Source organism: Chionomys nivalis, chromosome 2 (genome assembly GCF_950005125.1).
Source record: "Chionomys nivalis chromosome 2, mChiNiv1.1, whole genome shotgun sequence".
NCBI classification, from domain to species: Eukaryota; Metazoa; Chordata; class Mammalia; order Rodentia; family Cricetidae; genus Chionomys; species Chionomys nivalis.
In genome coordinates this window covers 69,612,910-69,674,328 of record NC_080087.1, presented here as the reverse complement: position 1 = coordinate 69,674,328, position 61,419 = coordinate 69,612,910, and the positions used below count along the sequence as shown (strand labels likewise).

Genomic DNA, 61,419 nt, shown 5'->3' with positions numbered 1-61,419 from the left:
ATTGACCAACAGGATGTGTGAGGTTTGAGTTCCTGGCCACGTATTTCTGTATTTGTTACTTCAAAAGCAAAAGAAACACTTTCTTTGTGAAATACTTAGTTCTCAATTACTCTTGGATAGTCTCTTATAAGAGAGTAGAATTCTTCTTTTTATATTTCTGACTTTTAGGAATGGTTTTCTCAAGGAATTTATAGTGGTGATCAAATTCCTGCATCTCTTTTCACTTTAAATTTCTTTTTATTTTTTTCTTGCAGGGTTGATTATGCAGCCCAGTGTATACCAGAATTCACTCCTGAAGAATAGACTTGCCTCAAATATGAGTTCATTTTTCTCCATCTTGCCCAGCTCTGGGTCCACATGTGTGTATCATACCACTTCTATTTAACCATTTTCCTTTGTAATTTTAAGCTATAAAAGGTTTATTTGAATTAAGTTCCATCATTATGGGTAAGTATCAGAGACAGTCGCTTAACTCAGATAACTGGTCATATTTTATCCATAGTTAATAATCAGAACTCAAAGAAAACATGCTTACTCTTAGCTTTTTTATTTCACTTTAATTTGAAGAACTTTCCTGATTAGGAAATGGTGTCACTCCCTAAATAGTGACCAGGTCCTCTCACAATATCTTAAAAAAAAAACCAGGAAAATATGGCCCAGACATGCCCATAGGCTGACTCTGTGATTTAGAGAAACTCTCAAACTTGTCTTGCAGTGAGTATAGATTGTGGTAAGTGTACATTTTAATTAAAAACCACACTAGCAGAAATACCAAGATAACACTGCCATTTACTATTGCCTAAAATTTTTAGAAAAAGGTCTCATCACTTTATCTTGCTACTAACTCCTCTTGAGAAAATACCTGAGGGATTTTAGTCATCATTACATCATGTATAGAGATGCATATTCATGGTTTTTGATCCACTAGGTAATCACAGGTGCTGTTCGTTCATTTTTGTAATAGCCTTGTCATCAGAGACCAGCCTCTCACATTATTCCTTCCCATTTCTTTAACTCTTGTGTTCTTTCCACTGGCCACCTTTTTTTGATGTCCTCTGATCCTTAAAAGGGCTGATCTAGATGTTCCAAAGTTGGTGTTTGTCTCTATATATTGTTTTAGATGACTTGAGCTGAAGAGTTTGTTCATATAAGACTTTAGGTCACAGCCTCCCCTCCCCTTGCTGGTTCCCATTCTTCTCCTAGTTGATTCTCCTTTCTGATTTACCATACATGTATTCTGTTACCCACCATTCCCACCATTCTTCATTCGCCACTCCACTTATGCTCCCTTCCTCTCTATATCACACACATTTGCAAGTTTCAGGGATCACCACAAAAAATGAGACTTTAATTTTCTCTCTTCTCTCCTTCACACACACACACACACACACACACACACACACACACACACAGAGAGAGAGAGAGAGAGAGAGAGAGAGAGAGAGAGAGAGAGAATGACAGATATGTATAAATATGCGGTAAAGATTCTATACTTTGTTAGATAACATAAAATATTAATGAACTTTAAACTAAATACAGGTAGCCTACTTTCTCAAAAGAAATAACACGTACTTTGCATTGAGTTTTGATGTCATTATAGTTCCTTTTGCCTTGGGCATGTAATACACCAGGAAGCTTGTTTTTCTCAAAGCATACTATTTTTCATTGTGTATAAAATAAACTGCTTGGGATCAGAGTCAAGAAGTCTGTAACAGTCAGGCTAACTAAGTCATGATGAACTGTGTTTCCTCTTTACCTCTCAAGGTTTATTTCTCTGCTACCCATAGCATTTGCAGGGATTGCCATAGCTGGCAACAAGTCTAAAGGTCCAAGACCTCAGGGGAGGGTAGAATGTTTTCTTTAAATAGAAAGGGTTCATGAAACCCCTCACAGGTTCATGACCATAAGTGAGCATGGAATTAACACAGATTTTAACCTGTATTATAGACCAAATCATTACACAATTATCAGCTGTTTACTAAGCTTCAAAGTAAGAGGAACAAAATAGAACAACAGCTCTGCCACTTTATTCACATAGAGCCAGTGTATGGAGAGCTTATAAAGGGAGATAAAATGCTTGTCAATTGTTCTCCAAGCCAGAACAGTAAGATTTTGCTTGCAACCTCTCAGGTAGGAAAATACAAAAAAATCAAGAAGAGAGAGAGAGAGAGACAGAGACAGAGACAGAGAGACAGATAGAGACAGAGACAGAGAGAGATAGAGACAGAGAGAGACAGAGAGACAGAGACAGAGAGACAGAGACAGAGAGGAGGGTGTAAATGTTTTCCTGGATGCATCTTGGCAGGTCTCAGCCAGGGAGTCCAAATGAACTTTACAGTTGCTCAGATTCCAGGATGGTCACACCCATTTAGAACTCACCTTCCAAACCAATCTGAGTGGAGCCATTTTATCCGGCTATACCACTCTTGATTATGTGCATGAAGGGATTGTAAGTTAACACACTGGATACAGTAGCGCATTCATTTATAGATCCACCAGGTAATGACAGCTGCTGTGAGTTCATTTGTGCAACAGATATGTCATGTACAATGGCCAGCCTCTCTCACCACACAACTCCCCATTCTCCGGCTCTAATTTCTTCACTGCTCCCCTTTTTTGTTGTTTCTGGAGATCTTCAAGGGGCTGATGTAGATTTGGTAAGTTGCCAGTTTGTGGGAGGAGTTAGGGAAATAAGTCAGTTTTGAATATGATCAAAATAAATTGTATGCATGTATAAAACATAAAATTCTCTGGTAAATGAATGGAACTTGAAAAGTTCATCCATCCTCAGTGATGTAACCCAGACCCAGGAAGAAAAACATGGTATATACTCACTTATAAACTGCTATTAGCCCTAAAGTAAAGGATAACCATCCAGTAATCTAAAACCTGAAGGATCAAAGTAACAAAGTGACTTGGGATGGCATAAATCTCTTTGTGAAGGGGGAATAGATATCAGAGGTAGATGTGAGGGAGGGGTCTTGATGGGGTAGTCATGGGAACAGTAGAGAGATCAGGTGGAAGGAGGCTGGATAGAGAGAGTAATGGGAACGACAACTGGAATCAGGAGCATCTCTGAGATGAACTTGAAACCTAGTGCAATGAAAACTCCCAGAAATCTATGGGTGTGATCTTAGCTAAGAATCCCAGTGATGGAGGATTCAGAGCCTCAACCAGCCATGTCCTGTTACTAGACAAGACCAGTGGAGCGATTAGTACCACATTGCATAACCAGTACCAATTACATAATTAGTACCAATTGCATAACCTACTTTGCCTACAAGATATGGTGGAGGAAAGGTGGCACAGAAATTGTGGGAGTAGCCAACCAATGACTGATCCAAATTGAGACCTGTAACATGAGAGGGAGTTTTTCCCTAATACTGTCTGGAAGACATGAACACAGAGGCTTGACAGCCCAGAGATCAATGATAGAACCAAACATGACTGGAAAAATTGTCAGCGAATGATTCTTTATGATACTCTTCTATGTTCATAGATTTTTTTTCCTAGCCCAACTGTCATCAGAGAGGCTTGGATAAGGAACAAATGGAAACATGCAGAGAACTACATCCAAACCTTTGGCAGACTCAGGGAATGCATTGGAAGAAAAGGGTGAAGGATTGTGAGAGCCAGGGTGGTCAAGTAAACATAAGAAAACTACAGAATTAACCATTCTGAGTTCACAAGGGGTCATAGAGACTGAACCACCAAACAGAGAGCTTGTATGAGACTGATCTAGGGTCCCCACACATGTTACAGTTGTTCAGCTTGGTCTTCTAGTGTGTCTCTGACAGTGTTATGTACTTTTTAGACACTTTTCTCTTACTGGGTTGCCTTGTGCAGCTTCAATAGGAGAGTATGTGCCAGGTCTTACTGCAACTTGATATACTCTGGCTGCCTGATACCCATGGGAGGTCTGCCCTTTTCTGAATAGAAAGGAGGAGAAGTTGAAGGGGAAGATGGGAAGTTGAATGGAAGGGCTGGGAGAGAAAACCATGTTTGGACTGCAAAAATATTAATTAAAAAATAAATTAAAAGGAAATTTTCTTCAAATAAAAAAATCTCGTGTAAAGAATAGCATTTTATTCCTTCTCCTGTCCTTCTTTCTAGGTTCCTCTCTCTCTCTCTCTCTCTCTCTCTCTCTCTCTCTCTCTCTCTCTCTCTCTCTCTCTCTCGCTTTCTCACACACACACAAAAAAACATGCAGGTATATGTCAATACACATTTGTAATAATGAAAACCAATACTTTATATGTTAACCTAAAAATTTAATAAAAATGAAAAAGTTAAAATGTAATTTTAAATTAGTTTTTACATCTAAAATTGTGCAGTATTTACCATTTAGAATCTGGCTTACTTTGCTAAACATTATTTCCATTTACATCTATTTTCTTGAATTAGATTTTTTTATATTGCATAAAATCTTCAAGTCACATGACAGTAAAGCACCTCTCTGCTGCATTCTTTGAAGACAATTTCTATTAAAGAGATTTCAAATAACATTCTTTCTTTGGGATTCTCACAGTCTCTGTAACCTTAACTCTCGGGAAGTTGAAGCAGGAAAACCCAAAGTTGTAGGGTACTTAGAAAGTTCCAGCTTCAAATCAAGAGACAGACAGACAGAAACACAAAAATGTACCTCACAGTACTGGTATTAAAATCCAAAAGGGAATATATGGGACAATGTCCTAGATGTTTCTTTGTCAACTTGACACAAGCTATAGTCACTTGGGAAATAGGACTCTGAATCAAGAAAACACATCCACATGATAAGTCTATGGTCAAGTTTGCTGGGAATTTCCTTGATTCATGGTTGATGTAAGAATGTTTAGACTACTGTGATGGTGTCACTGTTTGTCAGGCCACCCAAAATTGTACAAGAAAGTAGGCTGAACAAGGCATGAGGAATGATCCAGTATGCAATGAACCTTCATTGTATCTGCTTTAGTTGCTTCCTACTTTGGCTTCACAGAATGGATTGTAATCTGGGGTTGTGTAAGACATGTAATCCAAACAGATATTTTACCCCAATTAGCTTTAGGTCATGGGGTTTTATAATAGCTATAAAAATCATATTTAAGATTGTTCCTGTGTACATACTCTGTATGACTCTGGTGAGATGTGAGCAAACATCTGTTGATCCCAGATAGGGTACCCATGACACATCCAATAAATGATCCACCCAGGACTATTTTGGTGAACTAATGCATTTACTAGGATTGTTTACAGGATCATGATGATATGGATGTGAGTGTTTCTTCAGAGATTCAACAGTCTGGCCACTAACACATTTTAATAAAGCAGAGACTTTCATTCATATCCTGACAAACAGTATACATCCGAGACAAGGGATTCTAAAATGCAGTCCCCAGACACCCCAGTCAGGTGATTTTAAAGGCAAACTTTTACATTCTGTCTACACGAAAACAGAAGGCCATCTGGTACAAAGAAAGCTTTTATTTCTAGAAACAGAAAGAACAGCTTTCCTAAAATTCTACATGACCAGTCAATTACAAAAATGAACCACTAGCAAGCTTTAACATTTCAAGTACAATTTTGATTTATAGTTCTCTTAAGCACAGAAATTTAAAATTTTTAAAAATAAATGTAGCCATCAATATAACACTAACCATCCTAATGAATGAGGAGATAATTAAAGGTGGCTGACCTTCATAACCTTGTGCCAAAATGGGTAGTCAATTGGAGGGTCTTCTCTGCTTTGCTATCATAATTACACATACATTTTTGGGGAAGACACTGGTAAACCTGTGTGTGAGCCTTGTATGCTTCAGGATCTTCCTGATACTTGTGAGGTTTTGTTTACTACCTGAGTCTTAATTCCTCTTCCAAAAGGCTTTGATTGACATGAGTTAACTTTTCAGAAGCACAGTAATAGAAATATGGGAGAAGCAGATGGTGTCTTACCTGAGTCACATTTTAGAAAATATTTTTCAATAGAGAAGTCTATATTGAAAGATTAAGGAAAGACATGGATGCTTCTGATAAAAGAATATTTTGACAAAGAGCATTTTGGATACACAGAACAGTATATGCTAAAACCCAGTGTTAAGTGTGGGCTTCTGGAAGGATATCAGCAGTAGTCAAAAGTCAAAATAGGAAAATGGGTGTGATTATGATCAAAATATAGATACATATAAGAAAATGTCATGAGAATCAGTGTGTTGTATAACATTATTACATATTAATAATATATACTAATAAAAAGAATGAGCCTCTTGCTGATATGAAATTCAAGTAGGTCCAGGAAATACAGCTAGTTAGGCATTACAGGTTGGCATAAATGAAAAAGATTATACAGAAGGTATATTGACTTATGTCCAAAGGAAAAGTGATAACCACAATACTTTTAAATAAAGAAAATCCACATTCAATTCTATGCTGGAATAATGATGGATGGTCCTGAAGTTAGAGACCTCTGCCCTTTGATTCCAGCAAATGTTAGTTTTTGCTGCCAAAAGGGCTGTGTTCTCCACAGAAGAATTCTTCATAACTTCCTTTAGAACTCACGTCCTATAGACGTCTTTGTTCTCAACTTATCATTTCACAACTCCCATGTAAACACTGGTATCTGTAGATAATTCCTGAGGCTTCTTGCAATTGGGCATGATCACTTGTTGTTTGAATGTCCCATGAACAAATTCTGTGTATGTCACCTCCAGCATTTCTTTTCTTTCATGTTCCTAGAAAGAGGTAAATGTTAAGTGATGTTGTATGCACATGTTATTACAGAGCATGAGGGAATGCAGGCCTCATCATATACGGAAGAGGGTGGGTACATGAGGGCCTACCTGTTGCATGTCCTTCTTGGTCATAGATGGCTGCATTTTTAGGGGCAGAAGTAATTAGTAACATCTAAGAAAGCATTACTGCAAATTCATTTCAAATACCAATGTATTAATGAGAGATATGGTAAAACCCAAGTTGGCTCTTCTTCCCCAGAGCAGAGTCAGCTGTTCTGCATCTCTGTGTTCTAAGCTCCATCTCATCATATTGCTACACTACCAGTTCCCTCTTCAGTGCTCCTCTCTCGTTCATAAAATGTCTCCTGATGGAAAGAACAAGGGCTTATCTTTTCTATTGGTAAATCCCTACCTCTGTGACCCTGTCCTGGGCTAAGTAAATGAAGACCACACACCTGCATTCTTCCAGGCTCAGTTTCTCATGCTACTCAGATGACACTCACTGACTTCGTCCCGATATTTACTCCTTTTGGCAGAGTACCAAGAATGAATAATGAACATGAGGAAGATAGCCACCATCAAAAATGACACTCTAATCAGAATATGCAGGAGTCCGTGATTATCTGCTGAAAGATATAAATCCAATAAGTTGTCAGTCTTAGGACTAGTGAATTATATTGCCTAATATTTAATGATAGAAGGATAAGTAATAAACTATTAATTTTTAGGACAAGATTCTTGAAGAAGAACTGCTCTTATTCAGCTAAATGCACATAGTATTAAACTGATTCCTAATGGCTTCTCTTTAGACTACTATATTAATGCATCACTCAGCCCTCAGCACGGAAGTTTCTGTTTGCAATAGGTGATCAGTACAGATACCCACAACTTGCTAAAGTGCAGAAAATAAAACACTGTGGAATGCTTGGCTCTAAATGGGACATTTACATCACTTCCACTTCTACAAATCTTCAGTGTTCATTGTGGAAAACAGCTGGGCCAAAATTAGCTAAATGAACTTGATTATAATTACCAAGAAGACTGTGTTGTGAACACATGCGGACTGTAGTGGTATTTTGAAGAGGGATTCCTCACTGTATGCTATGAATACCATTAGTTAATAAGAAGCTGTTTTGGGCCTGTAATAGGGTAGACCAGAGTTGGGTGGAGGACTAAATGAAGGCTGGGAGAAATAAGGTGGATGTGCCAAACACAGGTGCCGGAAACTTTACCCAGTAAGCAACAGCCTCGTGGCAATACACAGATTACTAGAACTGGGTTCAATTAATATATAAGAGTTAGTCAATAAGAATCTAGAGCTACTGGGAACCTGAAATGATCCTATCCTATACTGATGAATATCTTACATATCACCTTAGAACCTTCATCTGGCGATGGATCAAGATAGAGACAGAGACTCAATTTGGAGCAACGGTCTGAGCTCTTAAGGTTCAAATGAGGAGCAGAAGGAGGGAGAACATGAGCAAGGAAGTCAGGACCACGAGGCGTGCACCCACCCAGTGTGACAGTGGAACTGATTTATTGGGAGCCCACCAAGGCCAGCTGGACTGGGACTGAATAAACATGGGTTGAAACTGGACTCTCTGAACATGGCGGACAATGAAGGCTGATGAGAAGCCAAGGACAATGGCACTAGGTTTCGATCCTAATACATGAACTGGCTTTGTGGGAGCTTAGCCTGTTTGGACGATCACCTTCCTGGACCTAGATAGAAGTGGGAGGACCTTGGTCTTCCGGCAGGGCAGGGAATTTGTACTGCTCTTCAGTATCGAGAGGGAGGGGGAATGGAGTAGGGGGAGGAGAAGAAGAATGGGGATAGGGAAAGGGGAGTGGGGGGAGGGGCAATATTTGGGAGGAGGGGGAGGGAAATGGGAAACGGGGACAGGTGTAAATTTTAATTAAAAAAGAATAAAAATAAAAAAAACAAACAAACACATAGCTTGCATAACTTGAAAAAAAAAAGAATCTAGAGCTAATGGGCCAAGTAGTGATTTAATTAATACAGTTTCTGTATGATTGTTTCGGATGGCTGGGAAACAAACAAGTGGTCTTCCTACAATAACATTTCATTTGTAATTAATAAGTAAAGTTTGCCTGAAGATCAGAAAGTAAAACAGCCCCCTGGTCAGCCTTACAGACCAGGCAGTGTTAACACACACCTTTAATTCCAGTAATTATATTAGTTTGTCATAGAAACATGGTGGTGCATACCTTTAATCCTAGTGGTGCAAGCCTTTATTCCCAGCCCTGGAGAGGATTATAAAACGGGAGAAGACAGCTCTCAGACATAGTCTCATTCTGAGATTCATGGAGGCAGGATCACCATTTTGGACTAGGTTGAGGTAAGAGTCAGTAGCTGGCTGCTTTGCTTTTTAGACCCTCAGGTTGAACCCCAATTTCTGTCTCTGAGTTGTTATTAATCATGCCTCATAGGAAAGTTGCATGTTTGTACTCAAAAGCAGTTGTGACAGAACGCACAAGATCAGTAGATGCTCAAGCCAGACCAAATCCCATCATGCAGTGGGGATGTGGACATCAAGTCCCACTTTTAGTCAAGGAGATATAGGCAAACAATAACTACTGGGAAAATTAGTTTCAAGAGCGTTGCTACAAGTAAGGTGGCCATGAGCCACTGGTAGGTCACATATCCACGAATATATGGGCGTCAAAAATTGAACTTCATGGATAAAAAATATATCAGAGTTTGGTAGGTAGGTCCAGGAGGAGGTGAGAAAGTGGGTGAATATGATCAAAACACATTGTTTAAAATTACCGAAGAAATAATACGTATAAAATTATGAAAAATAAGAAATTAATGGCATATATCATATTACTATGTGTTCTGTGTTTTAGCATATAAAATTCTCATAGTAAATATAATATGTATATTATATATGATATATGATATCAATGGCAGTAAGGAGGAACCTTTCAAAACACCCAGGGCTCTGTTACTATCTGCACTACAAAATGTTTTATGATTATTCTTTAGCTATATGTTCCTATGGCTTCAGAGTATAAAATCCTGAGCAGACAGTCCTTCACCTTGCATGAAGAATTGTGCAGGAGGACGGTGCTGATGCAATTCCATTGCCAATCAGCATCATTCCTTTAATTTGTCAGACTGGAATATCATGAAACTTCAAATTTATCTCTTGCAGCTTACTTATATGTAACTTCTACTTCATGTGACTTGTGCATGAGTGTTCCTTCTCATCAACTTTATACCACTAACAGGAAAAGGACAGAACAAAATGTATAGATCATGTGTTCAAAGTCTTAACCTGAGATTCACACCAGTGCTCAGCCAATCTGCGTTGGAACTTATAAATCTACAACATCCCTGAACCAAAAATAATTCTCCAAAAGGAAAAATGTGAAGTCAAGGCTATTCCATCACAGATTGTGTTTGTGTAATATGTTCCCTTCTGTTTGCTTTTTTACTCTTTTATGACTGATCACCCATTTCTAGGATAAACAGAGTTAGTATTAGCACTTCACTGTTGTTTGGAAGGAAGTGAAATTATCCTTTCTGATCACTTACAGGGGTCTCAGAAGCAGAATTAGAGGTGATGAGTCGCTAAAGAACTCATTCTGCCCCTAATTAACTAATGATTTTTGCAGAGTTTGAGAATCAGAGAAAGATATTGAGGTGAAGATTACAGAGCTGTGAGGCCGCTGACACAGCACATGACACCAAGAGATTTTTTTTGACTATGGTTCAAATGAAGAAGAGGAATAACTTACTCACTCGTGTAGTGTGGTTATGTGCATTAAGGACAATTTTGGGTTAAATTACAAGAGACTTGGAACAGGAGAGGGAGAGAGAGGTGGTCAATGATGGTGTCTGTCTTCCTCTTATGGAAAGTCCTTTTAGGTTGGTGACCAGCAACCACTTCACTCCTCAGTTCTGAATATCAGTGTGTTACAGGATGTCTTTATGTGATTCACTTAAAGAATGCCACTCTGTCCTTGGATTTCAAGTTTTTATGAGAGAATAGGAATACTGTGGAGAGATCTTTGTGACTGAGATATGAGGAGGACTGCTCCATATCTGCTCTGCTCAACTGATCCCAACCTCATCCAGTAAGAGTCTGTCCTGCCTTCCTTCTATATTTCTCTTGTACAGAGAGGTCCCAGGGTGTTTGACCAAGCAAGGTAAGCATTTATTGAGAAGCTCCCTATCTATCATTTTGTAATCTGATACCCTTTCTCAAATTTCACTGCTTTTTGAAAAGTTTTAATTGAAATATAAATTAGATCCCTTCCTACATCTTTTCATCTCTCCAAACCCTTCCAGATATTCTTTCTCCAAGATGTCCCATACTCCCCACCACTCTTAAGTTGACGGCCACTTTTTCTTTGATTATTTCTGTTCTATGTGTTAATGTGTATATATATTCTTATATTGTGTGATGTCTTATTTATATAGCTTGCTGAGTACATCATTGTTTTAGTACACACACCACACACACAGACATATATGCACATATATATGTATATATACATATATATGTATACACACACACATACACACACACACATAACAGGACTCATGGCAATGCTTCTTTCAAACTTTCTATGAGATTTTCTCTCCATCATCAGTAGAATGTTTTTCACACATGGCTTTAGGATTTTATTAGTCTCAAAACATGAGATACTGATGAGGTTTTCTTACCTATGACAGGAAGGTAAAATGGGTCACTTGGGGATGACCACACATTGCAGGAGTTCCTGAAAGAGCCATAGCATCTATAGTTCTCTTCCTGTATCACAGGATCAAGAAGGAAGTTGGCCTGGAATGTTCCATTGTGACTCTGAACTGCAGGCAGTCCAAGTACCTGAGGTACCCCTTTTCTGGACAGATGGAACATGTCAAAATGATGATCAGAAGTGCAGGACAAGGTCATGTTCTCTCTTGGCATCACCACAGGGCCCATCATGGCTGACAGAGTAGGTTTCTTGTATAAACCTGGAAGGAAAGGGGCAGAGACAGTTAGAGTGGCAGTTCCTTATCAGTGTGCTCCTTAGTGTTCCATTTTCCTGCTTCCATTTCTGTGATCTCTCTCTCTCTTTCTCTACATTTCTCCCTGCCTCTCTATTCCTCTTCCTTTGCCTTCTTCAATCTTATCTGTGTCTCTGACTTCACTGTGTTACACAAGCATTCTTTCTACCATTTTGCTTTTTGAGAGTTTCTTTGTCTAGTTGCATTCATTGGATCATGACTTGTGTCTTTTAGAAGTTTTTTATTAATATATTTTAATAGTATTTATTAATTGACTTGATTATGAAATACTTTTACATACAATGTATTTTGTTCATTTTTCCAAACTGTTTTGCTTTCTTAAAATAGAGTTTCTTATTTCATGCCCTCTTTGTCTTTTATTGTTTCTATACATATCTATATACTTATGACAGTGTATTATTTATCATATTAACACTATTATTTTATATTGTTCTTCAACTTCTTCTGATTCACTTCTCTTTCCCACGTGTTCTTCCTTATACCTTCAGGTTTTTCAAATGTTTTTTCAATCAAAGGGTATAATTAGAGGTACTTATTATTTTGTTTTAATTGGGACATAAAGCAATGGACTTCATTAAGACATCATCATACAGTCCATTCTGTTCATTTTCTTCCCACCCTATTCCTGTATGCCACTTTTGCTGGTTCTTCCTGGCATTGACCCTTCCATGGCATATGCATTCCTCCTATTTTCCCATCCCTCTTTGTTAATCTCCTTCCCTTTCTCATGGTTTGTTACCAATTTTATGACCTATAACTTCCTTATTCTATGTATATTAAAAATGTAATTTTTAATTACATTTAATTACATTCTGTGTAATTCATTTTCTATCTTGTCTCTTTTTCTGTATCTGTGTTAATGAATCTCTCTTTTCAAAGGACAGAATATTCCATAAATGTGTTTGCTTCCCTTATACAGGGGCCATGATGATCTTCCCTCCTTTGTAATATATTTACTGTTCAAGTGTAACCTATCATCTGCCTCCCTATCTCTGCTTTGAACTATCCAATATTTGCCATTATTACTTTATCTTTCAAATATTTCATTCAACCTTAAGACTTTTTGCAGGTTTTCTCTTTGCACACATGCAATGCTTACTATTTCCTCAACCCTTTCTATCTCTGAGTCTTTCTCTCAGTCTCCCTGCCTGATGTATTATTTGTATTTATTTCCATTTCTCTGTATTATTTGTGTCTGTGTATTCCAGGCAGAACCACTATAGGATTTCTTTTACCCATCCTAGATAACTTTGTTTGGAACATGGGCTGACAACAGTTTGGAAATGTAGAGAACAGACAGCAACTGGTGGTCTCCTCAATTACCCAGGATTATGCTATCCTTGGATGAATAACCAGTCAACCACAAGAATGGAAGTACTGTCAAACTAGATAAAAATTTTATGGGTGTCATCTGTACCAAGACCTCAGATCTCATGAAGAACCAACCACACTCAACACATAAACTTGGCTAAGACACAGAATATGTCTATGTCTCCAGAAGATGTCTTGTAGACGTAGAAAGTAAACACAATTCTGAATTGTTGAGGACATTGAATATTAGTAGAAGGATGATATTGTTATATCAAGCTCATCAAATTACTCTTTTCTCTTTACCTCTAGTTATGGATTTTTTGACATTCCTGTATCTGTGCTTTACATTATAACTAATGACCTTTTCTTGTATTTCTGTTTTCATTGTCTATGTCAGTAATATACTTCCACAGGCTGCCTTTCTCTAAGTTTCCAATACTCCTATTTCCCACAACCTCCCAGGACTTCTAGTCAATAGAATAACTGTTCTGCATCACAGAGAGGATTAGGACCAGGTAGCACCCTCTTACCTGTAATCTTTATGTCAACAGAATCACTGGATTCAGACCACTCATATGGTGTTTGGTGGTAAGAACCATAGCATGTGTAAGTCCCAGCATGGTCAGGTGTCACAGGACCTATTGGGAATTTGGCATAGGACATCCCAAGATGAGATTCTGCAGAGAGCTGATAAGAGTCCTTGATTACTCCCATTCTATGTGAAGTCAAAGTGAAAGTGTCAAACGTAATCTCTGAATGGCACTTCAGTGTCACCTTCTTTCCTAATTTTACCAGGGAAGTTGGTAGGGCCAAAAGAAAAGGCTTCCTGTAGATTCCTAGGAATAAAAAGATTGTGAGTATGAACCTGCTATCAATCTATGTATCCCAGAATTCCTATGCTATTTTCCCCCTTAATATGTTCTTCCTGTTAGTGTTTCAGTATCCTTTCCTTTTCTGTTTATATGTCTGCTTTGTACACAGATTCTCCTATCTTTCTTTGACTATTTCCCACTTATTTGGTCCTGGTAGCAGCACGATATTTTCCAATTGATTTATTGTGAATGCATCATTTGAACCTGTCTACCATAGCCACTGCTGTCCCTTCTTAAGTTCAGGAAATGCAGAAAACATGGCAAGGATTTTAACATGCTCCTCCATGAGTCATTTTGAGATACCTTGACCAAGTGTGATTCTTGACAAGATAAGAGAATCAGTAGTGAAGGTAGGTATCAGCCAAATACTTCTGACCTCTATGGTTCAAACTTCTCCAAGGCCTTCCTGATCTAGAATCATTTGCATTGTTTCCTTCTAACATGTTGATGCATTACCTTCCTTTACTATTTTCTGCACATCCTTTCCCCAGCCTTTAAGTTGTCCTTAATATGGGTCTCTGTATTCTTACCAGTCACTACAATACAATTATTACCAATGTGATTCTTAAAGAGAGCACAAGTGCTCTTGTGGCCAGAAATCAGAAACAAACTCAGGTAACATAAATCAGTTTTCTGCAGGGATATGTTACTGTTCAAATCACTAGAAAGGAATCCATTTCTTTTTGCCTTGCATTGTTTTAGAGGCCCGATGAATTTCTTGGGACTTGGAAACTTCCTCAACTATCAGAGTTAGAAGTAGGGTGTCCCCCTTATAATGCTTTGTACTGCACACAAGTGGAGCAACTGATTTTACTTATTCTGTTTTTTCAACACTTGTGGTTCTGCAGAGTCAGGATAATTGAGGATATTTTCCCATCCTGATGCCATCTTGTTGATAATGAGTTCCATCTTCAGGCCCAAGTTTTTCTTGTTTTATTCAAGACTCATTAAGCTTCAGGGAAAAGAATATACATGGCCTTGGGTATATTGTTATGCTCATCATAGTCTCCAATTCCTTGTGTTGAATATTCCTTTATAATTCTGAGACTCTGACTAAAGCCTGTTTTACAAATTCTAAGGTGGGAATAGTTGGTGGAATGGAAATACACAACAAATGATGTGGAAAACAAATATGATCTCTGACCTGAAATTATGATCTTCAGAGGCTCACTGTATGATGAGAGTTCATCATGGTATTGATTATAACTATAGCATCTGTAGGTTCCTGCATATGCTGGAGTCACAGGTCCCAAGAGAAGTGTCTTCTGGAATATTCTGTTATGGAACTGAGGAATAGGAGTTCCATGTTCTTTGTACAGCTTGAATCTATTAGACTCACTGTGAGTGTCACAAGTAAGGGTCACATACTGTCCCTGAGAAACAACATGGCTTGGCCAGGCAGACAGTGAAGATTTGTTACTAATTCCTGTAGAAAAATACCCAGAGTAAAATATTTAGTGATCTACCTTCATTCCTGAGAGGTGAACCTCCAAATTTTACTTCTTCGGGGTTCATTGTTTGATACTTTTCTCTGAACTGAAACATTGGTTTCAATATTAGAGCTTCAAAGGGTCAAGGGACTCAAGAGGTAAACAAACATCAATGTATTGAAGAACTGAAACTTGCAAGGTTCACCAGTGGCCCTTCCCACTCTATAGAAACTGTAAGTTAGTTTTCCTGCTGAATTCTAAAAGGGGTTGCCAGCAAGTTGTGCAGGGAGCTCCATGGTTTTGGCTTTCATGATAATCACCCATATTGAGGTGAGCTTTCAGTAATGCTTTTGAGTCTTCCTTTTTTCTGCAAATAAACCCTTATCCATACTGCTACTAGTAATCTCAGCAGACACACAGTTCAAAGGTTTGGACATTGATGCAATCATTGTTTGGTCTGTCCTGGGCTTCTTTTATGGGGTGACCATAACTGCATGTGTTGTGTCTTCCCAAGGGAAGTCTCAAACAAAATAGGTTCATTTTCATGGAATGTATGTCCCCAAATTACTATAAACATATGGAGTGTCTTTCTATGCTAATATTTGTTAATTGAAAATTTCGAGTAAGTATTAAATAATGAAGTAGATTTGATCATGAAAAAAGTGAAATCTAAAAAGAAATTATATCAGATGACTAGAGGGAAAACTCATTTATGAGATCACAGATAGGAATTATGGCCACTAAGTTAAAGAAAAAGGAATGCTGTTGACTCACCTTCAGTGACTCTAAAAATCTAACAATACTGGGTTATAAATACATTGTGAATGTTCCAGACCTCAGGAGTGAGGGGAGTCAGCCCTTAGGACCACAGAACTGAGAAAATTGACAACAAAACAGTAGGCATGAGTCCTTTGTACTACTCTGCCCCTTATGTACTCTTGTACAGAGCTTCATCCACAGAGGTCACACCAGATCATGTTCCTACACTGAGTGACAAGTTAGAGGCAGACATATAGTTTCTCAACCATTTTAAGGCTCTTTCCTTTTGCATGTGAAATATTGAGAGAATAGCATTGTTCTGTTTCTTTGGATACTTGGTGATAAAAAGTATTTGGACTCCTGATTGTCAGCAAATGAATCTTGGTCATTCTTCCCTATCCACTTGGTAGATGTATTTGAGAATAGAGACAGTTGCAAAACACTGCAATGAAGACAATGTATACTCCTAATAGTGTGGGCATCTTGTAACACTGCTCAAATAGATGCTTTTAAGTACCCCAGTGAAAAATTGTCCCTCATCGTGAAATATGGCCATTAATTTACTGTACCAGGAAGCCCAGCTCCCAAGAGCATCTGATCTCAAAACAGAGGAGGCAAGGTAATGAAACATAGAAAACTGACACCAATGTCATCCTGTCCAGGGTTGCAACCAATTTACCCAAATCCATTCTCAGGTTAGAATTAATAGTAAAGGTCTATTAACATCTACAGAACATCTGCATGTGACAGAGGTGATGGTTCTCTTCAATATGAAGGTGTCTGTGGATAAACTTGCACATGAAAATCAGAGAAGTCAAACATGCCCGAGAACAATGCTGAGGCTCTGGTAGTAAATACAGAGGAAAGGAAGATCTATGAAGCCCATAACAGTTAATTCACTGCAGCATTTTTAAAACAGTGACAGAATTATAAGACACCATGAATAAAGATTGGTAACTAGAACAAGACATTAGAGAAATGTTGCATTTTTTTTTTTTTTGGTTTTTTGAGACAGGGTTTCTCTGTGGTTTTGGAGCCTGTCCTGGAACTAGCTCTTGTAGACCAGGCTGGAAATGTTGCATTTTTTATGGTCTGTGTAACATCACTTGGTATAATATTTTCTAAGTCCATGTATTTTTTTGAACATATCATGATTTCATTCTTACTTACCACTGAAAAGTATTATAGAGTGTACATATGAGACATTTTTCTTATCTCTTCATCAGCTGAAAGACATTCATGTTGTTTGCTTTTCTTAAATATTGAGCACAGAGCATCAAGAAACTTGATTGGGGAAGTATCCATGGCATAGAATATCAAGTTCCTCAGATATAGATACAGATATAGATAGATATAGATACAGACATAGAAATGATGCAAATATAGTACTCATATATGAAAGTCTCAAGAAATTAAATTTAAAAGGAGTAGTCTTTTATCAAAGAATAAGAGTGTCTAACTATATAAAATCAAACTCTATAATATTTTATAAAGTTTGGAAATAAATCATTAAACAACAGAAAAAAATCTGGCAACATTCATCTTAAGTAAAGCATGCAACTACTGAATTTGACACGTTTGTGGACCTGCTTGTTGTCTAAGGAGGTAAAGTCTGCTGCTGCTATGTCTGAATTGCTAAGTTCCATTGCTGGGCCCACATGATGAAAAGCAAAAACTGATTTCAGAAGGTTGTCCTCTGACGTACACACTTGTGCTATAGCAAAAGTACACCCAACACCCAATACACACACACACACACACACACACAGATTCAAATGTATAAGCACACATAAAACAGGAGTGTATATGTCTGTGGGTGCATGCCAAATGCAAATTTTTAAAAAGTTAATTGAATGTTTTAAAATTACATGTGATAAAATAGGAGAATGAGTGTTCTTAGATCAGGCATTATATAATCTGATGGGTAGAATGAATATACGATGAAGAAGAATGACAGGATTTTTTTTATACCATCCCAATACCAAATAATTAGTCACAAAAATTACAAAAGGATAAAGTAACACAGTGATTTCCTTGTGTGTATAGAGGTGTGGAATTAGGATGAGTTTAGGCAGGAGAGTTAATGTAATTAAAATAAATTGCATAAAATTATCAAAGAATTAGCAAAACAATAAGAAAAAGACAAGAATAACAGCTAATAAAAATAAGCAGAATAACTGTAGAGAAGAGAGTATAGAAAACTCTTAAACCTGGAGTAAAATGACCATGATCAAGTCCAAGAAGGTCATGGAGCACAAAAGAAATTTATCTCAAATAATCATGATCTCAGAATGTATTGCTATTGTAAGAGATCCTGAAATCAGAATGATAAGAGAAGCAAAGAACACATGAGGGAATTCAAATATATGCAATGGCTGAGTTCTGAGCAAAGACCTACAAGTCACAAGAGACCAGCATGGTGTAATCAATGAAATGAGTGTAACAAAGAAAAAGTCTGCTCTAAATGTCAGCAACACTGTTATTTAGAAATACAGATTATGCATTTTTTAAAAAAAATAGTAGCAAACAGAGTCAACAACCATAAGCCCTTGAGATACTGTGGAGTCCTTCAAGCTGAAAGGGAAGTCTGCTAATAAGAAGCATGAGAACATCTTCATGTAGAGAATGTATAAGTAGCTCACTAAAAGCAAGCAAAAATAAGAGGCTGCAATATTTTGCAGGTGGCACACAAATTCTTTCTGTAGCATCATGTTTGAGGACAAAAATAATAACTTCAGTCATTTGTCAAGTGAAAAATGTATTTGAAAGTCATAAATTATAACAAAATCTCAAAGTATGTGGGAGTGATCAGATGAGAAATAGCAAAGGAGAAGCTTATTTTTAATTAAAATTGTTTATTCTTCAAGTATTTGGCACGCTCTTCCAATCTTAGTATTTGGATGGCAAAAACAGGCAAATATCTGAGTTAAGGGGCAGCCTTGCTCTACAAAGTGTGCTCTAGAAGAGTCAGGGCCACACAGAAAAAAACCTGTGTTGAAAAACCAAAGAAAAAAAAAGTTTATCTGATTAAAGTTGATGTCTAACTCAATCAAGAGCAGTGTCTGAGAGTATCTCAGAGAGAACTGGGAGGCAGGTTTCTAGCATCCAAATTTCAAAGTTCAGAAAACTTACCAGAGTCCCTAATGGAAACCACTCTCCAAAACCTCATAATGAAGGCTCTATTGCTAGAATGAAACTTATCTATTCGATGGTTTTAAGGATGGACTCACCTAGTTTTGCCAACGGAGTCAGGAGTAGGAAGAAGCCTAGAAAGAAAAACTCATGATGGATGATCTATCTCCTTCCAATAACCTGGTGATCTTAACTCCCCATCTCTGTTGGGCCTTTGTACAGCAGAACCAGAGTTCACATTTTTGTCGTTGTTGTTGCTTTTGAGACAGGGTTTCTCTGTGTAACATTCTCTAGCTATCTTGGAGCTAGCTCTTGTACACTAGCCTGGCCTCAAACTCACAGAGATCTGCCTGCCTCTGCCTCCCCAGTGCTGGGATTAAAGGTGTGTACTACCATTGTCTAGCCCAGAGGTCACTTTGAAAAATGAACTTATGCGCCATTATCTACCAGGAAAGCCAGAGTTTCTGTCGTGGATGGGCCCAGCCTCCCAGGAGGAGATTTCCACCCTGTTTTTCCACACCCTTCATTCCCAGCAGGACTCACCAATAGACACAAGGTTTAGGAGCACGGACAGCATGGTGCTGATTCAGTTGACCAGGGGCAGAGCCAGAATAAAGTTTACAGGATGTTGTGAGTGGCTTGAAAAATCTATCTAACCACAACACGGAAAGCTGACTAACAGAGCACATCCGCTCTCACCCTGTGTTTATTAATTTTTTCCAGACATGGTTTCTCTGTAGCCTTGGCCAGCCAGGAATGCATTTTGTGAGTAGGTTGATTTTGAATTCAAAGATTACCTGAGAGTGTCGCACAAGTGCTTGGATTAAAGATGTGTTTCCCCATAGGTGGGTTCACAAACACTCCCCCTTTTACCATAGTTATGATGGATCACAGCTTCTTGGAAATTGTTCAGATTACAGATCCTCAGTCACAACATGTACCATGACTACAACAGAGCTGCATCCTGGGCCCAACACCTTTTATTCAAATAATCAATTTGATTATTATACTAAAAGTTTGCATGTTGTTACTTTTTAAATCTGAGACCCAATGCTTCCTCTGGTGTCCTGTGAAAAATGTCAGCAGTCCTAATGTCTCTATCAAGATGGTTCTGCTGGTAATAATGCTGTGTTGGGTTATAATCATTCAATAATTTGCTTGATTGTCTAGTTTTTAGAATAATAAAATTCCACTTCTTTTCAAAATCAAAGAAATAAAGCAAGTATATTTTTGCTTTAAATGAAATTTATTTTAAAATGTAGCATTCATATTCTTTAAAACTTGTTTTATTTTATTTTATATGTTAATATGTGCATGTGGATTGTGGTACTTTGTTAGGCCAGAAGAGGGCACTGATGATATACCCTGGAGCTGGTGTCACAGGCAATTGTGAGCCTCCTCGTGTTGGCATAGGGAACTAATTTGTGTCCTTTGCAAGAGCAAAACAGAGCAAGCAGGTTTCTCTGCCCTGTGGGAGGTCTAAGGACCACCCACCTCCATCCAGGTCTATTAAGGTGAGCATCCAAACTACCTGGGCTCCCACAAAGCCATTACATGCAATAGGATCAAGAACCCATTGCCATTGTTCTTCAGTTCTCAGTAGTCCTCATTGTCCATTATGTTCAGCGAGACCGGTTTTGTCCCATGCTTTTTCAGTCCCCGGCCAGCTGGCCTTGGTGAGTTCCCGATAGATCATCCCCATTGCCTCAGTGTGTGGGTGCACCCCTCGCCGTCCTGAGTTCCTTGCTCGTGCTCACTCTCCTTCTGCTCCTCCTTTGGATCGTGAGACTTCAGTCCAGTGCTCCGATGTTGGTCTCTGTCTCTGTCTTCTTTCATCGCCTGATGAAGGTTAATATTCAGGGGGATGCTTATATGTTTTTCTTTGGGTTCACCTTCTTATTTAGCTTCTCTAGAGTCACGCATTATAGTCTCAATGTCCTTTATTTATGGCTAGAAACCAAATATGAGTGAGTACATCCCATGTTCCTCTTTTTGGGTCTGGCTTACCTCACTCAGGATAGTGTTTTCAATTTCCTGCTTGCTCTTTGGGCTGAGGAGGAAGGAAGACTTGATTGGGGGAGGGGGAGGGAATGGGAGGTGGTGGCGGGGAAGAGGCAGAAATCTTTAATAATTAAATTAATTAATTAATAAAAACAATCAGCAAGAAAAAAAAAGAATAATAGAAAAGAGGATTGGAATGTTTTTTTTGACGGTTGATACATACACATATGAAAGATTTGTATATAATATACATAATATAATAACATGCCTGGATTAAAGACTCGAGTATAATATTTTTATATATCTCGTAAAATGCAATGAATAATAATGTTTCTCTATTTTCCAATATACTTATTCCATTTAACAAAGGTAAAAAAAAAAAAAAAAAAAAAAAAGAGCAAAACAGACTCTTTACCTCTGAGCCCTACACCCTTACAATTCTTTACTCCAAACTCTAGATATACATTTATTATATTGTGCTATTTCATTTCATTGCTGAATGTTTAAAATTTCTGAGTATATTTAATGTTGAATATGTTCAATTTGACAAGTTGTTTTAATTTTTTTCTGATTTTTTTTAACAAGGCTTATTCCTGAAGCTATAGCCCTTTTTCTTTATTTCTGTAGGATGTATTAAATAAATGACAATGAACCTAGATAAGAAACTTCAATACTCTTATTACATATATCTAGAAAAATCTGAGGCCAAGAAGCTGCAAGACATTGCAAAGAAATGGAGTGCAGTAGGCATTTAGAGTGCATATCATCTGCTATAATTCATCATATTGTTAGACATTTTTTATGCATTACTCTGTATTTCTAAAGTTAAAATTTTATTAATATATTTTTATATTAATTATAGTTATACCATTCCTCCTTCTCTTACCCTTCTTAATGTTTCCTATATGCCTCTTCTGTTCTCTCAAATTCATTTTATCTTTAACTAACTTTCCATATCTACAAACACACACACACACACAAGGACACATATACAGATATATTTATATTAATGAATATATAAATACAACCTGTTTAGTCTGTATATTATTTACATGTAAATATTTTAAGACTGACTCCATTTCAAAGAGTTGCAATCTCATAATAAACCCTTTGTTCCTTATAGTCTTTCTTCCTTGTCTTGCATGATGTTTCCTGAGCTTTATATGGAGAAGTACTATTATTGACAGATCAGCTAAGACTGAACACCAAACAATTACCTGTTATCTGTATTTTTGTTGATTTCTGTATTTTAATGGTTTTTGTCTGGGGCTATAAGATGTTTGATGAGGTGTAAAACTATATTTATCTGCAAGTTCAAGGATAAGTATTTAGATTGCAATTAGAAATTATGCTTATTTAGTAAAGTTGCTGTAGATTTCAAGATTAATAAAGGCACTAGCCCTGGATAGTTGGTTAGATTTCCAGAACCAGGCAATATTTCCTCATATTTTAGAAGACCTTAAGTCCAATTACCCCACTATTATGAACCATTAAGGTATATGTTCCCATATTGGACCCTTAGGGTTACCCTTAGGGTACCATGTTTGTCATGAAGAGATTAAACAAGGCCTCAATCCTTCATCTTCAGAAATGTTGAACCATCAACAATAACTTCCTAGTAATGCTTCTTAAAGATAAGTGGTCCAATGTGCCCACATGACTAGCTTTAAAAGTAATTACATGTGTCTTGGAGGGATGGATCAGTGATTGAAAGACCTGTCATGTAAGTTTGATGACTTTGGATCCATCCCAGGAAACCATTTAATGTTGCAAGTACTGATGCCACAATGTGGTCCACTTACCTCCACGTGCATTAAAGAAATCACCACACCTTTACTCTACTTTTTCATCACAATACCTCCATTAATAGTAAGTATCTTACCTAGAATACAAACAATAGTACTCAGTATCTCTATTGTTGCTTCAAGATGCTAAGGGGAGGTGAGTGAACAACCTTGTGACAATAACATTTGTTCTTTTAGTTTTCTTTTTATTGAAGATATATTTTCCCACATATAAAATATACTGATTTTTTTTCTTTGCTGTACTCCCCCAAGTTCCTCCATACCTCCTGTCCAATCTGAATCCATTCTCTTTCTGTCTTTTCTTAGTAAACAAACAGGATTTTAAGAGATAATAATAAAATATGAGAAAACAAAATATGGTAAGGGAAAATAAAACTATCACATCAGATTTGGATAAGACATAAAAACAAGAGGAAAATAGCCAAAGAGAAGGTACAAGAATCAGAGACCCACATATATACACATTTAGGAATCACACTGAGAACCCTAAGTTTGAAGCCATAACACATATGCATAGGACACCTGCACATCTTGTGTATGCTGCTCTCTGGTCTCTGAGTTCATATGAGCTTTGATCATGTTGCAGAAGAAACGTGGTTCTCGATGTGTGGGTGAGGACCCCTTTGTGATCAAATGACTCTTTCAGTTGAGTTGCATGTCAGAAATCTGAATATCAGATATTTACACTGAAATTCATAACAGTATCAAATTTTAGTTATGAAGTAGCAACATAAATAATTTTATGATTTGTGGTCATCACACCATGAAGAACATGTTGCAACTTTAGAAAGGTTGAAAATCACTGATTCAAAGTGTCTGCTAACTTTGTGCCTGCCATCCTCTCTGGCTCTTACATTCTTTCTGTTTCTCTTTCTCTGTGTTCAGCGAGCCCTTAGGGAAGTGCTTTGATGGAGTGAGTCATCTGTTTAGGACTTGGAGTGCAGGTGCTCATCTGAGTATAGGAGAATGTCATTAGGAGTCATTTTATTGCTACTTTTACTTTTAAAGATCAGTAGTATTTCTTATAACCTAGGTCCCTGGGATATCTGGTCTCTGGTTCATGGTCACCTGAGCAATGTTGGGTATGGGTTTTTGCCTTGTGTAACAAGCTTAAGTCAAGCCACACATTGGTTTATTACTCTCATATGTCATCAAAGCCCTAGCATATCTTTTATACATGACATCAGTGTCAATCAAAGATTTGTGGCTGGGTTGGTATTTATGCTTGATAGTGTGTAGAGTATATTTGTGTACCTAAGATGCTAGAACATAGGAGTGAAGCTTTATGTAAGTATCAAATCGACTTCCCCATGTTTACTGAGTTGTGTCTTTAGCATTAGGGCCTTGTTTTCGATTTGTGAAGAGCAACTTATAGTCTTGGTAACATCTGGTGTTGTTTGGATTCCTATGGGATCCCTTTGGCCAACATCTCAATTTGTTGTAACCTCTTCCTGGTGCTGGAGCATCTTTAAGTTGATAAGAATTATCTTGTTAGAACTCTGTCTCCTCCATTTTAGACAACTTCATTTAGCTCTCCTTCGTATATGTACATATTTTACAAAGCTTCTACTCTATTAGGCTTTATTACCTCTCAAATGGCCCAAATTTTAGCTGTCTCTTCTCAAATTTTCTTTCTTATTCTCCCGTACCTCCTCCTCCACACTTGATTTCCTATTCTCCTACCCCCATTTTTCCATAACCATCTATTTTATCTCCCTTTTCCAGATGATGCATATGTAACTCTGGTCCATTTATCTGAATTAACCTCTGGATTCAAGGATGTAGCTTGGTTATCATTAATTAAACAGTTAACATCAACATATAAGCAAATGCATAACATATTGTCTTTCTGAGTTTGGCTTATTTCACTCAGTATGATTTTTTTTTATAGTTCTATCCATTTACTAGTAAATTTTATGTTGTTACCTGTTTTTAACTTCTGGGTAATAATTCATTGTGTAAGCATACCTTATTTTCTTCATTCATTCTTCTGTTGAGGAGCATCTATGTTGTTTCCAAACACTAGCTGGTGTGTATTGAGCAATAATGAATGTATCTGAGTCAGAATCTCTTTGGTAGGGTGAAATTCTTTGGTATATGTCTAAGTGTAATAGAGCTGTGTCTTGATATATATTGATTCACATTTTCCTTAAGAACCAACACTCTGATTTCAACAGTGGCTGTACAATTTTGCACTTCCATTTGTAATAAATGAGTGTGTCTTTGATTCACTTCCTCACCAGCATGAGCTGTCACCTGTTTTATTTATCTTATCCATTCTGACAGTCATATTATGGAATGTTTAAGTAATTTTGTTTTTAATATCCCTAATGTTTAAGCATTTGGAACAGTTCTTCAAGTGATTTTCAGCTATTTGCAATTTCCCTTTTGAGAATTCTCTGTTTATTTCTGTGCGTCATCTTTAAATAGGCTTACTTGTTTTCTTTTGATGGGGGATAAATGCTGAGTGATCAGAGAGAGAAAGGAGGAAAGGAGCAAGCAATAGCCAACTCTGACCTTAACTCTTCAGCCAAAATGGCTGACTTCATGTCTCCTCCTACCTTATAGTCCTCTCTCTTCCTATCTCTGACTACTCACATCACTTCCTGTCTGTTGTACAGATATCTAGGCCTCTATGGCCAACTAATAACTAGCTCCACCCTCTGATCTTCAGACAAGCTTTAATTTTTAGAGTACCGACAAGATATCACCACATTGTTGTTACTGGTTTGTTTTGTTGACTGACTAACTCTGCTTGTGTGATGGTTGTTTGCTGAGGACAGATTTCCTAATGGCTTCAGGTGCCTATTACCCTTATGACTTATACAGAGTAGCACCCTCTGTGATGGGAAGGCTGGTCACATGAGGACACATGATGCCCATGTGTGAAAATCAATTATAAGTCAATCATAATTGGCTGCTCTCATGATACCCTCTCTTAGATTACCACCCCTTCTCCCTTGACCTTCAAGTCTAGTCTTGACCAGAGAGACTGCATATCCAGTTGTCTTTCCAGGTACAGTGGGTCAAAGGGTTCATTCTTCACAAAACATTTTGTGAAGTCATTGACTGCTAGACACTTCCCAACAGGTACCATGAAACCCAGACAATATTTTATGTATTAAATAGAAGCAAACAAGCCCCATACCTTGAGATCCAGTTACTTCAGCAGAATGCTGAGGAAATTAGACTATCTTTGGCTGCCATTAAAACTATACAAGATTAATTTCAATTATAGTTCCATCATTGTAGATGAAACACAGAAACAGTCACTAGAGAAAGACAATTGGTCACATTGTATCCATAGTTCAAAGCCAGAGCTCAAGGAGTGTATGATACGATTATTCTCAACTTGTTTTCTTCACTTTGAAACATTTAAGGACATCTTGATTAGAGAATGGTAACTCAATAGTGGCCAGGTCTTTTCACACCACATAAACTAAACAGGTAAATTTCCCTCCAGACATGCCCATTGGTCAACTCTCTATGATTTAGACAAACTCTCAGACTCTATCTTGAAGTGAGTATAGATAATGTCAAGTTGGCATTTGAATTAAAAATCACACAATAACAAGAAAACCCTACCATTTAAATTGCCTAAAAATTTTAGAAACAATGTCACCACTTTGTCTAGTTTTACAAACCAATCTTGAGAATGTACATTGATATTCCTTTAGTCATCAGCACACCATGGATACAGTTGCATATTCAGGTTTATTGTTCCACTAGATATCACAGATGCTGTGAGTTGATTTGTGTAATAGCCTTGTCATTTTCAGAGACCAGCCTCAAACAGCATTCCTTTGCTTCCTCTAGTTCTTATATTCTTTCATTGACCCTCTTTGTGATGGTCCCTGAGGTTTGAAAGGAGTTAATGTAGATGTCTCAAGATGACTGTTTGTCTCTATGTATCATTTTAGATCTCTTGTTCTGAGGTGTCTGAGAAATGACTCAATTTGTACTTAGAAGACATTATTTTATTTTTATTTTTTTATTTTTTTGGTTTTTCGAGACAGGGTTTCTCTGTGGTTTTGGAGCCTGTCCTGGAACTAGCTCTGTAGACCAGGTTGGTCTCGAACTCACAGAGATCCGCCTGCCTCTGCCTCCCAAGTGCTGGGATTAAAGGCGTGCGCCACCACTGCCCGGCAATATTTATTTATCTATCTATCTATCTATCTATCTATCTATCTATCTATCTATCTATCTATCTATCTATCTATCTATCTATTTATTTATTATGTATACAATATTCTGTCTGTGTGTGTGCCTGAAGGACAGAAGAGGGCGCCAGACCTCTTTACAGATGGTTGTGAGCCACCATGTGGTTGCTGGGAATTGAACTCAGGACCTTTGGAAGAGCAGGCAATGCTCTTAACCTCTGAGCCATCTCCCCAGCTCCTGCAGTTTTCCTTTCATCTTCTACTTGGTTCTTTCTTCTTCCTTCCTGTTACATGGATTTACTAATCACCATTCTTCATTCTCTACCCTCTTTAGGCTACCTTCTTCTCTATATCACATCTGTCTCTACAGGTTTCAGCAATCATCAAAAAAAAAACAACATTAGTTTTCTCTCTCTCCCATTCATACACACAAACACATGTAGAATGAGGCATAAGTGTAAATATGCCATAAAGAACCCAATATTTTGTTCACTGCCTAGAAATTTAACAAAAAGTAAAAATATAGAACCATAATTGTAATCTAGCCTTCATATATTAAATCATTCAGTATTTGCTTTCTTTTTAAGAATGGGTTGCATTTTTTTATTATTTTTTTATTTATTATTTTTTTATTATTTATTTATTTATTAAAGATTTCTGCCTTCTCCCCGCCACCACCTCCCATTTCCCTCCCCCTCCCCCATCAAGTCTCTCTCCCTCATCATCCCTAAGAGTAATCCGGGTTCCCTGCCCTGTGGGAAGTCCAAGGACCACCCACCTCCATCCAGGTCTGGTAAGGTGAGCATCCAAACTGCCTAGGCTCCCACAAAGCCAGTATGTGCAGTAGGATCAAAAACCCATTGCCATTGTTCTTGAGTTCTCAGTAGTCCTCATTGTCCGTAATGTTCAGCAAGTCCGGTTTTATCCCATTCTTTTTCAGACCCAGGCCAGCTGGCCTTGGTGAGTTCCTGATAGAACATCCCCATTGTCTCAGTGTGTGGGTGCACCCCTCACGGTCCTGAGTTCCTTGCTCGTGCTCTGTCTCCTGCTCTTGATTTGGACCTTGAGATTTCAGTCCGGTGCTCCAATGTGGGTCTTTGTCTCTGTCTCCTTTCATCGCCTAAATGTTTTTCTTTGGGTTCACCTTCTTAATTAGCTTCTCTAGGATCACGCATAATAGGCTCAACGTCCCCTATTCATAGCAGGAAACCAAATATGAGTGAGTACATCCCATGTTCCTCTCTTTGGGTCTGGCTAACCTCACTCAGGATAGTGTTTTCTATTTCCGTCCATTTGCCTGCAAAATTCAGGAAGTCATTGTTTTTTACTGCTGAGTAGTACTCTAATATGTATATATTCCATACTTTCTTCATCCATTCTTCCATGGAAGGGCATCTAGGTTGTTTCCAGGTTCTGGCTATTACAAACAATGCTGCTATGAACATAGTTGAACATATACTTTTGTTGTATGATAGGGCATTTCTTGGGTATATTCCCAAGAGTGGTATTGTTGGGTCCAGGGGTAGGTGGATCCCGAAATTCCTGAGAAACTGCCACACTGTTTTCCAAAGTGGTTGCACAAGTTTGCATTCCCACCAGCAATGGATGAGTGTTCCCCTTTCTCTTAGTTTCTGCAGTACCTCTATTCTGGCTTTCATGGTTTCCATAGAGAAGTCAGGTGTAAGTCTGATCGGTTTACCTTTATAAGTAACTTGCCCTTTTTCCTTTGCAGCTCTTAATATTCTTTCTTTAATCTGTATATTTTGTGTTTTGATTATAATATGGCGAGAGGATATTTTTCTTTGATCCAGTCTGTTTGGTGTTCTGTATGCTTCTTGAATATTCAAAGTAATATCTTTCTTCATGTTGGGAAAGTTTTCTTCTATAATTTTGTTAAAAATATTTTCTGGACCTTTGAGTTGTGACTCTTCTCCTTCTTGTATCCTTAGATTTGGTCTTTTTATTGTGTCCCATATTTCCTGAATGTTTTGTGACGAAACTTTGTTGGTTTTGCTGTTTTCTTTGATCAGTGCGTTTATTTTCTCTATGTTGTCTTCAGAATCTGAGATTCTTTCTTCTATCTCTTGTAGTCTGTTGATTATGCTGGTTTCTGTAGCCTCTGCTTGTTGACCTAGATTTTCCATATCCAGCTGGTCCTCAGTTTGTGTTTTCTTCCTTGCCTCCATTTCATTTTCCAATTCTTGAACTGTTTCTATTACCTGTTTGATCGTTTTTTTCTTGGTGTCCCAGGGTATCATTTACGTATTTACTCATTTCTTCAAACTTTTTGTTATACTTCTCATCCATTTCTATAAGGACGTTTTTTACATGTTGTTTAAGGGACTCTATTGCTTTCATAAAGTCAATTTTTTCCACTTCTTCTGTGTTAGGGTGTTCAAGTCCTTGTGTTGTAAGATCATTGGGTTCTGGTGTTTTCATGTTGTTTTTCATATTGTTGGGTGAATTCTTGCCTTGGCGCCTGCCCATCTCCTCCTATCAATGCTATCTAATGGGTCTTTTAAGTCAAGAACAGGTTTCCCTGCTGGCCAAGGGCCCCGCTTACAAAGTGCCCTTGCTCCGTTTCCTGGCTCCCGCCGTGGGCCAAGATCGCTCTCACCACTCAGAAGGATCTTCAGGACCAGGACCAGGCTCCCCGTTTGCCCAGGACCTCGTCCACAAAAGGCCTACCCCTCTGTAGGCCAGCCACCAAAACAGAGAAACTCCCGCTGTCCTCTGCCCCGAGCTCCTGACTCAGTGCCCAAACAGGCTATACTGGGTGATCCTGCAGCCCCGCAGAAGGGAGGGGAGTGGAAGAGGGCCCTGGGCACAAGCTGGGATGTGCCAGAAATAGAGAGGTTGCAGCAGAGGAGGAGCAGCCCCCGCAGAGGGTATCAGCCTTCGCAGGCTTTCCAGGGGGGTGAAGGGGGTCTGAGAATGCTCAGGCTCCGTTTCCTGTGTCCCAGCGTGGGCCCAGAACACTCTCCCCACTCAGGAGGGTCTTCAGGGACAGGACCCGGCTCCCCGTTCGCCCGTGGACCTCGCCAATAAAAGGCCTCCCTCTCTACAGGCCAGGCCCCAAATAACCTACTTGATTTAATTGTAGTGGGGCGAACTGCTCTCAGTGTGGGCTTCACTATTTCATGTCTGGACTATCCCCCATCCACCACTTCCATCCGCCCGGGCCGGAGTTCCGCCGCTTTCCAGTATTTGCCTTTCTAAATCTGTCCTATTACTATAAACATAATGAATTCCAGTTCCACCCATTTTTTGTAAATGTTTTATTTAGTTTTTCTTTATGATTGCATATTGGGAACACAAAGGTTCTTGTGCTTACCATCCACTAGGGAAATCAGAGAAGTTAATATCCATGGTTGTTTTTTTCAAAGAAGCAGATGTATAACTTGCATTTCCTCTCCGAAGTCTTGGAATTAGTGGTGACTAACAGACTGATGAGATTTGATGTCTGAGGATTCAGATCATATAACTCTCTCACAAGCAGGACCAGAGGTAACTAATAATCTATGTAAATTCTATGCTATCTGAATGTCTAGGCCATATCAAGTACCCACAACCAGGACCAGAGATACCTGTTCATCTAGATGACCCCTACTCTTTCAATATATGTAGGAGATTCCTTAAGCACCCACAACCAGGAATAGAGGTGACTAATAGACCAAATGACATATAAGCTAGTTTTGTGACTGAGACCACATCAGATCCTTCCTTAGAACCATAAACTAATACAGGCAGCCTATCTCTAGAGCGTACATTCTTAAAAGAAGTAACGTATACTTTGAATTGAATTTCAATGTTATTATATTTCCTTTGCACTGTGTATTTTATTATACAAGGGAGATGCCCTGCCAATTGTACTGAATAACAAGCTTAACTTTAACTGCTTGAGGTCAAACTCCAGAAGCTTGAACCCGTGTGGCTAACCAAGTCATGCTAAACTGTATTTCCTGCTTGGTTCTCACAGTTTGTTTCTTTGCAATCCATAACATTTGCAGGGATCCTTACAGCCAGGAAGCATTGTGAGGGGTTCAGTCCTCAGAGAAGGTAAGAAAAATTTTCTTTAAACAGAAATTAGGATATCATAAAACTCTAGCCTCAAATGCAAGGGTTCAGACCCATATGTGAGAGTGAAATTAACATGGGGTCTGATCAGTCTTACAAGACAAAGCATTTTACAGAATTACCAGATGTCTGCTAAGATACAAAGTAAAAACAACAGAATATTCAGCTAAGGTGACAATTATAAAATTTCTGAGTTGCACTGAGCCCTCTGTTTATTATTGCATTTCCTTTTGAGACTAATGTGGCAACAGCAGGTCTCTAAGATATTTTGGATTAGGATAAATTTTTATATGATGATAAATTCCTATTCTTATACAATTATTTTCATGTTGACAGAAACTGACTTATAGATGAACTAGATGAACGTCTAACCACTTAAGTCTTTCTAACTGTGTTTAGCACCAGGATTCTAGAAATTTTATATAGGAATAAAATGTTTAAATACTAAGTTCTGCAATTTGCCAAGATCTATTCAGGTTAGCAGGAAATGTTTTGAAGATATATCTTTAACCTCTTTATACTTGCAATTGTATTTATGGTTTAAAGTTTTATTTTGATGCTAAGTGGCATTCAATTCATATTTTAGGGCTCAATAGTAACCATAATAAACTTTTATAAAACTACTAAATTGTTGTAAACTTTTAAGAGAATTAAGTCACTCAATTTGATTGCATGATTTACAAATTATTAAATTCTTCAGTCCCAGTCCAGCTGGCCTTGGTGAGCTCCCAATAGATCAGCCCCACTGTCTCAGTGGGTGGGTGCACCCCTCGTGGTCCTGAATTCCTTGCTCATGTTCTCCCTCCTTCTCCTCATTTGGACCTTGGGAGCTCAGTCCGGTGCTCCAATGTGGGTCTCTGTCTCTATCTCCATCCATCGTCAGATGAAGGTTCTATGGTGATATGCAAGACATTCATCAGTATGGCTATAGGATAGGGCCATTTCAGGTTCCCTCTCCTCAGCTGCCCAAGGAACTAACTGGGGACATCTCCTTGGACACCTGGGAACACCTCTAGAGTCAAGTCTCTTGTCAACCCTAAAATGGCTCCCTTAATTAAGATATATACTTCCCTGCTCCCATATCCACCCTTCCTTTATCCCAATCATTCCATTCCCCCAAGCTCCCGCCATCCTCCCCTTCTCACTTTTCTCTCCCCATTTCCCCTTACCCCTATCCCACCCCACCCCCAAGTTCCCAATTTTTACCCGGCAATCTTGTCTACTGAAAAAGCATGGGATAAAACCAGACTCTCTGAACATGGCTGACAATGAGGGCTGATGAGAAGCCAAGGACAATGGCACTGGGTTTTGATCTTACTTCATGTTCTGGCTTTGTGGGAGCCTAGCCTGTTTGGATGCTCACCTTCCTAGACCTGGATGGAGGAGGGGGGGACCTTGGACTTCCCACAGGGCAGGGAACCCTGACTGCTCTTCGGACTGGAGACGAGGAGGATAGGAGTAGGGGGAGGGGGAGGGAAATGGGAGGCAGGGAGGAGGCGGAAATTTTTTCAATAATAAAAAAATTCTTTCATGTGCTCAGAACAATGCTTGTAATACTAAGTACAAGTGTAATTCATTTATGAGCATTGGCTTTGGCCTTCTGCAAAAATTGTCAAGGTTAAGCCTAAAGGAAGCACCTAAAATGAAGTCTGTTTAAAAACAGGTATACTTAATAGAAGGTCTTCCAACTTCTCAGAGGTCTGCTAAATATGAGAGTTAGTGTTGAATGGAAAGGCATCCTGTGAATCAGAGTAATTTGGATTGTACTTCCTGTTCTAATTTATCCTTCTCAGATCTCTGATGATGTTGATGGCTAGCTGTATGGGTTATCTGGTCCTGAGACTGAGGTTCTTCTCTACTGATGCCTTGTGCATTAATCCAATGATGTGATCAATTCGTTAGCAAAATAAGAAATTTTTTCTTGTCATTTACATTGAAAAATGGAGATCTTTTTATTTCCTTTGGAGGTCAAAAGGGTTAAACCAAAAGTTCAATTAGCAAGAGTTAAATTATTTTGAAGCTTTCATCTAACATTTATTTTGGTTCAGTCTGAAAATCAGTTGTATCAGACTGTCTTCAAGTTGTAGCAAAAAAACTAGAGCCTCCCAACAACTTCTTCCTCCACAAAAGTGTTGTGCTTTGATTTTGTTCACTTTTTTGTTTTATTTAGAATATCATCGGGATATGAATGTTCATACTTGCACAGGAAAACCCAATTGTTTTCTCTTTCAGTGTTTTCTGTGGTTATTTCTCAGACATATCTAAATATCCTATTACCTACAAATAGAATATTCTTAAAGTCAAAAATTTTGTGCTGAATTTTAAAAATCACAAATATTAAGTTAAAAGCCCTCAGTAAATCTTTAAAACTTAATGCCCATTTACATTTAAATGGATTTTAAAAATTTTATGCTTGTTCTTGGTCTGATAAACGAGCAGACTCTGGAAATGGAGAAAATTAAAAGAGGTTCACTTAACCCATTCCCTACTAATAGAATTACCTTATGCACTATTCCAAGTTTCTAATGCAGTGAGTGGACATCAGTTTTACATCTGAAACTACAGCTGTCTGGGACTGTTCTGAGCTGTAATGATTGTGGATACCTATGCTTAGAGTGCACTACAAATGTTTACAGTGCCTCTCCCTAACTACTCAGCTACAGAGCAGAGCAGCAACATAGCATGGGACCCTGATGACTCCAGGGAGATACCATTCTCCATACCTGGAATTTAACTTTTTCAAATAGCTCTTGATACATTACTTTTTGAAGACTCTTTGTAACAACCAATTTGCAGTGATGGTTCTGCTTATGCTTGCAAATGTTTTGGGGAATTTTAATATTAATAACTTTACAGAAATTCCTTACTATCTATAGGGTCAAGCTATTTTGGAATCACACCATTAAGTACTTAATTGCTAATAACATAGGTTGTATTCTTCCACCTAAATTAAATCCTCACATACTAGTTATTCTCACTTTAATTTGTATTTTTTTTCACATTTAAGGATAAGGTTTTGTTCTGCTGCTCCAAAGTATTTTACTTCAAAAGAGACAAAACCATATATCTAATATGCATATTAGATATATATATATATAGATTAATATATGTATATTAGATGAAAAGATAAAGAAATTAATCAATAAAAAAGGCTTAATGTTGACATCAGGAAGAAATTTTGCTTATGTCTTTCCAGAATATAAATGAGGTCCCAGACGGCTCCTGATTTGATGCATTTGACAAGGAAATCATCCTGGAGACCACTGGACCAATGAGACATCTGAAGACAGATGGCAAATTCAACAAAAGGAAACATCCAAAGAGCAAGAGTAAGCTGAAGACTTGGAGAGGCATTAAGGCTTTAACTTATCATGCTTAAATTATGGGGAAACAGCAAGGATATAACACTATTGACACAAAAATGATGCTGTCATGATATGGACTCTAACATGTTTTAATTCTCAGACTGTCAATAAGAATACAAATGTATTTTCTCAGGGGAGACAAAATTCACACCTGTAAGAGGGACTGTATGATATTGTTTTGCCATGCTAAGAACTGTTTTCATCCTTTATGACAATTTGGCTGGGTAAAAGTTGGCATGAATATATGTAGTTACTTAAATGGTAGATATTTTTGTTGAACTAATCTAACTGATCAGTCCAAATGGTATAATGCAGATTTTTAGCATAAATGCATCTTTTTAAGAGATCTCTGATAGGGAAAATTATAGTTATATGAAGATAAAAATGGGACATTTGATGCATTCATAACTAAAGTTAATATTATTGTACCCAGAATGAAGTTATGATTTGCCAATGGTTTAGAGAATAACCCCTGCCTCCATTTGGTGCATGCCAGTCAACAAGAATATTATTTTTTGTATCAGAGGAGACCTGTCTATTCCTGGGCTCTTAAAAAGGAAATTAATATGGTATAGAAATCACAAAAATGCACTATATATATGCATTATATATGCACCATATATATATACTATATATGCACATATATGCACTATACATCTATCTATCTATCTATCTATCTATCTATCTATCTATCTATCTATCTATCTATCATCTATCTATCTATCGATAGCAAGGGAAAAATCCAATCCACCTACATTTGTAGCCATAGGGCTTCCCCTGATATTCCTGTCAATAATATTTTTGCATTATATTTTTGTGATTTATGTGTATTTATAGATCTCCTAATTGAATTCTACCTCTAATCATACCCTTTTGTTTCAAAAACTAGTGTCTTTGAGTGTACATTTTTTGATGGAACTACTACTTATTCTGCCTTAGTTATGGTTATAAAGATTAACGTAAAAACAAGCCATATAACACCTACTGTGATTGTTAAATCATCACAATCAATAGAATTAAGAGATATCACCCAGAAAATTGTGATTATTGTTTGCATTTATTGGATTATTTAATGGTTGCAGCCACAACAGCATTTTTACAGCCACTCTGAGGAATTGTTATTTGAATACAAAGAGTGGTCTCAAATATTACTTGTATGATTAGTAAAACTACTAATATTACAGAAAAAATCTTGCCAGAAATTAAGAAAGAGATTGATCAATTGAAGATGTCAATTAAAAAATAGAGCTACAGAATCAACAGGCAAGTTTCCTGCAGGTAGACTGCTCCAACACTCCCATTCCATTGAACAGACCCTAAGCTACAAGACCCACTCTTCCTCTAAACTCTCCTATCTACCACAACCTCAGAGGAACTCTGCAACACAGGCTTCAACTACACAGAGAAGACCATTAGATAAGATTGACATTATGTAGATTTGACTATTAGAACAAAGAGTGAATGTTATCACACTAAAGCCTCATTGAAGGTCACTCCATTGCCCATACAGGAGAAAGTTATAATGCTGAGATATTTGGGGAATGAATCCCATTTTGAAGGGGAGAAGAGTCATGGCTTCACAAACTTTCTACATAATTGACAGTGACTTCCCAAGAGACAGGTGTTCTCCATGCTCTGTAAGTTTTATACTGTGGTCTGTCTCAGAATTTGTCAGTTGTACATTTACTGTATAATACTCGTGGCTCCAACAATATAACTATTATTTATTAATTGATCATCATTTTTCTATCATCTTAATTTTATAGATCAACCTGTCAATCAATCATCTATGTGTTTATCTTTTACTATTTTAATTATTTGTTGACATCTCACATACCTTTCTTATATCCATTTTCTATTTTTATCTCTTTGTTTATCATTTCTTTTATTATAATGAAGTTGATAGATTAAGAGAATATTCACAATGTAATTTTCATCCATGTATTTTTAGATTTCTAGAGTTTGTGAGTGTTAGTCAAGAGTATTACCTTTTCACTTTCTTGGTAGCACCAAATCCCATCTATCATTTCATTCACATAAATATTATCTTAAACTCATCTAACACAATTTCTTTTCAGATTGCAATTTTAATGATCAAATCTAATTCATTATTAACTACTTATTCAAACATTTCCCCTAACTTCTCTTAGCATAGATGTGGTCGCTGGGAAACATTTGCAGTCTTTCACTCCCATCATCTGAAAGTGACCCTCTTGTGAGACTTTTCTTGGTGAAGCACAACACATACAAATTTGCTCACCAAAGGAAGGAAATCTACAACGGACCAATGGATGCTTGCATTAAAATCCAACTTTGTGAACCAATGAGTTAATTGTGGCTACTACCTGCACTGTGGATAAGGAGTTACTTATACAAGCAAATGATGACTCAAAAGCATCCCTGAAGAAACAGCTCAACAAGGGTGCATATCATAAAAGCAGAAACCCTGGAGCTCTCTAAACAATTTTCAGGCAGTTTAACATGTCTGAGAAATCTCCCCTTAGAATTTAGTAGACCCAGTTCCTTAATTTTCCTACAGAGTTGGGAAGAGGTGATAGTAAATCTTACAGATTTTATCTTCCTAGATCATGGGAAGTTTGTTTACCCCTTGAGTCTCCTGAGCCTCTCTTACCACCCACTTTGGGCCAAGCATGCTTCATTTAAAAGAAACTGTTATAAAAAAACAAAAAGCCAGAAGTGAAAACGGGAGGATCAGTTAACAGGGATGAAGGAGGATCATTAGAGTTTTTACTCTGTTTTTCTTTCTTCAGGACATTAGGGTCAGCCTTCACTCTCTGCCTGGCCAAGAGATTAGACTAGCCTTGGCTGCCACTAAAATCACCTAGTCTTCATGTTAAGGGCAGGTTTAGTTTTGTGGGAGCCTTGTCTATCTTGCTAACTCACTTTCATTCCAGGACTCACTGAGACACAGGAAGGGGGTGTCCTGTGTGGCCACAATGCTGTTATAGCTTCAGCCCAGTTGGCTTCTTGGTCATGTCCTTTCTCAACACAGATACTTGTGAGAGACTAACACCCACAGGGTGTGTGAGGTATGAGTTCCTGACCACAAGATTTCTTCATCTGTTACTACATAAGAAAAAGGAACAGTTTCTTGTTGAAATTCTTAGCTTTTAGTTGCTCTTGGGAAGAGTTTTAGAAAATACCAAGAATTCATCTGTTTATATTTCAGATGAGAAAGCAGGCTTTTTCACAAACCAGCGTCTAGCAGTTCTCAAATTTCAGTGTCTTGTTTTTATCTTAAATTTCGTTTTTTCTTTTAAGGGTTTGTTTTGCAGTCCAGTTAGTTTGAAACTCATTTATGAAGCACAGTCTGGCCTCAAACTTGAGTTCCTCCTCCTTCAACCTGCCTGCCAAATACTGAGAATATAGGTATACACTACCACACTTGTCTTTAGCCATTTTTTATTTTTATTGTTTAATGGAGGAAAGGTTTACTTGACTCACATTTCCACCATTGTGGGTGAGTCACAAAGAGAGTCACTCAAAACAGAAAATTGGTCACATTGCATCCATACTTAGAAAGCAGAGATCAAGGATGAATCCCCATGCTCAGCTTGTTTTATTCACTCTTTTTAAATTTTTTAAATACTTTATAAATAATAGGAATCAAAATTTCCACTTCCTCCTTTCCTCCCACTTCCCTCCTGCTCCCCCACTCACCCTCTTCCTTCCCCCTCCAGTCCTAAGAGCAGTCAGGGCTCCCTGCCCTGTGGGAAGTACAAGGCCCTCCCCCCTCCATCCAGGCTTAGGAAGGTATGCATCCAAATAGAGTCTGCCTTCCAGAATGGAGGGTAGAAGGGCCTCATGGGCCCCCATTCTTCGATGTGCGAGGAGTTAGGGAGAGGAGTAAGTTTTGAATATGGTCAAAATATTGTGTATGAATATACAAAATTGTCCTTAAATTAAAAAAAAAAACAAGTATAAAAATCCCTTCTTTATTTTCATAAACTTTTATGTAATCTCTCTCTCTCTCTCTCTCTCTCTCTCTCTCTCTCTCTCTCACACACACACACACACATGATATGACACATGTATATAGACACCGTAATGAAACCTAATACTTTGTGTGGTAAGCTAAAATGTTAATAAAACATGAAAAAAAATAGAAACAACTTTAAATCTAGCTCTTATGTATAAAAGCATGCAATATTTGACTTTCTGAGTCTATCTTACTTTGATGACCATAATGATTTCCAATTGCTTCTATTTTATAGCTAATACTCTATTTAATTTTTCTCTGTGGCTACATGTTGCGAGCACAAAGGAACTTGAGCATACAGATTACTAAGGAAACCAGAAATGTTAAGTATGCATTGCTGTCTTTTTAAAGAAAAGGTATATAACCTGTTTTCACCTAGAGGTCTTGGAATTGGAGATAATGGTCTTTGTTATCTAAAGGACCAGGTTATATCAAATTCTCACAGTCAAGATTAGGGATACTTAAGAGTCTAGTTGACCCTTAAATTATTTTTATAACCAAAGGCTCCCCCAACTAGATCCAGAGGTGGCTCATAGCCTAAATAACTTCTAAGCTATCTGTATTCCCAAGACCATGCCAGATACTGCTCTAGGCCCTTAATCTAATACATACTAACTAGTACCCATCTTCTTGGAAGAAATAACATTTTTGACTTTGAGCTGAGTTCTGATGTATTTATTTCTCCTTGTGAACCAGGTATTTTATTATATGAAGCAACATTTTTTTCAAATTATACTGTGTTTATATATAGTCATAATAAACGACTTGCTGTCAGGCTATAGAAGTTTGAACTAATCTTGTTAAATAAGCAACGTTGTTCCAGGTTTCATTCTTGCTTTTCACGATTTTTCTGATCACCATAGAGTTTGCAGGGAAACTCACAGCTGGTATCCAATATGAGGGACTCCATCCTTGGAGAAGGTAAGAGCACTTTCTTTAAATTGAAATTAGGGATTCAAGAAACTTGGACCTCTGACCCAAGGTTTCATAACCATAAGTGAGAGAGTGGAATTAACATGGGTCCTAATCAGTCCTCTGAGACAAAGCATTTTTTTCACAATTCTCAAAATCCTCTTGGCCTTCTGCCTTTTCAGAGGTCTAGGTCTTGCAAAGCATGAAGCTAGGAAAAACATCTGAGGCCACACCTGAATTTCAAGGAATGGTGGTCAAGTCTCTGCCACAGTTGTATGAGCTGCATCTTGGCTGTCCCTGAGTTTAGCCTTTCATTTGTCTAATTTTTGTCTGTTTGTTTTCTCCCATAGTACGAATACTCAGTACAGGTCAATTGATGGTCCCTCCATGGGAAAAAATTGAAATAGGCATAACTTGTAGTTCTGGAACAATTACAACTAGAACATAAACACCTTAGCTGTCCATGTTTAAATTTACTAAAGTATTTGGCTATTTAGTATATGGAGCTATTCTCTTTTCCTGGTTATCCATGTGTCTGACCTGAATTTAAGTGCTGAGTGGAGCTGGTCCCTCATGACTCCTGAAGCCTGGTTACAGATGGCATCCATAGGTTTTCTGACTAATTTTACAGCTCTTCATTTCTTATGGTTAACCAATTATTCTTGAGTAAATGAGTAGAGCACCAATCATTGTAGGTTCTCTAATTCTCCGAGTTGTTTTCAGTCCGTGTTTAAGGTTATTCGGACATCCTGGAATGACTGAAGAAAATATCCCATAGAGGTGCAGCCAGGGATAATCAGATAGAAATAGAACAGAAGTGTGGAAATATACACACCCACAGTGAGTGAGAGAAGTGGAACTGAGTTACACAATAAGAAATAGAAAGGGCTGAGAAAATGGAAAGCATGACATGTGTGGGAAGAGAAAAAATGCAAAAGTTCAGAAACCTAAACAGATGATGTGAAAGAAAATATGGAGAAATAATGACAGGTGTTGTATATTTCAGAGCTATGGAGGGAGAAGATCAAACTTGAGTAGTCATATACTAACAGAAAGAAGAAGTGGGAGATCATTCTGACTTAAGGGAAGCAAACATGTTTATGGACCATTTTGTACTTAGAAAAGAGAGATTGATTAACATTGATATGCTGAAAGAGGAAAAACAAAGTGAATAACTTAGAATGAAATCATATTCTATACATAAGATGGGGGAGTTATAAATTATAAAATAAGTGATCATTAGAAAGGAAAGGAGCAGGGAGGGAGTGGGAGGAAGGAAGGGAGTGGGAATTTGGATTGGTATTTTTTTTAAAGTAATAAAATAATAAAAGAAGAAAGGAAAAGAGCTTAACAGAAAGAGACTGGGAAAGAGGTGGGAATGCAAATGACATGGAAGAATAATTGATGGGGTTGGGAAGGACAAGCAGAAGATAGTACATGGCAAGGAAGTGGAAAGAAAATGAACAAAATGAACTGTATGAGGATGTTAAAATAACATGTATGATAACAAAAACAAAATAATAAGTTATTCTAATTAAATCCAATGATTTACCAAAAAAAGGAAAAAATAAAGAAAAGTAGAAAGAAGATAAATTAGAAAAATGAATGGGAGAGTGGAAGTTGAGAAACAAGAGAGGATAATAGTATAATTATGTGAAAGGTTACCTGTGTGTATATAACAATTAAATTAAAAAAGCCATGAAATAATGTAATTAGATTTTAGTTTCAAAAATTTAAAGATTTCAAAACAATATAAAATATATTATGTATACATATAAATATTAAATGATGAACTCAATGGCTACATAAAATTTATATATATCAATAAAAGTTATTTTAAAGGATATTGTAGAAATAAAGAGAGAGGGGTAAGAGGGACAAAGGAAGAGAAAAGGGAAGAGAAATGGTAGGGAGATGGAGAGGGAATGGGACAGAGAGAGATCACAGAAAAAGAAATAGAAAGTAATCACTGAGGAGTGCATAAACACTGGTAAAGAATTGTCTCTACCTCTTTTTTCCAGTTTTACACAAGAAACCTTCTCTGTCTGCAATGATAATGATCATCCAGTGGCGATGTCAGGAGAGACTATGGCCTCGTCTTGCATATCTAACCACCAGTTGGAAATATTCTATCCCTCCAAGGATGGACTGCCTAAGAGGCACTGACAGCCTACAGTGAAAAGTCACAGTGGGACATTCCAGGCCATCTTCCTGCTTGGCCCTGTGATCCAGAAAGGGAAACATAGAACTATGTCTCTTTCAGGAACTCTTCCAGTGTATGGTCATCCTTGAGTGATCCATTGTACCTTACTGCCAAATGTAAGAATGCCTCATATATATTTCATGGGTTGTGACTAAAGAAATATTCAAGCCATGACTGAGAAACATCCTACATAATGATGGATCATGATGAACTATAATGAAAAATTAGACTTATTGGTTTTGTAATGCAAAGTCCTGAAAACACACACACAGACACACACACACACACACAAGTGAATACTCTGAAAAAAGTGTTTATAAATATTATATATAAACACTTAGTTTTATGGATATGTGTATATATATATAGTATATATATATGCATATACAGATATACACAATGCAACAATAAAAATCAAAGAAAGATGCTAAATTAAGAGGGTAGGGGATATGCAATAGCTTGTAACAAAAGGGACTGGGAGGAGGAAAGGAAGAGAAAAGTGAGAAAATTATGTTTCCATCACAAATATTTTTAAAGAGAGATGGAACATGAGAATGGGTGTCAGATTACAGAACAATGGATAGGGAGCTGCCCAAATACTCCTTGGCTGACTGCAATGAGGCATCTATGTATAAAGAGAGGTATAGACAGGAATCAGGACAGACTCATTAGGGATGAGGTTGGGATCAGTTTCAGCAGATGAGAGATGGAGCACTCTCCTGGTCTCTCACTCACATAGATCTCTCTACAGTATTCCTATTATCTCATTACATATTGAAATACAAGAAGAAAGTAACCTCCTTTATGAAAACTACATAAAGACATTCTATAACCCTAAACATTCAACATTAAGTGTTGAAGTAGATTCTGGTGACTGACAAACCTCAAAGGACATTCTTTAAGAGGAATGAAGACAAACACATTGGCCACATTTCTCTCATTCTGCTTTCCTCATATCAAATAAACTCTTCAAAAAATTGCCCCTCATGTGCAGAACCAGACTGAAAAACTCTGAGTAAATTATTCCTCTTCTCTAGTGTGGGAGCTAAGAGAACAAAATCTCTTGGGTTCATCTGCTGGTTTGGGGCCTTGTCATCTTCCTTCACTGATTCTAAAATTCAACAACATCAGAAGTTTTTGGGGCAACATGTGATGTAAATGGACTATTCATTTCTATTTTCTGCATCTCAGATTCCAGCAAGTGAACAAAGAGGAAATTGGACTCGATTTCCAGGAACAATAAACTGCTCATTCTTACTCTGTTTCTCCTGAAAAGGAGGGAATAGAGACTGAAAAAGGAATGAAGCAAGAAGAAGGAAGATTTTATGGAAATACTACCTGTGTAGAAAATGACCTTGATACCACTTTTTCCCTGTGGGAGAATTTAAAGTTTAGTTCAATGGTGTTGTAGATGTAGAAGTTGCAAAAGAGATTAGCTGAAGCCGGACGGTGGTGGTGCACGCCTTTAATCCCAGCACTCGGGAGGCAGAGGCAGGCGGATCTCTGTGAGTTCGAGACCAGCCTGGTCTACAAGAGCTAGTTCCAGGATAGACTCCAAAACCACAAAGAAACCCTGTCTCGAAAAACCGAAAAAAAAAAAAAAAAAAAAAAAAAAAAAGAGAGAGAAAGAGAGAGATTAGCTGAGCACTGGAATGAATCTCAGGTTAAGACACTGAACCTTGAGTCCTGCCTTTATCTGCCCCTGAAATAAGGCTGATAAGATAGATCACGTATGCACAAGACACATGAAGTAACAATTATTAACATGAAAGCTGTAAGAGATAAAAATTGAGGAATAATGGTGTTCCCATATGCCAAGGTTCAGGAAAGTAACAGGATGACAATGGATTTGCATCACTACATGTCCCTATCAGTGCTGAAGGAAACATAAAGGATTGATTGTGCTAGATGTTATCTTCTGAAGCCATTAGAACATCTAGATAAAGCATAAATCACATTATAATTCAGATAGTAAGAGAGTCAAGAGTATTCAGGAAGCTTCCTCTTTACCTTCACTCATTCCATGTATGGCACATATAATATTTATTCTCAGAATTACATATAAGAAAATACAGAAAACATAGCCACCTACAACCTAGATTATTTGTATTTTATTTATATTACTTCTCTGGGAATTTCATACAATGCTATTTGATCATATTTACCCCTGCCCCAACTCTTCTTGGATCCTTCTTACACGTATATTGACACAACTGATACCTATTTTGACACAACTTTGTGTTCTCTTTTTTTTAAATCCATATCCACGGATTTCAATTTGTGAAGACCATATATTGTTGGATATGTGGCCTTCCATGGAGAATGGTAAACTTATCTGTAGTAACACTCTTAAAATTGATGGTTCCTCTCCCAGCAGCTATCAATTGTCTATAACTTCTTGACTAGGGCTGGACCTTCATGTCAACCTACATATGCCTGATGGAATTTTGTCTGGTCTTGAACATGGTGTCATAACTGTTCGCGAGTTTGTAGATGGAACTTCCCTACTGTTTCTCAAAAATACTGTTTCATTGTTGTTACCCACAGCCTCTTTTCGACTCCTTTTCTCCATGACAGCTGGAAGCAATTCTAGAGGATGACATTCCCTTTCCCAACAAAGTTTGTCCTCACAGTTAGGGTCACCATTTTGGGGTTGGACATTTAGCTCTTTATTAAACCAATCAAAATAAAACAACGACGTATTTTCACACACTATGATCAAATAGGCAACAACAATGCACCATATGAAGCCAGAGTTTATATTCTAAACCATTGGTAATGGCTAGCATCATTCTGGGTACAAAATATCAACTTTAGTTATCAATATACCAGATACCACCCTTTTCATCTATATATGACTATAATTTCCATTGTCAGTGCTCTCTAAAGGGGACTTACTAATGCTAAAATCTGTATTATAGCATTTAGACTGATCATCTAAATGATGATTAGTCCAAACAAAATGTCCCCCATTCATGTGACTAAACATTTACATATCATCTTTTACTGAAAAAAAAATCTGGCCCTAAATGATGAAAACAGTCCTCAAGCATTGCAAAACAATATCATCCTGTTTCCTATTACAGGTGTGACTTTTATCATATCTGAAAAAAACACATTTGGGTTCTTGCTGACAGGCTGATGATTAACATATAATAAAGTCTGTAACATAAGAGAAGCATGTTGGGACCAGTGATACTGTATCCTTGCTATTTACCCCAAGTCTTGTCTTGATGAGTCAGAATCTAGATGTCTCCCCAAGTCCTTGGTTTACTCTTCCATTCGCAATGACTCCTTTTGATAAATTTGTCATCTGTCCTTGGCCCTGTGGTCTCCAGGATGCTCTCCCGGTCAGATGCATTAGGTTAGGAGCCATCTGGTACTTAATTTATGTTCTGGAGAGATCTAACACCGAGAATCTAATTTTGATTGTTTTATGTGAACCTAAGACTCATGGAGTGTTGCAGAAGTGGTGGGGGTGTAAATATTGTAAGAGCAAGAAAACAAGTGAGTTTTCTATGAGATTTTGCTTCCTAGTAATGTCAGAAACTACACCAATAAAGTCATACTAGCATGATTTCCTAAACGTTACCCTAAATTTACAAGACCAGTATATATGCCAAAGTGGTTGGGGAAGAGCTCATGAGGCCTCATGCCCACATACACACATTTAAAAAGAACTATTGGCAACTGAGAAATGCTGAAAATGTGAGAAATGGTCTTCTCTGGGGAAAAGCACACCAATTAGTTATCTGATACCTAATGGTCAGGTCTGAAATCATGCATACAAGTATAGGATTATATGGACTGATCAGGTTATATTTTGCAATATATATGTATACAATATACATTTATGTATACAATAAAAATTATTCAATAAATAGTCATGGATTGAAAGATGGAGGAATATAAGGGAGGGTTTTAGGGAAGAAAGGGAATGACAAAATGATGTTATATCAAAACTTCAAAATATTAACAGTATTTTGATAAAGCTATATGGAAACTTATTTTATAATATGTACACATGCATATGTGTCTTTTTCTGTGTGTGTGTCTCACATATCTATGAAGTTTAAACAGGGTTAGCCTATTGATACAACCATGTCCACTGGAAATGACGAGAGTCATGAAGGTAGCATATCTCTTTGACACAATTCCAGCACAGTTGAGCCAAATATTATTATGTCATGTTGTTTTTCACCTTTGGTTTTGGTCTCTGCATGTTACATGTTTGGAGGTTTTCTACATTATAATTTATTTAATGTCTTTCCCTGAGAAAATTCTGTCTGAGTTTCTTTAGGGAAGTCCTAAATTCATACCCATCCTGCTTTTAGGGAGACAATTTTATCTGACCTTATTCAGAAAATATCCTTATGTCTTGGAGACTGTAATAAAAAAGAAGATGCTAGAAACTTTCTTAATAAGGCCATATCTCCAGGATCTTCTTGGAACATCTGCCGTTTAGCAAACTTGAACAGGATAATTAGTACAACGTACACTTAAAGAGGCTGATAAGCTCCAATTAATCAGGAAATTTGGCAACAGATCAGAGGCCCCTTCTTATGCTCAGAGTTTGCTGAATAAGTAACACATTAAATAGGGAGTTATACTGGGTATATACTAGAGAAGTAGATATGCAAAGCAATATGATTCACCTGAACTGACTCAGGTATTTCTATGTGCTTAGGTCTTTGAAACTGTAAGTGCTACCAGTCTGAAAACAGGCTGTTATATATTAAATATTCTTGTCTTAACAAAATCAGTCTACAAATTTTTTGAAATAGTGCTATGGGACTTTGATGAAAGTAAAATTTGTTCTATATACTAATTGTAATTTAACCTTAAACCCTGGACTGTTATAGAAAATAAAACACGTCTGGAGACAAAATGATGTAATGTGTATCTTTTGAAAAATATCATGAGTCTGTGAATCTGTGTAAATAAATAAGCAACCTGATTGCTAATCAGTCAGAGCTACAAGTTTCTCCCAGCCACCATGATGACTCACTCTTTTTTTCACTAACATCTTACTTATTTTCAGGACCTGTGAATGGTTGAGGGTGGCCCCAGGAATAATGTGCAAAAGTGGAATTCTCCTCTCAGAAGCCATAGGCTACTCAACAGTAAAGCCCAGTGCCAGATGTGTGATACTCTCTATCTAGTTATTGCTCAAGGAGAACAAGAGAGTCCCCCCAAACAGTACAGGCTATTTTCATTTTTCTTGATCGCACTTCAGAATTAATGGTAAGATCTTATTGCTGAAGACAGCACACACTTTGAACATGAGGCATAAAGACATCCAGCAGGTACCAACCTGGAAGCATCCTCTCTCCTAGTTAGGTTTCATAAAGCCAGGAGATGTGGTGTAGGCTGTTTGAGGTAGTCATGAGAAATATATACAAATTCTGAGAACTACAGTAATGACTGCACTGGTGAAATATGACTGTTGGCAAAATAGTGGCATTGATGTTATAGGGGTTAACCAACAGATGTCTAACTGGATTTGAGACCTGCTCCACAGGAGAAAACCCAAACATGTTATTATAATTGGTCCAAGAACTTGTGCCTGGAATGCCATTGGCCTTAACACTATTTGCTAAAAGGACATAATACTAATATACCTTCTAAATACTTATCCTTATACCTTTAGAGGAGTGCAACTCTTATTTCTCATGACAGAATTTTCTTTATGCCACACACAGTGATGAATCAAGAGATTTACAACTGGCCGAAGTGCAGAAAATAAGTGAATAAATGAATGTGGGATCCTTATCCCTAAATAAAATGTTTCTATCACCTGTTCCTCTTCAGAAGGCTCATATGACATTGTGGAGGACAAGGGATGATTGTGAGAGCTACAGGACTGCCAGTGTTTTGTGATGTGAAATAGTGTCTGTTTCTATTGGTTGTAACAGGAACATTTCACCCCTTAAGTCACAGTATCTGCGAGTTGCTGGCAGAAGACCCACACAAGGTGAAGTCAGTCAGTATTCCAGCATGGAGACAAGCCTTACCTCTAGACAATGAGCTGCTTGGATTTGGTACCTACTTGGGGTAGAAATGTCACACCCCCTCAACCCACACTTCATGGATCATTGCAGAAGAAGAGAGAGATATAAGAGACAAAGACTACAAGAAAATAGTATTTTCCAGACATAGCAGGACAGCTATAGTTTTAAATGCACAGTGGTTATGACAATATGAAAAAGACCTGTACAATCTCAAGCCAGATAAAATCCCAACATGGAGAGGGAGGTGAACATGGAGTCCACGCCTGAGAAGCTTTTAGCAACTGATAACTTCTGATAGAGGAAAAGTCAGTTTTCTTTAAGGACGTGAGTCTTGGTAAGTTGATTAGACTCCAGTCGAACACCACACATCTAAGAGTATATAAGCAGCACCACAAACTCTTTCCCTATCTCCTATCTCTCTGCTGCTTTCTCTCATTTTGTCTCTGTTTCTGTCTCTGTCTATTCAAGGAATAAACCCAAGGACTTCAAAAGTGATAGATAAGGCCTTCTATTTGTGGTGCCTCCTGATTATATAGGATGACTGGCCATCATGCAAGCCAATGCTTCTCTTACATCACCATTTCCTCACATATGCCTTCATTTGGTATAGCTTATTTATTTAACATTCTGTATTGTCATTATAATAGATGAGGCCATTGATTTTGAAGATGCATTTATTCATGATTCTGAAAGTTCCAATTTCAAAAATCAATGTGTTACGGTTAAATTATCATTCAAGTAACATTTTCTCACTTTATTTGTCATTACTTTGTTTATTGAGAAGGCTTTGGCTTTATGTACAAAATGTAAGGACAATAATTGTCTCTGACTGAAGAATCAAGGAGTCCCCAAAGTTCTGAGAACCTGCTGATAATACATGAGGTATGTATAATGACTGGCATTCATTAGATGAACTCCATTGGGGACAAATAGTATCTCATATGTCCCCTAGTTTCTGTCCATGGAATATGGGATCAGAGACTTCTTCCATTGCTGGCTGCTTACTGGTCTCAGCTGTTGTTCTATTCTGGTGTCCTGCTGCATAACTGGGCATACATCACATCCTGGGGTTCCTTAGATGTAGTAGCCTAGAGTGGAAGAGAACTGAATGACGATATGTACTTGGCATTAGCAATATAGGAAATGGAAATGAGCAGGACCCACCTGCGGGTGAACCTCTCTATTCTCTCCTGATTGATTGTTCTTCATGTCCAACTCTTTTCTTGACAGTGGAGAAGGAGAGGTAAGCCCTGCTTTCTGATGTCTGGAGGGTTTCACTTGGGCATAACAAATCGCTGGGGATCTTGACCATGTGGGTTCTGCAGCAAGGAGATAAAGGGATAGATAAAATGACCCCTGGTCCCATTCAGGAGTTCCTTCAGATAGAGATCTTTAGAAATTTAAGTCATGTATCATAACTAATGGGGTCTTCAGGAGCTTTCTTGGTCCTTGGGGAGTCTACAAATATCCTTTCCCTAGTTCTGTGCTTTTATCCTCACACAGACTCCTATTTTCTAACATATTATTAGAAAATATATTATTACATGCTCATCTTCCTGTCTGAGTCTGAGGACCTTTGAACCTGCTATAATTTTGCTGGCATGTGCTCATTTATTAGATGACCTGCAGACATCTTCAAGCTTCTTCTTAGAAGATACCTAGTCAATGTCATTCCTTGTGATTACACAGACCCTGTGTGCCTTACACACCATAACCATTTTCTCTGCTTCTTTTTCCCTAATAGCACATCATACTGTTAACATTCATCAGATATACACATCTCATTTCCTAGCCTTGAGGTGAACTTGGAGTGGGTGAAGGATTCTGTCCCTTGCTGTGTTTGCAGTTCTTATGAAAGGCAAGAACAAAATTATGCTCTGATTTCCAAAGTGGTTGCACAAGTTTGCATTCCCACCAGCAATGAATGAGTGTGCCTCTTTCTCCACAACCTCTCCAGCAAAGGCTATCATTGGTGTTTTTGATTTTAGCCATTCTGACAGGTGTAAGATGGTATCTCAAAGTTGTTTTAATTTGCATTTCCCTTATCGCTAAGGAGGTTGAGAATGACCTTAAGTGTCTTTTGGCCATTTGAATTTCTTCTGTTGAGAATTCTCTGTTCAGATCAGTGTCCCATTTTTATTGGGTTCATTAGCATTTTAAAGTCTAGTTTCTTGAGTTCTTTATATATTTTGGAGATCAGACCTTTGTCTGTTGCAGGGTTGGTGAAGATCTTCTCCCAGTCAGTGGGTTGCCTTTTTGTCTTAGTGATAGTGTCCTTTGCTTTACAGAAGCTACTCAGTTTCAGGAGGTCCCATTTATTCAATGTCGTCCTTAATGTCTGTGCTGCTGGGGATAAACGTAGGAAGTGATCGCCTGTACCCATATGTTGTAGAGTACTTCCCACTTTTTCTTCTATTAGGTTCAGTGTGTTCAGACTAATATTGAGGTCTTTAATCCATTTGGACTTGAGTTTTGTGCATGGTGATAGATATGGACCTATTTTCATTCTTCTACACGTTGACAACCAGTTCTGCCAGCACCATTTAAAAAAAAAATTATGCTCTGTGTAGTAGTATGCTCTGTGTAGCAGTGTTGCAATCATGCATTTTGCAAATGTGCCTATTTTCTGAGTTATTGCATAACATTTCTATTATTTCTTTGTATATCTTTTCTAAACATACTTTCCGCAACACTTTGGGATTCTTTAGTCTTTCTATAAAGCTTCCCTGCTTGCCTTGTGGTTGCCATCAATCACATAGTTCATCTTTATTCTGGCTCTACTCCAACATGGCTTTTCTCCAACTTCTCCAATTTCCTCTCCCTTCTCCAGGCAGCAGCTGAGATTTATAGGCTATCTGTGCTGTTGTTTTCTTTTAAACTCTAGTAAAGCTGTCCATGAGTTAAAAAATTAGAAGCTCTTTGTGAATGATTATACAAAGATCTAAGGGAATGGGGAGTCTGTGACTCATGTGTCATTTTGAGTCTTTAGGCATATGCTAAGCAACAGACATGACACACATCCAGAAAGGAAACATACCAAAAGGGTCATATAGTCATAATGAAACCAAGAAGGAGAAAGCATAGTTCATAGAGGCAAATTCTTCGATAATGGAGACATTAGCTATAGCTGTTACTGGCAGAAATGAGTGCTGGACCAAACTGAGCGATAAGTTCTTATCACCGTGAATGGGACAGAGTCTCACCCAACTGTCCAGCTCTACTCTCTCCTCAGGTTGTGTGTCCTTCACAGAAGCATCTGTTATGTCAGAACAAAGGAGTCATCTCTTAATCCTAGACTCTGGGATTCCCTCAGTTACCCAGACCCAAGGCCTTGTCTCAAAAAGAGACAGAGAAGCAGGGAGTTGTGGTCAAGTCTGTAGGTCCATTGTGAAGGTTTTTGGTCCTTCAGAATGTTGACCCCAGACCTTCCCCATAAGTCTTGTGAAGCTGAGATCTAGAGCATCTCCCTCCTCAAAAATCTGTTATTCTCACACAGGTTTTCTTCCTTGTTGTCAGTATCTGGATTGGATTTGTGGAGACAGGGATTATTAGGTAGCAGTGAGATATAAGGCAGGTAGGAGGCTGGGTCTCCGGGCAGGAGTTACCTCTTCTGAAGGAGTCTATCTCTGAGTGTTGACTGCCGATCCCCTGCAATGAAATGAAAAAGCATCAGCTAGGAGAAAGAGAAGGTTCCACGAATAGAAACTTTTAGAAGAAGAAATGTTAAAAACATATGCTGTAAGCATACAAATAATATAGGATGTGGAAAATATTTGAAATTTGCACAGATATGGAGACTACGTGTTGTCTCTACCCAGAATATCCATACACCTATGTCTCTTACACTCTTTTTACCTGCGTTCTTCTTTTTGCCTTTACAATGGTATCTTAATAAGATGAGAAGAAGCAGGAGGAAGAAAAGCAGGAATAGGGTCACCAAAATTCCGATAAGAACTTTCTGGTCTTGGTGTACTTCTTCTCCTTCTGGGACTGAAAAAGCATGGGATAAAATCAGACTCTCTGAACATGGTGGACAATGAGGGCTGATGAGAAGCCAAGGACAATGGCACTGGGTTTTGATCCTACTGCATGTACTGGCTTTGTGGGAGCCTAGTCTGTTTGGATGCTCACCTTCCTAGACCTGGATGGAGGGGGGAGGACCTTGGACTTTCCACAGGGCAGGGAACCCTGACTGCTCTTTGGACTGGAGAGGGGGGCGGAAGGAGTGGGGGGAGGGGGAGAGGAGTGGGGGGAGGGGAGAGGAGTGGGGGAAGGAAATGGGAGGTGGGGAGGAGGCGGAAATTTTTTCAATTAAAAAAAAAAAGAACTTTCTGGTACCTTTCCAGTTCTTAGGCAAAATTGACATCACACATGAGGGAAAGATTATTTACCCAAGCACCTATTGAATGCCCACTACACTCACAGCCTCCTTCCTCACAATTAAAAAAGATGGAACTGTTTTCACTATTCAGGTAGTTTATAAATGAGGAAATTAAGGCTCAGAGAGACCCATTAGGCTCAGTTAATTTAGGTCAATGCTCATGGTTTTTCCGCTATGAGAGTTAAAAGACTTTGGACTGAAGAGTATCCTTTTTTATGGTTTCCTTGGTCTTATTGTAGAATAGAGCCCTTCTAAGAGAAGATATCCTAGTGACCATATACATGAAGAAAGCATGGGTCCTTACCCGAAACAAGAATGTTAATGGGATTACTTGATGTTGACCACACATGGGGAACATTTTTAAAATAGCCATAACATCTGAATTGTGGTTGGCAGTCACAGAGCCCAGAACAAAATGAGCCTGGAATGGCATCTTGGCATGTTGTTGTGAGTCCAGTGTCCATGAGAGGTTATATTTTCCTTCCTGGATCAGAATGAATCTGTCAAATCCCAGTGATGAGCTACACTGCATGGCTATTGACTCTCCTGAAGTCACAGCAGAGCTGGACCAAACAGAGAGGCTTGGTTGAACATAGACTCCTAGGATACAAAGGGAACTGTGTGAAATGAACTCAAACTACCCACATTGCCCTGCAGGCTTGGGCTCTGAGGGCAGTTCCCCTTGAGAGCAGAACCTTTTCTAAGGGGAGAGCCTGTGCTGGTACCCCTTAGTCTCTACTCAACAGTTAGTACCAGCACCAGTGTGTCACTGCGCTCTGAAAAGCCAGCAGGGCTCCTATAATAACACTTGTATATTCCTGCAAAGTCATTTGACATGCTTTCAATGTGGAACTTAGCCTTGTTCTTCTGTTCCAGAGGGAGCTGTCTGTCCCAAGGATCTATGTTTCCCTCTTTATACAAATGGTACTCCACAGCCTCCCAGGAACCCTGGCACCAAATAGTCACAGGTATGTATATGGCAATCACAGAGTGTGGCTCTGCCCAGATTATGGGCTTTGGGAGGGTTCCTGCAAGGAAATCAAAGGTTAAGTCTCTGTACAGTTCTCCCTCAGACTCTAGGTCTTAGCATAGAGCTCTCACAGACATTATAGCATTATCCATAAGCACTTTTCTCCACCTGCATTGCGAAGAGTTGACTCAGAGGAGAGCAAAAGTAATGTCTGGTCTCCAGAGTGAAGAATAAAATCCTGGGATGGAGTTACTCACCTGCCAGTACTGTAATCTTGTGTTCCACACTCAGACCTGGAAGAAAATTCTCATTGAGAGCTTTTTCCCATCTGGCTGGACCCCCTGTTACTGTATGGAATCAGACCTGGCTGTGGAGTAGTGTTCCCTAAAGACTTGAGTGTCCTCTCTCCCTCTTCACATCTTACCAATACACAGCAGCATTCTGAGCATCAGGGTCATGATGAGTCTTGCTATTGTTCTTTCTTGTGCTCCTTGGGCAGTCTGACCATGTTTTGCAGAACTATCAGAAAGGTTTTCATTCTGAAAGCAAGTCCTTCCTGTCATTGGTTTGCCACATCAGTACTATAGCCAAAAGGGGAACTTCTATTTTTTTTCATATTGTAAGAGTTTGTTCAAGTGTTCAGGTCTCTGAAAAGATGTTAGAAAAAATGTTTTTTTCCTCTCTCTATTCCTCACAGATTTCTCCCCTCTTGTGTGTCATGGATGATGGAAGGGTTTCACAATACTTTACCCTATTCTGCTATTATTCTTTGCTCAAGAAGAGAGATAAGAAAAAAGAGGTGTAGGCTTTGTTTGGTGTTATAAACTATATAACAATTCCCCAAGTTCATGTAAGCAGCCTTTTACCCATACTTTGGTTTAGTAATCACAATTATATTTATTGGTTTACCACACCACACTTAATAGCATTGTTCCTTTTTTTTCTCTCAGTGGTGCCCTATGGGATTCATTATGTGGTTTGTTCATGTAACTCAAGGTAAAGTTCCCAGAAACTGCACATTTAATTATTGTTGGACTATAGGAGGATCTCCAAGATGGACTCAGAAAAGCCTAGCGTGTAGCTACCACCAATCACTATTCTCCATTAGCCTCCATATTACCTGGAATACATAAGGGGCACACTAGTCATGGAGTGTCCAGAAATGATATTTTGTAGTTCATAATATCATATAATTAACACCCAAAATAAAAAGCACAGAAGATATTTTTCATTTTAAACCAGAATGAACAAGATAGCCAGAACTTTCAATAACATGAGGAATCTTAACTTTCAAAAAGTCTTATGTTGACATAACACTTTGCATATGCCTACCCTCCACAAATCATGTCTCCAGCATTGAAGGGAGGCAGTCAGTGCATTTCAGAAGGTATGAATAGGCTTCAGCATACAAATGGGAGAAATTATGCAAGGAATATACAAGGAATTCCTTGCGAATGTTCCGCACTGCCGGCTCCAAACCAGCAACTCCTCTTACATTTAGCTCTATCATGGAAGAGAGAGTAACAAGACATAGTATACAAAAATTGAAAGATTTGAGTGAGTACATCACTCATATTTGGTTTCTAGCCATAAATAAAGGACATTGAGCCTATTATACGTGATCCTAGAGAAGCTAAATAAGAAGGTGAACCCAAAGAAAAACATATAGGCATCCTCCTGAATATTAACCTTTATCAGGCGATGAAAGGAGACAGAGACAGAGACCCACATTGCAGCACTGGACAGAAATCTCAAGGTCCAAATCAAGAGCAGAAGGAGAGAGAGCACGAGCAAGGAACTCAGGACCGCGAGGGGTGCATCCACACACTGAGACAATGGGGATGTTCTATCAGGAACTCACCAAGCCCAGCTGGCCTGGGTCTGAAAAAGCATGGGATAATACTGGACTTGTTGAACATAATGGACAATGAGAACTACTGAGAACTCAAGAACAATGGCAATGGGTTTTTGATCCTACTGCACGTACTGGCTTTGTGGGAGCCTAGGCAGTTTGGATGCTCACCTTCCTAGACCTGGATGGAGGTGGGTGGTCCTTGGACTTCCCACAGGGCAGGGAACCCGGATTACTCTTAGGGATGATGAGGGAGGGGGACTTGATGGGGGAGGGGGAGGGAAATGGGAGGCGGTGGCGGGGAGATGGCAGAAATCTTTAATAAATAAATAAATTAATTAATTAAGCAAATTTTAAAAAAATTGAAAGATTTGGAAAACCCATTCTGAGAGAAATAACTTTGACCCAAATGTAGAATCACCATATATTTTATCTCTTTTCAGGAGTTAACCTTGAAAGTTCAGGTGTGTGAGTGTGGGAGCGCGTGTGTGTGAGTGTCTGTGTGTGTGTGTTTGTTTCATTTGGTGTCAGGAAATTAGTCAATGGTTAATGGAATGGGAATTAAAAGGATGGCAAATGTAATAACCTTCTAGGAACATTGGTAAATTATTTTTATGAGGCTATAATTACCCTGATACCCAAACCACAAAAAAGCATTACTAAGAAAGAGAATTACAGGTTCTGGCTATTACAAACAACGCTGCTATGAACATAGTTGAGCATATACTTTTGTTGTATGTTTGGGCATCTCTTGGGTATATTCCCAATAGTGGTATTGCTGGGTCGAGAGGTAGGTTGAACCCGACTTTCCTGAGAAACCGCCACACTGCTTTCCAAAGTGGTTGCACAAGTTTGCATTCCCACCAGCAATGGATGAGAGTGCCCCTTTCTCCACAACCTCTCCAGCAGAGGCTATCATTGGTGTTTTTGATTTTAGCCATTCTGACCGGTGTAAGATGGTATCTTAATGTTGTCTTGATTTGCATTTCCCTGATTGCTAAGGAAGTTGAGCACGATCTTAAGTGTCTTTTGGCCATTTGAACTTCTTTTGTTGAAAAGTCTCTGTTCAGCTCAGTGCCCCATTTTATAATTGGATTGATTAACCTTTTACGGTCTAATTTCTTGAGTTCTTTGTATATTTTGGATATCAGACCTTTGTCAGTTACAACCTAGATGTCCTTCAATGGAAGAATGGATGAAGAAAGTATGGAATATATACATATTAGAGTACTATTCAGCAGTAAAAAAACAATGACTTCTTGAATTTTGCATACAAATGGACGGAAATAGAAAACACTATCCTGAGTGAGGTAAGCCAGACCCAAAAAGAGGAACATGGGATGTACTCACTCATATTTGGTTTCTAGCCATAAATAAAGGACATTGAGACTATAATTCATGATTCTAGAGAAGCTAAATAAGAAGGTGAACCCAAAGAAAAGCATATAAGCATCCCCCTGAATATTAACCTTCATCAGGCGATGAAAGAAGACAGAGACAGAGACCAACATTGGAGCACTGGACTGAAGTCTCACGATCCAAAGGAGGAGCAGAAGGAGAGTGAGCACGAGCAAGGAACTCAGGACTGCGAGGGGTGCACCCACACACTGAGGCAATGGGGATGTTCTATCGGGAACTCACCAAGGCCAGCTGGCCGGGGACTGAAAAAGCATGGGACAAAACCGGTCTCGCTGAACATAATGGACAATGAGGACTACTGAGAACTGAAGAACAATGGCAATGGGTTCTTGATCCTATTGCACGTAATGGCTTTGTGGGAGCCCAGGTAGTTTGGATGCTCACCTTAATAGACCTGGATGGAGGTGGGTGGTCCTTGGACCTCCCACAGGGCAGAGAAACCTGCTTGCTCTTTGGGCTGAGGAGGAAGGAAGACTTGATTGGGGGAGGGGGAGGGAATGGGAGGTGGTGGCGGGGAAGAGACAGAAATCTTTAATAATTAAATAAATTAATTAATAAAAAAATGGAAAAAAAAAAGAAAGAAAGGGAATTACAGACCAGTCTCACTCATGAACATTGATGCAAAAATACTCAATAAAATACTGACAAACTGAATCTAAGAACATGTAAGAAACATCCTCCATTGTGATGAAGCCAGATTCATCCCAGAGATTCAGGGATGGTTCAACATATGAAAATCTGTCAATGTAATCCACCATATAAACAAAATGAAAAATAAAACCACATGATTATCTCATTAGATGCCAAAAAAGCTTTTGACAAAATACAACATCCCTTCATGATAAAGGTCTTGAAGAGAGCAGGGATACAAGGAGCATACCTAAACATAATAAAGGCAATATACAGCAAGGCAACAGCCAGTATCAAACTAAATGGAGAGAAACTCCCAGCAATCCCACTGGATCATGAAATTCACTCTCTCCATATCAAATATAGTTCTTGAGGTCCTAGCTAAAGCAATAAGACATGAAAATGAGATCAAGGGGATAAAAATCAGAAAAGAAGTAAAACTCTCACTATTTGCTGATGATACGCTAGTTTACATAAACGACCCCAAAAATTCTACCAAAGAAATTCTACAACTCATAACACTTTCAGTAATATATCAGGATACAAGATTAACTCAAAATAATCAGTAGCCCTTATGTACAAAGATGATGAAAAGGCTAGGAAAGAATCAGAGAAACACCTTTTGTCTGCAGTGTCCTTGGACTACCAGGTATCCCTGTTTCAGTGCTGAGGAGTTCCATCCAGAGGGGTGAGTGTGTGCTATCCCGGGGCAAACTGTCCTGGAAGAGAGCACAGGCCCACCCCCAGCTCCTGCTGCAGGGTCTTCTGTGTTCCACTTGACCCTGCCCTGCCCCCACATTTGCCCTTTTGTCTGTGGTGTCCTTGGACTACCAAAAGACCCTGTGTCTGTGCTGAAAAGTTCCATCCAGACAGGAACATTTCCTGCTCCTGCACTGAGGAGATCCACCCAGAGAGTCAGTCACAGCAAAGACTGGACCAAGACACCAAGACTCTCCTGGATCCATTTGAAGGAAGAGATGGGCAGGCGCCAATGCAAGAATTCCTCCAACAACCTGAAAGGCAACATGACATCCCCAGAATCTGGGGATCACAAAACTAGAAGAATTGAACACCCTACTCCAGAAGAAATAGAAAAAAATTGACATTAAACAGAACATTATGAAAATAAGAGGAATTTAAACAGGAGGTGAAAACTGCCATTAAAAATAGAGATGACAAACAAAAACATAAATGAAATGAATAAATCTCTCAAGGATTCCCAAGAAAAACAAGAAAAAGCAATCAAACAGGGAAGGGAAACAGTTCAGGACTTAAAAAGGAAATGGAAGCAATGAAAAACACAAACTGAGAGAAGGCTGGAGATGGAAAATCTGTGTAAATGAACAGAGACTACTGAGACAAGTATTACCAACAGAATACAAGAGATAGAAGAAAGAATCTCAAACACTGAATATAATATAGAGGAAATAAACTCACTGATTAAAGAACAAAACAAATCCAACAAATTCTTACACAAAACATCCAGGAAATCTGGGACACCATGAAAAGACCAAACCTAAGAATAATAGGGGTAGAAGAAGGAGAAAAATTACAGCTCAAAGACCCAGAAAATATATTCAAAAAATTATAGAAGAAAACTTTCCCAACCTAAAGAAGGATATGCCTATGAAGGTACAAGAAGCATACAGAACACCAAATATACTGGATCAAAAAAAAAAGCCTCCCCTCATCATATAATAATCAAAACACAAAACATACAGAATAAAGAACAAATTATTAAGAGCTGCTAAGGATAAAGAGGGAAACCTATCAGAATTACACCTGACTTCTCAAATGAAACCATGGAAGCCAGAAGGTCTTGGATAGATGTGCTGCCGACACTAAGAGACCATGGATGCAAGCCCAGACTACTATACCCAGCAAAGCTTGCATACACCATTGATGGAGAAAACAAGATATCCCAGGACAAAAACAAATTTAAACAATACGTTGCCACAAACACAGCCTTTCAGAAAATACTAGAAGGAAAATAACAAAACAAGGAAGCCAACAACATCCATGTTAACACAATCATCTGACAACCCTCCACCAGCACAGCTCAAAGAAGGGAAACACACAAACTCTACTACCGAAAAATAACTGGAGTTAACAACTACTGGTCATTAATATCACTTAATATCAATTGATTCAATTCACCTATAAAAAGGCACAGGTTAAGAGAATGGATACGAAATCAGGATCCAACATTCTGCTGTTTACAAGAAACACACCTTAAACTCAAAGACAGACACTACCTCAGAGTAAAGGGTTGGGAAAGGGTTTTCCAATCAAATGGTCCAAAGAAACAAGTGGGTGTCGCTATACTAATTTCTAACAAAACTGATTTCAAACGAAAATCAGAAAAGATGAAGATGGACACTTTATACTCATAACAGGAACAATTCATCTGGAGGAAGTCTCAATCCTAAATATCTATGCCCCTAATATAAAAGCACCCACATATGTAAAAGAAACATTAATAGAACTCAAAGCATACATCAAACCCCACACTCTAATAGTAGGAGATTTCAACATTTCTCTCCTGCCAATGGAGAGGTCAACCAGACAGAAACTTAACAGATAAATAAGAGAACTATCAGATGTAATGAACCAAATGGACTCAACAGACATCTATAGGACATTCCACTCAAACAGAAAAGAATATACCTTCTTCTCAACATCGCATGAAACCTTCTCAAAAATTGATCACATAATTGGTAACAAAGCAAACATCTATAGATACAAAGAAATTGTAGTAACCACCTGTGTACTATCGGATCACCATGGAATAAAGTTAGAATTCAACAACAATTCTAACCCCAGAAAGCCTACAAACTCATGGAAACTGAACAGTGAACTACTGAACCACCCCTGGGTCAAGGAAAAAATAAAGAAAGAAATTAATATCTTCCTTGAATTCAATGAAAATAAAGACACAACATACCCAAACCTATGGGACACTATGAAAGCATTGCTACAGTTGCCCTGATCCTGAAACCACACAAAGACTTAACCAAGAAAGAGAATTACAGACCAGTTTCACTAATGAACATCGATGCAAAAATTCTCATTAAAATACTGGCAAACAGAATCCAAGAACACATCCAAAATGTTATACATTATGATGAAGTAGGTTTCATCCCAGAGAGGCAGGCCTTGTTCAACATACAAAAATCTGTCAATGTAATCCATCCTATAAATAAACTGAAGGAAAAAAACATATGATCATTTCATTAGATGCTGAAAAACATTTGACAAAATTCCACACCCCTTTATGAAAAAGGTCTTGGAGAGATTAGGGATACAAATTTCGTCCCTCAATATAATAAAAGCAGTATACAGCAAGCTGACAGCTAACATTAAATTAAATTAAATCGAGAGAAACTCAAAGCCATCCCACTAAAATAAGGAACAAGGCAAGGCTGTCCACTCTCTCCATGCCTCTTCAATATAGTGTTTGAAGTTCTAGCAATAGCAATAAGACAACATAAGGAGATAAAGGGGATTCACATTGGAAAGGAAGAAGTCAAATTTTCATTATTTGCAAATGATATGATAGTGTACATAAGTGACCCCAAAAACTCCACCAAAGAACTTCTACAGCTGACAAACACTTTTAGTAATGTGGCAGAATACAAGATCAACTCCAAAAAAAATCAGTTGCCCTCCTATACACAAAGTACAAAGAAGCAGAGAAGAAAATCAGAGAAATGCCACCTTCCATGATAGCCAAAAATAGCATAAAGTATCTTGGGGTAACTCTAACCAAGGAAGTGAAAGTTCTATTTGACAAGAACTTTAAGTCTTTGAAGAAAGAAATTGAAGAGTATACCAGAAAATGAAGGATCCCCCATGCTCTTGGATTGGGAGGATCAACATAGTAAAAATGGCAATTCTACTAAAACAATCTATAGATTCAATGCAATCCCCATCAAAATCCCAACAAAATTCTTCACAGACCTTGAGAGAACAATAATCAACTTTAAAAAATGGGGCACTGAACTGAACAGAGAATTCTCAACAGAAGAAGTTCAAATGGCCAAAAGACACTTAAGGTCATGCACAACCTCCTTAGCGATCAGGGAAATGCAAATCAAAACAACTTTGAGATATCATCTTACACCTGTCAGAATGGCTAAAATCAAAAACACCAATGATAGCCTTTGCTGGAGAGGTTGTGGAGGAAAGGGTACCCTCATTCATTGCTGGTGGGAATGCAAACTTGTCCAACCAATTTGGAAATCAGTGTGGCGATTTCTCAGGAAATTCGGCATCAACCTACCCCAGGACCCAGCAATACCACTCTTGGGAATATACCCAAGAGATGCCCTATCATATGACAAAAGCATTTGTTCAACTATATTCATAGCAGCATTAT

General features: G+C 38.2%; 1 protein-coding gene across 1 annotated transcript; it reads right to left on the bottom strand.

Moving 5' to 3' along the window:
• Positions 1-6,560: 6,560 nt before the first annotated feature.
• On the bottom strand, positions 6,561-53,314 carry LOC130868123 (killer cell immunoglobulin-like receptor 3DL1). Its single transcript, XM_057760372.1, is given in 12 exon segments — positions 6,561-6,704; positions 7,212-7,361; positions 11,411-11,697; positions 13,593-13,898; positions 15,079-15,360; positions 43,037-43,046; positions 50,993-51,045; positions 51,645-51,773; positions 52,445-52,555; positions 52,558-52,770; positions 52,896-53,198; positions 53,299-53,314. Coding segments are annotated over 12 exon segments (2,004 nt in total).
• Positions 53,315-61,419: the final 8,105 nt, after the last annotated feature.